Below are 72,089 nucleotides of genomic sequence, written 5' to 3' on the forward strand. Positions count from 1 at the left end.
GCATGGTAGCAAAGAAATTACACAAGTTAAGAAGTTCATTTGAAGCTATTTAGAGTTGGAGTTGATTTGCAACAAATTGATGGGTCTTTTTGAAATTTTTAAACGCAGGTAAGCTGAAAACTGTTTGAATTCCAGCCTTGAAATGTTTCGTGGTATTTCAGGTTCCAACTTCATTACCAGAGTTTATTATTAAGAGACTGAATCGATGGATGATACCCATAGCCTAAGATGTCGAAAAGGCGGTTGTCGTCGCTCAACGCTAAAGGACTCTGCAAGTTATTGCACAGAATTGAAGAAACCACCCATTCAGTGCTCCCAGAGAACAGTGAATTGATCAAGGAGCATAACATCATGAAAAAGGTGCTGCTTTACTGCAATGTGGATGAAAAAGGTTAAATTTAAACATGTTTTAAGTCAAAGTCAAATGTTCTTTTTCCAGTGGTTGAAGATGTCGTTCAGTGACTGGGAAATGTTCAGAGTGTTGCTGATTTCATTGCGGGAGCACGAAGTTTGCAACGTTTTCAAACCTGATGAGTCTACGAGCAAAAAACGAGTGTTTCTCCAGAGAAGGCTCAAAGGAACTCAACCAACGGAAACAAAGTATCATCGAGATGCAGTTGTCAAGAAAGAAAATACTACAAAGGCTCTGAAGGTCATCTGGTGTCTTGTCAGCTATTTTGTGAAGTCAAAGAAACATCAAGGAATGGAAGTTTATAGAGAATTTTTATTGGTTTTTTGAAAACGCGAGATCTGGAATTCTGGATGCATCGCTGCTTGTTTGAGGAAGGATGGAAGGTTTGTTTTCTTTTCTCTCCATTTATGGTTTTTGGCAAACTTGCGCTAGACGTTAACTGTTACCAATAAACATCCCTAGGGGCTGCTACCAACTTTAGACGAGTGCATTTGATGGTCACGTGCAGTAAAATTCGTAATTTTGGAATGCGGTTTGCGGCATCGTTTTTCTCGCGATTTTTTACATAAGAAATCGTTTTTAGATTTTCCAAAAGTCGAAATTTGCAAATTTTCGCAAAAATTCATGACTAAAACTATGGCCAAACTTCTCATATCGATATCTCGCTTATTTTTTAGAGAAAACTTGAGTTATTATACATCAGTGAACGCAGAATTTTACGCAGATTCCAAATCTGGGATTTAAATTCAGATCGACAACAAATAACTGAGTTATGGCCGATCAAAGTTTCGGATAGTTGATTTTCATTTTTTCTCATTTTTCCCAATTTTCAAAGTTAAATATCTCGGAAACTATTAGAGATATTGAGATGCGGTTTGCGCCATCGTTTTTTTCGGCTCATTTTACGTCAGAAAAAGTGCTTAAAAGTCGAAAATTCGATAGTCGATTTTTCGCGAAAAAAAATTGCGACTCAAACGATGAAAATTTTTCAATTTTTTTATTTTTGACCATAACTCGTAAACCGTTTGTTTGATCGATCTCAAATTGGGCCAGTGGATAGATTTTGAGCTCCTCTTTCGACTGATATATAATTCAATGCTATTAAACGTCATTTTCATTTTGAAAACATTGATTGAAAATCACCCCAAAATGACCACTTCCAAACAGTTTTTGGTCAATGCTTTCTTTATTTCTTAGGTAAACTCAATAAATTTTGACTCATTTTACGCAGAATCTCACGCTGAATCCAAATCTGGAATTTAAATTCAGATCCGACAACAAATAACTGAGTTATGGCCGTTTGAATTTTTGGGTTGTCGCCAGATGGCCAAATTTTTGAAGGTTCCAAACAATTCATGCTCGATATCTCGAAAACTATTTCAGATATTGGAATGCGGTTTGCGGCATCGTTTTTCTCGCGATTTTTTACATAAGAAATCGTTTTTAAATTTTCCAAAAGTCGAAATTTGCAAATTTTCGCAAAAATTCATGACTAAAACTATGGCCAAACTTCTCATATCGATATCTCGCTTATTTTTTAGAGTAAACTCGAGTTATTATACATCAGTGAACGCAGAATTTTACGCAGATTGCAAATTTGGGATTTAAATTTAGTGTCTTTATGATGTCATGGCTTTTGTAGTATCAGAGGAAGATTAACACCTAAAACTATTTGGTTTGTTTTAGTCGGAAAATGAAATGAGCACTGAAATGTCCGACAAGCTGGCTGCGGTTACATCAGCATATAAAAACAACAATGATCTACAAGAATTGAAGAAGTCGTTAAATGAGATATTTTTGAGGAAGCGCCACTTGCGAAGGACTAACCTTGGCTCTTGGCTCTTGGATCAGTTGGAATTAGAGCAATAATCAATTACCATTAATTAAGAATGGATAGTTTCGTCCATTTCAGATTGTTTCCCTCGTCTTTTTTAGGTAAGCCAACAAACATGAATGAAACTAATGAAACTTTTTCACACTTTTTGCAAGAAGGAGGGAGAGTGTCGAGTTTGTGTTTTTTTATTTTATTAATACTCCTTTAGTTTAATTTGAGGGTATTGTTTTTTATCATTCTTCCTTATTCCTGCAAATGGTTTTGATTCAAAAATTGTAAGTTTTAAAAACAAAAGTTTAGCCCTCTGGTGAGAGGAGGCGTGAACTATCAACTTCGGCGTTATTCCGCTAGGTGGCTTTTATGGAAAAACTTCTCTCACTTTTCGGTGTAAATAAATACAATAAACTACTTAACTTGTTAATTTTAACCTCAGAAAAACGAATCTGAACTTTGATTTAAGATTTACGACTTTGTTAATATTTTATTTAATATTATTTATGGACTAAAGACTGTTGACGCATGTCCTAGCTTCTATGCTTCGTTGACAGATTGCTTGACGCGGGAAATTGAATTTTAAAATTTTTAATTTGCATTTTCTCAAAAAATCTTGCAGATAGCGAGGAACGGAGACCAAAAATGGATGTGGAAATGTCAAATTATGCCATGTGCATAGTTTCGTGTCGATCTGCGAACTTTCGCGTTTTTCGCCAAAAAAAGTTCAAAGACTAAACATCATGGATTTTTGGCGATTTCGACAAAAAATAAAATCTCTTTGAAACCGACTTTTTCCATCAATTTGGACCTCAGGAACAAGAATCCGTCAAAGATTTTTCGATCAGACGCTCCGTTAATGTTTTATTAATTTTTCAAACTTTTATTTGGTTTGCAGTTTTTCGATGAAAATTAAAGCAAGAAAATACTCTTTTTATTAATTTTGTCCTCAGGAGTAAGAATCTAAAGTCTGATTTAACATTCACGACTTGGTTACGATTCTATTAATTATTAAAAATTATTGTGTCTCTATCTTAACGTATGTCTTAACTTGACTATTTTGACAGCACACATTGAGGTTATGTTCATGATTTAACAAGAAACTATAGTTCGTACAGTGAGAGTTTGAATGACAGAAAAGTCACTAAATCTACGCAATAAAAAGTGTACCATACGCGCGAAATTTAAATTAACAAAATAACCACAGTTACTGACAACACTGTCAACCCATTTAGCGTAGGAATTTAGTGTTTTTAGTGTATTTTGTAGCATAATTTGCTGCCAACCTATATGTCAACTGTCGAAATCTCCCAATCTCTCACCGGATAAACTATACCAGAATTCTTTACTGTTTACTTTCTCGTTCTTCTGGGCATGGTAGCAAAGAAATTACACAAGTTAAGAAGTTCATTTGAAGCTATTTAGAGTTGGAGTTGATTTGCAACAAATTGATGGGTCTTTATTGAAATTTTTAAACGCAGGTAAGCTGAAAACTGTTTGAATTCCAGCCTTGAAATGTTTCGTGGTATTTCCAGGTTCCAACTTCATTACCAGAGTTTATTATTAAAGAGACTGAATCGATGGATGATACCCATAGCCTAAGATGTCGAAAAGGCGGTTGTCGTCGCTCAACGCTGAAGGACTCTGCAAGTTATTGCACAGAATTGAAGAAACCACCCATTCAGTGCTCCCAGAGTACAGTGAATTGATCCATCACGAAAAAGGTGCTGCTTTACTGCAATATGGATGAAAAAGGTTAAATTCAAAGTCAAATGTTCTTTTTCCAGTGGTTGAAGATGTCGTTCAGTGACTGGGAGATGTTTCAAGTGTTGCCTTATTGCATTGCGGGAGCACGAAGTTTGCAATGTTGAGTCTACGAGCAGAAAACGAGTATTCTCCTCTAGAGAAGAGCCAAAGGAACTCAACCAACGGAAACAGAGCATCATCGAGATGCAGTTGTCAAGAAAGAAAATATGTACTACAAAGGCTCTGAAGGTCATCTGGTGTCTTGTGAGCTATTTTGTGAAGTCAAGGAAACATCATTTATTGGTTTCTTGAAAACGCGAGATCTGTTTGTTCAGGAAGGATGGAAGGTTTGTTTGTTTTCTTTTCTCTCCATTCATGGTCTCACCTTAATCTCTTAGTTGCAGCTTAACACAACTTTGTTGTCTTTCCTGTTGGTCAAGAAGCAGGCGCAATTAAAAGTTTTGCCGTGAAGAAACAGCAATTGACTGCACAGAGTAAGAAGAGTTTTTCAGGTGAGATAAACAAACATGTTCTTGATGAAACTTTTTTACACTTCTTGCAGGAAGGAAGATGGTGGAAGGCGTGATATTACATCAACACTCAACTCAGGCATAGGAATGATGCCGAAGAGAGGATGCGAAATCTCGAGGTTTTAGAGGCTAAACAACTCCGGACTGACCGGACTATCCAGATACTTTGGGTGACAGTGCGGCGCGCGCGCGCGCGCGCTGTCGACTGAAGAGTCTGTTGATTTCGCTCAAGGATGGAATCGAAAGCGATCATTTCTGTGTCGAAGCTCTTCGAAATCGGGGAAGACTCAAAACCAAACACAAGTTTAGGTTTGTGGTTTTTCTTAAACTGATTTTGTTGATTTAGGAGAAAACGTTGCCAGAATTCGCCGACGAAATAAGAAAGTTGAAGGCGATGATCGTCAAACACGAAAACAGAATTCGAGCGTTGTTGTCTTATCATTTCTAAACAAGTGCTCAAATCGTTTGCAATTTTCGCTTCTACTTAATTATTATGTCATTTTTTATCACCCCAAAGTGGCTCTTTAATATATATTATCTACGATTGTTAAATGTCTAGTTATAGAAGATTATAATATTTTTATGAAACAAATTTTCGCGAAAATTCATGATTAAAAAAACAATGCCAAACTTCTCATATCGATATCTCGCTTGTTTTTTGGTGTAAACTTGCGTTATTATACATCATTTTACCCATCGGCCACGGTGGATTATTCCCACGGACATTTACCCATTGTTAATCCCATCCTGATCTGAAGGCTTTGGATCACATCCCTTTGGTCCGTCCAGAGGTCGATTCTCCACCCACATCTAGCCCTTAAGATCTTGTACTTGAAGTTGGTATGGTTCCTAGCCTTTTTCTTTTTGGCGAAGTCAGAAACGCAGCTGCTGGTGGTGCTGATGCTAGTGACAAGTTGTCACGTTCCAAATGTTGCAGGTGAAGCGAGAGTTCCACGACTTCCGATGCACGTGACGTTGACTCCGCGGAAGCTTAGCCCTTCTTCGTTTTCACCGGCCTCATCTTCAGTCTCTCTGCCTCTTCGTGGTCCTCACCGCCCAAACACGGTACAAGAAATTCACGGCTTTCATCCAAGTCGTCTTCTCGGTTCTAATCCTCCTGAAATCAACCCAGAAAACTGAAAAACGATATTAAAATCCGCTCGGTTTCGAACAGTTTTCGCACCATCTTCGATCACGCAAGCAGTCCGCGAAGAGTGCAGCTCGTTTTACAGCGCGATCAAATCGACAAGAGGTACAACTTGTACACGTTCGAAATCACCACGAAAGTGCAAGCGGGGATTTTAAGGGGGGACACTTTTCAACAACGAGGTGGGGGGTTCAAGGTACAAGTCGGGTTAGACGAAATCGGCTGTCTCGCTTGTAGTAACAACAATTTAACGACGGTCAAAAGACCGAAAGAAGCGAGATTTAATGTAAGGAGTGTAGTCGAGGCGGTTTTCAACGTCTTTCTAAGTCCTGTTGTAGTTTTTAAGTAGAAACTTTGTACTCATTAATTTATTCATGTTAATGTTCGTGTTATTAATAAATTTCTTTAAATTTGCCGGTTCTTATTTGGGCTGTGTGTGATTGGTTGAAAACTAAACAGGTTTCTTCGCGACTGATATTTGAAATTTAATCGAAACCTTCTTAAAACATTTTTTTTTATTAATTTAGACTTCAGGAACAAGATTCTGTACTCTAAAGTCGGATTCAAAACGTAATTATAAGTTTACTTAAAATTTGCAATGTAGATAGGCAACCAATTATACACACATTATGCATTCATTTTTCGGTGTAAATAAATACAATAAACTACTTAACTTGTTAATTTTAACCTCAGAAAAACGAATCAAAACTTTGATTTAAGATTTACGACTTTGTTAATATTTTATTTAATATTATTTATGGACTAAAGACTGTTGACGCATGTCCTAGCTTCTATGCTTCGTTGACAGATTGCTTGACGCGGGAAATTGAATTTTAAAATTTTTAATTTGCATTTTCTCAAAAAATCTCACAGATAGCGAGGAACGGAGACCAGAAATGGATGTAGAAATGTCAAATTATGCCATGTGCAAAGTTTCGTGTCGATCTGAAAACTTTCGTGTTTTTCGCCAAAAAAAGTTCAAAGGGGTTAATCCATGGATTTTGGCGATTTTGACAAAAAATAAAATCTCTTTGAAACCGACTTTTTCCATCAATTTGGACCTCAGGAACAAGAATCCGTCAAAGATTTTTCGATCCGACGCTCCGTTAATTTTTTATTAATTTTTGAAACTTTTATTTGGTTTGCAGTTTTTCGATGAAAATTAAAGCAAGAAAATACTCTTTTTATTAATTTTGTCCTCAGGAGTAAGAATCTGAAGTCTGATTTAACATTCACGACTTGGTTACGATTCTATTAATTATTTAAAAATGGTATTGTGTCTCTATCTTAACGTATGTCTTAACTTGAATATTTTGACAGCACACATTGAGGTTATGTTCATGATTTACTAAACTTATTTTCAGAGTACAACAAATGATTAACAACGATCCTGCTTGCACAAGAGACTACCAGAATTCTTTACTGTTTACTTTCTCGTTCTTCTGGGCATGGTAGCAAAGAAATTACACAAGTTAAGAAGTTCATTTGAAGCTATTTAGAGTTGGAGTTGATTTGCAACAAATTGATGGGTCTTTTTGAAATTTTTAAACGCAGGTAAGCTGAAAACTGTTTGAATTCCAGCCTTGAAATGTTTCGTGGTATTTCAGGTTCCAACTTCATTACCAGAGTTTATTATTAAGAGACTGAATCGATGGATGATACCCATAGCCTAAGATGTCGAAAAGGCGGTTGTCGTCGCTCAACGCTAAAGGACTCTGCAAGTTATTGCACAGAATTGAAGAAACCACCCATTCAGTGCTCCCAGAGAACAGTGAATTGATCAAGGAGCATAACATCATGAAAAAGGTGCTGCTTTACTGCAATGTGGATGAAAAAGGTTAAATTTAAACATGTTTTAAGTCAAAGTCAAATGTTCTTTTTCCAGTGGTTGAAGATGTCGTTCAGTGACTGGGAAATGTTCAGAGTGTTGCTGATTTCATTGCGGGAGCACGAAGTTTGCAACGTTTTCAAACCTGATGAGTCTACGAGCAAAAAACGAGTGTTTCTCCAGAGAAGGCTCAAAGGAACTCAACCAACGGAAACAAAGTATCATCGAGATGCAGTTGTCAAGAAAGAAAATACTACAAAGGCTCTGAAGGTCATCTGGTGTCTTGTCAGCTATTTTGTGAAGTCAAAGAAACATCAAGGAATGGAAGTTTATAGAGAATTTTTATTGGTTTTTTGAAAACGCGAGATCTGGAATTCTGGATGCATCGCTGCTTGTTTGGGGAAGGATGGAAGGTTTGTTTTCTTTTCTCTCCATTTATGGTTTTTGGCAAACTTGCGCTAGACGTTAACTGTTACCAATAAACATCCCTAGGGGCTGCTACCAACTTTAGACGAGTGCATTTGATGGTCACGTGCAGTAAAATTCGTAATTTTGGAATGCGGTTTGCGGCATCGTTTTTCTCGCGATTTTTTACATAAGAAATCGTTTTTAGATTTTCCAAAAGTCGAAATTAAACGTCGTTTTTACATTAAAAATAGTGATTGAAAATCACCCCAAAATGACCACTTCCAAACAGTTTTTGGTCAATGCTTTCTTTATTTCGTAGGTAAACTCAATAAATTTTGACTCATTTTACGCAGAATCTCACGCTGAATCCAAATCTGGAATTTAAATTCAGATCCGACAACAAATAACTGAGTTATGGCCGTTTGAATTTTTGGGTTGTCGCCAGATGGCCAAATTTTTGAAGGTTCCAAACAATTCATGCTCGATATCTCGAAAACTATTTCAGATATTGGAATGCGGTTTGCGGCATCGTTTTTCTCGCGATTTTTTACATAAGAAATCGTTTTTAGATTTTCCAAAAGTCGAAATTTGCAAATTTTCGCAAAAATTCATGACTAAAACTATGGCCAAACTTCTCATATCGATATCTCGCTTATTTTTTAGAGTAAACTCGAGTTATTATACATCGTTGAACGCAGAATTTTACGCAGATTCCAAATCTGGGATTTAAATTCAGATCCGACAACAAATAACTGAGTTATGGCTGATCAAAATTTCGGATAGTTGATTTTCATTTTTTCTCATTTTTCCCAATTTTCAAAGTTAAATATCTCGGAAACTATTAGAGATATTGAGATGCGGTTTGCGCCATCGTTTTTCTCGGCTCATTTTACGTCAGAAAAAGTGCTTAAAAGTCGAAAATTTGATAGTCGATTTTTCGCGAAAAAAAATTGCGACTCAAACGATGAAAATTTTTCAATTTTTTTATTTTTGACCATAACTCGTAAACCGTTTGTTTGATCGATCTCAAATTGGGCCAGTGGATAGATTTTGAGCTCCTCTTTCGACTGATATATAATTCAATGCTATTAAACGTCATTTTCATTTTGAAAACATTGATTGAAAATCACCCCAAAATGACCACTTCCAAACAGTTTTTGGTCAATGCTTTCTTTATTTCGTAGGTAAACTCAATAAATTTTGACTCATTTTACGCAGAATCTCACGCTGAATCCAAATCTGGAATTTAAATTCAGATCCGACAACAAATAACTGAGTTATGGCCGTTTGAATTTTTGGGTTGTCGCCAGATGGCCAAATTTTTTAAGGTTCCAAACAATTCATGCTCGATATCTCGAAAACTATTTCAGATATTGGAATGCGGTTTGCGGCATCGTTTTTCTCGCGATTTTTTACATAAGAAATCGTTTTTAGATTTTCCAAAAGTCGAAATTTGCAAATTTTCGCAAAATTTCATGACTAAAACTATGGCCAAACTTCTCATATCGATATCTCGCTTATTTTTTAGAGTAAACTCGAGTTATTATACATCAGTGAACGCAGAATTTTACGCAGATTCCAAATCTGGGATTTAAATTCAGATCCGACAACAAATAACTGAGTTATGGCCGATCAAAGTTTCGGATAGTTGATTTTCATTTTTTCTCATTTTTCCCAATTTTCAAAGTTAAATATCTCGGAAACTATTAGAGATATTGAGATGCGGTTTGCGCCATCGTTTTTCTCGGCTCATTTTACGTTAGAAAAAGTGCTTAAAAGCCCAAAATTCGATGGTCGATTTTTCGCGAAAAAAAATTGCGACTCAAACGATGAAAATTTTTATTTTTTTTTATTTTTGGGCATAACTCCTAAACCGTTTGTTTGATCTATCTCAAATTGGGCCAGTAGATAGATTTTGAGCTCCTCTTTCGACTGATATATAATTCAATGCTATTAAACGTCATTTTCATTTTGAAAACATTGATTGAAAATCACCCCAAAATGACCACTTCCAAACAGTTTTTGGTCAATGCTTTCTTTATTTCGTAGGTAAACTCAATAAATTTCGACTCATTTTACGCAGAATCTCACGCTGAATCCAAATCTGGAATTTAAATTCAGATCCGACAACAAATAACTGGGTTATGGCCGTTTGAATTTTTGGGTTGTCGCCAGATGGCCAAATTTTTGAAGGTTCCAAACAATTCATGCTCGATATCTCGAAAACTATTTCAGATATTGGAATGCGGTTTGCGGCATCGTTTTTCTCGCGATTTTTTACATAAGAAATCGTTTTTAGATTTTCCAAAAGTCGAAATTTGCAAATTTTCGCAAAAATTCATGACTAAAACTATGGCCAAACTTCTCATATCGATATCTCGCTTATTTTTTAGAGTAAACTCGAGTTATTATACATCAGTGAACGCAGAATTTTACGCAGATTCCAAATCTGGGATTTAAATTCAGATCCGACAACAAATAACTGAGTTATGGCCGATCAAAGTTTCGGATAGTTGATTTTCATTTTTTCTCATTTTTCCCAATTTTCAAAGTTAAATATCTCGGAAACTATTAGAGATATTGAGATGCGGTTTGCGCCATCGTTTTTCTCGGCTCATTTTACGTTAGAAAAAGTGCTTAAAAGCCCAAAATTCGATAGTCGATTTTTCGCGAAAAAAAATTGCGACTCAAACGATGAAAATTTTTATTTTTTTTTATTTTTGACCATAACTCGTAAACCGTTTGTTTGATCGATCTCAAATTGGGCCAGTGGATAGATTTTGAGCTCCTCTTTCGACTGATATATAATTCAATGCTATTAAACGTCATTTTCATTTTGAAAACATTGATTGAAAATCACCCCAAAATGACCACTTCCAAACAGTTTTTGGTCAATGCTTTCTTTATTTCTTAGGTAAACTCAATAAATTTTGACTCATTTTACGCAGAATCTCACGCTGAATCCAAATCTGGAATTTAAATTCAGATCCGACAACAAATAACTGAGTTATGGCCGTTTGAATTTTTGGGTTGTCGTCAGATGGCCAAATTTTTGAAGGTTCCAAACAATTCATGCTCGATATCTCGAAAACTATTTCAGATTTTGGAATGCGGTTTGCGGCATCGTTTTTCTCGCGATTTTTTACATAAGAAATCGTTTTTAGATTTTCCAAAAGTCGAAATTTGCAAATTTTCGCAAAAATTCATGACTAAAACTATGGCCAAACTTCTCATATCGATATCTCGCTTATTTTTTAGAGTAAACTCGAGTTATTATACATCAGTGAACGCAGAATTTTACGCAGATTCCAAATCTGGGATTTAAATTCAGATCCGACAACAAATAACTGAGTTATGGCCGATCAAAGTTTCGGATAGTTGATTTTCATTTTTTCTCATTTTTCCCAATTTTCAAAGTTAAATATCTCGGAAACTATTAGAGATATTGAGATGCGGTTTGCGCCATCGTTTTTCTCGGCTCATTTTACGTTAGAAAAAGTGCTTAAAAGCCCAAAATTCGATAGTCGATTTTTCGCGAAAAAAAATTGCGACTCAAACGATGAAAATTTTTATTTTTTTTTATTTTTGGGCATAACTCCTAAACCGTTTGTTTGATCGATCTCAAATTGAGCCAGTAGATAGATTTTGAGCTCCTCTTTCGACTGATATATAATTCAAAGCTATTAAACGTCATTTTCATTTTGAAAACATTGATTGAAAATCACCCCAAAATGACCACTTCCAAACAGTTTTTGGTCAATGCTTTCTTTATTTCGTAGGTAAACTCAATAAATTTTGACTCATTTTACGCAGAATCTCACGCTGAATCCAAATCTGGAATTTAAATTCAGATCCGACAACAAATAACTGAGTTATGGCCGTTTGAATTTTTGGGTTGTCGCCAGATGGCCAAATTTTTGAAGGTTCCAAACAATTCATGCTCGATATCTCGAAAACTATTTCAGATATTGGAGTGCGGTTTGCGGCATCGTTTTTCTCGCGATTTTTTACATAAGAAATCGTTTTTAGATTTTCCAAAAGTCGAAATTTGCAAATTTTCGCAAAAATTCATGACTAAAACTATGGCCAAACTTCTCATATCGATATCTCGCTTATTTTTTAGAGTAAACTTGAGTTATTATACATCAGTGAACGCAGAATTTTACGCAGATTGCAAATTTGGGATTTAAATTCAGATCCGACAACAAATAACTGAGTTATGGCCGATCAAAGTTTCGGATAGTTGATTTTCATTTTTTCTCATTTTTCCCAATTTTCAAAGTTAAATATCTCGGAAACTATTAGAGATATTGAGATGCGGTTTGCGCCATCGTTTTTCTCGGCTCATTTTACGTTAGAAAAAGTGCTTAAAAGCCCAAAATTCGATAGTCGATTTTTCGCGAAAAAAAATTGCGACTCAAACGATGAAAATTTTTATTTTTTTTTATTTTTGGCCATAACTCCTAAACCGTTTGTTTGATCGATCTCAAATTGAGCCAGTAGATAGATTTTGAGCTCCTCTTTCGACTGATATATAATTCAATGCTATTAAACGTCATTTTCATTTTGAAAACATTGATTGAAAATCACCCCAAAATGACCACTTCCAAACAGTTTTTGGTCAATGCTTTCTTTATTTCGTAGGTAAACTCAATAAATTTTGACTCATTTTACGCAGAATCTCACGCTGAATCCAAATCTGGAATTTAAATTCAGATCCGACAACAAATAACTGAGTTATGGCCGTTTGAATTTTTGGGTTGTCGTCAGATGGCCAAATTTTTGAAGGTTCCAAACAATTCATGCTCGATATCTCGAAAACTATTTCAGATATTGGAATGCGGTTTGCGGCATCGTTTTTCTCGCGATTTTTTACATAAGAAATCGTTTTTAGATTTTCCAAAAGTCGAAATTTGCAAATTTTCGCAAAAATTCATGACTAAAACTATGGCCAAACTTCTCATATCGATATCTCGCTTATTTTTTAGAGTAAACTCGAGTTATTATACATCAGTGAACGCAGAATTTTACGCAGATTCCAAATCTGGGATTTAAATTCAGATCCGACAACAAATAACTGAGTTATGGCCGATCAAAGTTTCGGATAGTTGATTTTCATTTTTTCTCATTTTTCCCAATTTTCAAAGTTAAATATCTCGGAAACTATTAGAGATATTGAGATGCGGTTTGCGCCATCGTTTTTCTCGGCTCATTTTACGTTAGAAAAAGTGCTTAAAAGCTCAAAATTCGATGGTCGATTTTTCGCGAAAAAAAATTGCGACTCAAACGATGAAAATTTTTATTTTTTTTTATTTTTGGCCATAACTCCTAAACCGTTTGTTTGATCGATCTCAAATTGAGCCAGTAGATAGATTTCGAGCTCCTCTTTCGAATGATATATAATTCAATGCTATTAAACGTCATTTTCATTTTGAAAACATTGATTGAAAATCACCCCAAAATGACCACTTCCAAACAATTTTTGGTCAATGCTTTCTTTATTTCGTAGGTAAACTCAATAAATTTTGACTCATTTTACGCAGAATCTCACGCTGAATCCAAATCTGGAATTTAAATTCAGATCCGACAACAAATAACTGAGTTATGGCCGTTTGAATTTTTGGGTTGTCGTCAGATGGCCAAATTTTTGAAGGTTCCAAACAATTCATGCTCGATATCTCGAAAACTATTTCAGATATTGGAATGCGGTTTGCGGCATCGTTTTTCTCGCGATTTTTTACATAAGAAATCGTTTTTAGATTTTCCAAAAGTCGAAATTTGCAAATTTTCGCAAAAATTCATGACTAAAACTATGGCCAAACTTCTCATATCGATATCTCGCTTATTTTTTAGAGTAAACTTGAGTTATTATACATCAGTGAACGCAGAATTTTACGCAGATTCCAAATCTGGGATTTAAATTCAGATCCGACAACAAATAACTGAGTTATGGCCGATCAAAGTTTCGGATAGTTGATTTTCATTTTTTCTCATTTTTCCCAATTTTCAAAGTTAAATATCTCGGAAACTATTAGAGATATTGAGATGCGGTTTGCGCCATCGTTTTTCTCGGCTCATTTTACGTTAGAAAAAGTGCTTAAAAGCCCAAAATTCGATAGTCGATTTTTCGCGAAAAAAAATTGCGACTCAAACGATGAAAATTTTTATTTTTTTTTATTTTTGGCCATAACTCCTAAACCGTTTGTTTGATCGATCTCAAATTGAGCCAGTAGATAGATTTTGAGCTCCTCTTTCGACTGATATATAATTCAATGCTATTAAACGTCATTTTCATTTTGAAAACATTGATTGAAAATCACCCCAAAATGACCACTTCCAAACAGTTTTTGGTCAATGCTTTCTTTATTTCGTAGGTAAACTCAATAAATTTTGACTCATTTTACGCAGAATCTCACGCTGAATCCAAATCTGGAATTTAAATTCAGATCCGACAACAAATAACTGAGTTATGGCCGTTTGAATTTTTGGGTTGTCGTCAGATGGCCAAATTTTTGAAGGTTCCAAACAATTCATGCTCGATATCTCGAAAACTATTTCAGATATTGGAATGCGGTTTGCGGCATCGTTTTTCTCGCGATTTTTTACATAAGAAATCGTTTTTAGATTTTCCAAAAGTCGAAATTTGCAAATTTTCGCAAAAATTCATGACTAAAACTATGGCCAAACTTCTCATATCGATATCTCGCTTATTTTTTAGAGTAAACTCGAGTTATTATACATCAGTGAACGCAGAATTTTACGCAGATTCCAAATCTGGGATTTAAATTCAGATCCGACAACAAATAACTGAGTTATGGCCGATCAAAGTTTCGGATAGTTGATTTTCATTTTTTCTCATTTTTCCCAATTTTCAAAGTTAAATATCTCGGAAACTATTAGAGATATTGAGATGCGGTTTGCGCCATCGTTTTTCTCGGCTCATTTTACGTTAGAAAAAGTGCTTAAAAGCTCAAAATTCGATGGTCGATTTTTCGCGAAAAAAAATTGCGACTCAAACGATGAAAATTTTTATTTTTTTTTATTTTTGGCCATAACTCCTAAACCGTTTGTTTGATCGATCTCAAATTGAGCCAGTAGATAGATTTCGAGCTCCTCTTTCGAATGATATATAATTCAATGCTATTAAACGTCATTTTCATTTTGAAAACATTGATTGAAAATCACCCCAAAATGACCACTTCCAAACAATTTTTGGTCAATGCTTTCTTTATTTCGTAGGTAAACTCAATAAATTTTGACTCATTTTACGCAGAATCTCACGCTGAATCCAAATCTGGAATTTAAATTCAGATCCGACAACAAATAACTGAGTTATGGCCGTTTGAATTTTTGGGTTGTCGTCAGATGGCCAAATTTTTGAAGGTTCCAAACAATTCATGCTCGATATCTCGAAAACTATTTCAGATATTGGAATGCGGTTTGCGGCATCGTTTTTCTCGCGATTTTTTACATAAGAAATCGTTTTTAGATTTTCCAAAAGTCGAAATTTGCAAATTTTCGCAAAAATTCATGACTAAAACTATGGCCAAACTTCTCATATCGATATCTCGCTTATTTTTTAGAGTAAACTTGAGTTATTATACATCAGTGAACGCAGAATTTTACGCAGATTCCAAATCTGGGATTTAAATTCAGATCCGACAACAAATAACTGAGTTATGGCCGATCAAAGTTTCGGATAGTTGATTTTCATTTTTTCTCATTTTTCCCAATTTTCAAAGTTAAATATCTCGGAAACTATTAGAGATATTGAGATGCGGTTTGCGCCATCGTTTTTCTCGGCTCATTTTACGTTAGAAAAAGTGCTTAAAAGCCCAAAATTCGATGGTCGATTTTTCGCGAAAAAAAAATGCGACTCAAACGATGAAAATTTTTCAATTTTTTTATTTTTGACCATAACTCGTAAACCGTTTGTTTGATCGATCTCAAATTGGGCCAGTGGATAGATTTTGAGCTCCTCTTTCGACTGATATATAATTCAATGCTATTAAACGTCATTTTCATTTTGAAAACATTGATTGAAAATCACCCCAAAATGACCACTTCCAAACAGTTTTTGGTCAATGCTTTCTTTATTTCGTAGGTAAACTCAATAAATTTTGACTCATTTTACGCAGAATCTCACGCTGAATCCAAATCTGGAATTTAAATTCAGATCCGACAACAAATAACTGAGTTATGGCCGTTTGAATTTTTGGGTTGTCGCCAGATGGCCAAATTTTTGAAGGTTCCAAACAATTCATGCTCGATATCTCGAAAACTATTTCAGATATTGGAATGCGGTTTGCGGCATCGTTTTTCTCGCGATTTTTTACATAAGAAATCGTTTTTAGATTTTCCAAAAGTCGAAATTTGCAAATTTTCGCAAAAATTCATGACTAAAACTATGGCCAAACTTCTCATATCGATATCTCGCTTATTTTTTAGAGTAAACTTGAGTTATTATACATCAGTGAACGCAGAATTTTACGCAGATTGCAAATTTGGGATTTAAATTTAGTGTCTTTATGATGTCATGGCTTTTGTAGTATCAGAGGAAGATGAACACCTAAAACTATTTGGTTTGTTTTAGTCGGAAAAAGAAATGAGCACTGAAATGTCCGACAAGCTGGCTGCGGTTACATCAGCATATAAAAACAACAATGATCTACAAGAATTGAAGAAGTCGTTAAATGAGATATTTTTGAGGAAGCGCCACTTGCGAAGGACTAACCTTGGCTCTTGGCTCTTGGATCAGTTGGAATTAGAGCAATAATCAATTACCATTAATTAAGAATGGATAGTTTCGTCCATTTCAGATTGTTTCCCTCGTCTTTTTTAGGTAAGCCAACAAACATGTTCCTAATGAAACTTTTTCACACTTTTTGCAAGAAGGAGGGAGAGTGTCGAGTTTGTGTTTTTTTATTTTATTAATACTCCTTTAGTTTAATTTGAGGGTATTGTTTTTTATCATTCTTCCTTATTCCTGCAAATGGTTTTGATTCAAAAATTGTAAGTTTTAAAAACAAAAGTTTAGCCCTCTGGTGAGAGGAGGCGTGAACTATCAACTTCGGCGTTATTCCGCTAGGTGGCTTTTATGGAAAAACTTCTCTCACTTTTCGGTGTAAATAAATACAATAAACTACTTAACTTGTTAATTTTAACCTCAGAAAAACGAATCTGAACTTTGATTTAAGATTTACGACTTTGTTAATATTTTATTTAATATTATTTATGGACTAAAGACTGTTGACGCATGTCCTAGCTTCTATGCTTCGTTGACAGATTGCTTGACGCGGGAAATTGAATTTTAAAATTTTTAATTTGCATTTTCTCAAAAAATCTTGCAGATAGCGAGGAACGGAGACCAAAAATGGATGTGGAAATGTTAAATTATGCCATGTGCATAGTTTCGTGTCGATCTGCGAACTTTCGCGTTTTTCGCCAAAAATAGTTCAAAGACTAAACATCATGGATTTTTGGCGATTTCGACAAAAAATAAAATCTCTTTGAAACCGACTTTTTCCATCAATTTGGACCTCAGGAACAAGAATCCGTCAAAGATTTTTCGATCAGACGCTCCGTTAATGTTTTATTAATTTTTCAAACTTTTATTTGGTTTGCAGTTTTTCGATGAAAATTAAAGCAAGAAAATACTCTTTTTATTAATTTTGTCCTCAGGAGTAAGAATCTAAAGTCTGATTTAACATTCACGACTTGGTTACGATTCTATTAATTATTAAAAATTATTGTGTCTCTATCTTAACGTATGTCTTAACTTGACTATTTTGACAGCACACATTGAGGTTATGTTCATGATTTAACAAGAAACTACCAGAATTCTTTACTGTTTACTTTCTCGTTCTTCTGGGCATGGTAGCAAAGAAATTACACAAGTTAAGAAGTTCATTTGAAGCTATTTAGAGTTGGAGTTGATTTGCAACAAATTGATGGGTCTTTATTGAAATTTTTAAACGCAGGTAAGCTGAAAACTGTTTGAATTCCAGCCTTGAAATGTTTCGTGGTATTTCCAGGTTCCAACTTCATTACCAGAGTTTATTATTAAAGAGACTGAATCGATGGATGATACCCATAGCCTAAGATGTCGAAAAGGCGGTTGTCGTCGCTCAACGCTGAAGGACTCTGCAAGTTATTGCACAGAATTGAAGAAACCACCCATTCAGTGCTCCCAGAGTACAGTGAATTGATCCATCACGAAAAAGGTGCTGCTTTACTGCAATATGGATGAAAAAGGTTAAATTCAAAGTCAAATGTTCTTTTTCCAGTGGTTGAAGATGTCGTTCAGTGACTGGGAGATGTTTCAAGTGTTGCCTTATTGCATTGCGGGAGCACGAAGTTTGCAATGTTGAGTCTACGAGCAGAAAACGAGTATTCTCCTCTAGAGAAGAGCCAAAGGAACTCAACCAACGGAAACAGAGCATCATCGAGATGCAGTTGTCAAGAAAGAAAATATGTACTACAAAGGCTCTGAAGGTCATCTGGTGTCTTGTGAGCTATTTTGTGAAGTCAAGGAAACATCATTTATTGGTTTCTTGAAAACGCGAGATCTGTTTGTTCAGGAAGGATGGAAGGTTTGTTTGTTTTCTTTTCTCTCCATTCATGGTCTCACCTTAATCTCTTAGTTGCAGCTTAACACAACTTTGTTGTCTTTCCTGTTGGTCAAGAAGCAGGCGCAATTAAAAGTTTTGCCGTGAAGAAACAGCAATTGACTGCACAGAGTAAGAAGAGTTTTTCAGGTGAGATAAACAAACATGTTCTTGATGAAACTTTTTTACACTTCTTGCAGGAAGGAAGATGGTGGAAGGCGTGATATTACATCAACACTCAACTCAGGCATAGGAATGATGCCGAAGAGAGGATGCGAAATCTCGAGGTTTTAGAGGCTAAACAACTCCGGACTGACCGGACTATCCAGATACTTTGGGTGACAGTGCGGCGCGCGCGCGCGCGCTGTCGACTGAAGAGTCTGTTGATTTCGCTCAAGGATGGAATCGAAAGCGATCATTTCTGTGTCGAAGCTCTTCGAAATCGGGGAAGACTCAAAACCAAACACAAGTTTAGGTTTGTGGTTTTTCTTAAACTAATTTTGTTGATTTAGGAGAAAACGTTGCCAGAATTCGCCGACGAAATAAGAAAGTTGAAGGCGATGATCGTCAAACACGAAAACAGAATTCGAGCGTTGTTGTCTTATCATTTCTAAACAAGTGCTCAAATCGTTTGCAATTTTCGCTTCTACTTAATTATTATGTCATTTTTTATCACCCCAAAGTGGCTCTTTAATATATATTATCTACGATTGTTAAATGTCTAGTTATAGAAGATTATAATATTTTTATGAAACAAATTTTCGCGAAAATTCATGATTAAAAAAACAATGCCAAACTTCTCATATCGATATCTCGCTTGTTTTTTGGTGTAAACTTGCGTTATTATACATCATTTTACCCATCGGCCACGGTGGATTATTCCCACGGACATTTACCCATTGTTAATCCCATCCTGATCTGAAGGCTTTGGATCACATCCCTTTGGTCCGTCCAGAGGTCGATTCTCCACCCACATCTAGCCCTTAAGATCTTGTACTTGAAGTTGGTATGGTTCCTAGCCTTTTTCTTTTTGGCGAAGTCAGAAACGCAGCTGCTGGTGGTGCTGATGCTAGTGACAAGTTGTCACGTTCCAAATGTTGCAGGTGAAGCGAGAGTTCCACGACTTCCGATGCACGTGACGTTGACTCCGCGGAAGCTTAGCCCTTCTTCGTTTTCACCGGCCTCATCTTCAGTCTCTCTGCCTCTTCGTGGTCCTCACCGCCCAAACACGGTACAAGAAATTCACGGCTTTCATCCAAGTCGTCTTCTCGGTTCTAATCCTCCTGAAATCAACCCAGAAAACTGAAAAACGATATTAAAATCCGCTCGGTTTCGAACAGTTTTCGCACCATCTTCGATCACGCAAGCAGTCCGCGAAGAGTGCAGCTCGTTTTACAGCGCGATCAAATCGACAAGAGGTACAACTTGTACACGTTCGAAATCACCACGAAAGTGCAAGCGGGGATTTTAAGGGGGGACACTTTTCAACAACGAGGTGGGGGGTTCAAGGTACAAGTCGGGTTAGACGAAATCGGCTGTCTCGCTTGTAGTAACAACAATTTAACGACGGTCAAAAGACCGAAAGAAGCGAGATTTAATGTAAGGAGTGTAGTCGAGGCGGTTTTCAACGTCTTTCTAAGTCCTGTTGTAGTTTTTAAGTAGAAACTTTGTACTCATTAATTTATTCATGTTAATGTTTGTGTTATTAATAAATTTCTTTAAATTTGCCGGTTCTTATTTGGGCTGTGTGTGATTGGTTGAAAACTAAACAGGTTTCTTCGCGACTGATATTTGAAATTTAATCGAAACCTTCTTAAAACATTTTTTTTTTATTAATTTAGACTTCAGGAACAAGATTCTGTACTCTAAAGTCGGATTCAAAACGTAATTATAAGTTTACTTAAAATTTGCAATGTAGATAGGCAACCAATTATACACACATTATGCATTCATTTTTCGGTGTAAATAAATACAATAAACTACTTAACTTGTTAATTTTAACCTCAGAAAAACGAATCAAAACTTTGATTTAAGATTTACGACTTTGTTAATATTTTATTTAATATTATTTATGGACTAAAGACTGTTGACGCATGTCCTAGCTTCTATGCTTCGTTGACAGATTGCTTGACGCGGGAAATTGAATTTTAAAATTTTTAATTTGCATTTTCTCAAAAAATCTCACAGATAGCGAGGAACGGAGACCAGAAATGGATGTAGAAATGTCAAATTATGCCATGTGCAAAGTTTCGTGTCGATCTGAAAACTTTCGTGTTTTTCGCCAAAAAAAGTTCAAAGGGGTTAATCCATGGATTTTGGCGATTTTGACAAAAAATAAAATCTCTTTGAAACCGACTTTTTCCATCAATTTGGACCTCAGGAACAAGAATCCGTCAAAGATTTTTCGATCCGACGCTCCGTTAATTTTTTATTAATTTTTGAAACTTTTATTTGGTTTGCAGTTTTTCGATGAAAATTAAAGCAAGAAAATACTCTTTTTATTAATTTTGTCCTCAGGAGTAAGAATCTGAAGTCTGATTTAACATTCACGACTTGGTTACGATTCTATTAATTATTTAAAAATGGTATTGTGTCTCTATCTTAACGTATGTCTTAACTTGAATATTTTGACAGCACACATTGAGGTTATGTTCATGATTTACTAAACTTATTTTCAGAGTACAACAAATGATTAACAACGATCCTGCTTGCACAAGAGACTACCAGAATTCTTTACTGTTTACTTTCTCGTTCTTCTGGGCATGGTAGCAAAGAAATTACACAAGTTAAGAAGTTCATTTGAAGCTATTTAGAGTTGGAGTTGATTTGCAACAAATTGATGGGTCTTTTTGAAATTTTTAAACGCAGGTAAGCTGAAAACTGTTTGAATTCCAGCCTTGAAATGTTTCGTGGTATTTCAGGTTCCAACTTCATTACCAGAGTTTATTATTAAGAGACTGAATCGATGGATGATACCCATAGCCTAAGATGTCGAAAAGGCGGTTGTCGTCGCTCAACGCTAAAGGACTCTGCAAGTTATTGCACAGAATTGAAGAAACCACCCATTCAGTGCTCCCAGAGAACAGTGAATTGATCAAGGAGCATAACATCATGAAAAAGGTGCTGCTTTACTGCAATGTGGATGAAAAAGGTTAAATTTAAACATGTTTTAAGTCAAAGTCAAATGTTCTTTTTCCAGTGGTTGAAGATGTCGTTCAGTGACTGGGAAATGTTCAGAGTGTTGCTGATTTCATTGCGGGAGCACGAAGTTTGCAACGTTTTCAAACCTGATGAGTCTACGAGCAAAAAACGAGTGTTTCTCCAGAGAAGGCTCAAAGGAACTCAACCAACGGAAACAAAGTATCATCGAGATGCAGTTGTCAAGAAAGAAAATACTACAAAGGCTCTGAAGGTCATCTGGTGTCTTGTCAGCTATTTTGTGAAGTCAAAGAAACATCAAGGAATGGAAGTTTATAGAGAATTTTTATTGGTTTTTTGAAAACGCGAGATCTGGAATTCTGGATGCATCGCTGCTTGTTTGAGGAAGGATGGAAGGTTTGTTTTCTTTTCTCTCCATTTATGGTTTTTGGCAAACTTGCGCTAGACGTTAACTGTTACCAATAAACATCCCTAGGGGCTGCTACCAACTTTAGACGAGTGCATTTGATGGTCACGTGCAGTAAAATTCGTAATTTTGGAATGCGGTTTGCGGCATCGTTTTTCTCGCGATTTTTTACATAAGAAATCGTTTTTAGATTTTCCAAAAGTCGAAATTTGCAAATTTTCGCAAAAATTCATGACTAAAACTATGGCCAAACTTCTCATATCGATATCTCGCTTATTTTTTAGAGAAAACTTGAGTTATTATACATCAGTGAACGCAGAATTTTACGCAGATTCCAAATCTGGGATTTAAATTCAGATCGACAACAAATAACTGAGTTATGGCCGATCAAAGTTTCGGATAGTTGATTTTCATTTTTTCTCATTTTTCCCAATTTTCAAAGTTAAATATCTCGGAAACTATTAGAGATATTGAGATGCGGTTTGCGCCATCGTTTTTTTCGGCTCATTTTACGTCAGAAAAAGTGCTTAAAAGTCGAAAATTCGATAGTCGATTTTTCGCGAAAAAAAATTGCGACTCAAACGATGAAAATTTTTCAATTTTTTTATTTTTGACCATAACTCGTAAACCGTTTGTTTGATCGATCTCAAATTGGGCCAGTGGATAGATTTTGAGCTCCTCTTTCGACTGATATATAATTCAATGCTATTAAACGTCATTTTCATTTTGAAAACATTGATTGAAAATCACCCCAAAATGACCACTTCCAAACAGTTTTTGGTCAATGCTTTCTTTATTTCTTAGGTAAACTCAATAAATTTTGACTCATTTTACGCAGAATCTCACGCTGAATCCAAATCTGGAATTTAAATTCAGATCCGACAACAAATAACTGAGTTATGGCCGTTTGAATTTTTGGGTTGTCGCCAGATGGCCAAATTTTTGAAGGTTCCAAACAATTCATGCTCGATATCTCGAAAACTATTTCAGATATTGGAATGCGGTTTGCGGCATCGTTTTTCTCGCGATTTTTTACATAAGAAATCGTTTTTAAATTTTCCAAAAGTCGAAATTTGCAAATTTTCGCAAAAATTCATGACTAAAACTATGGCCAAACTTCTCATATCGATATCTCGCTTATTTTTTAGAGTAAACTCGAGTTATTATACATCAGTGAACGCAGAATTTTACGCAGATTGCAAATTTGGGATTTAAATTTAGTGTCTTTATGATGTCATGGCTTTTGTAGTATCAGAGGAAGATTAACACCTAAAACTATTTGGTTTGTTTTAGTCGGAAAATGAAATGAGCACTGAAATGTCCGACAAGCTGGCTGCGGTTACATCAGCATATAAAAACAACAATGATCTACAAGAATTGAAGAAGTCGTTAAATGAGATATTTTTGAGGAAGCGCCACTTGCGAAGGACTAACCTTGGCTCTTGGCTCTTGGATCAGTTGGAATTAGAGCAATAATCAATTACCATTAATTAAGAATGGATAGTTTCGTCCATTTCAGATTGTTTCCCTCGTCTTTTTTAGGTAAGCCAACAAACATGAATGAAACTAATGAAACTTTTTCACACTTTTTGCAAGAAGGAGGGAGAGTGTCGAGTTTGTGTTTTTTTATTTTATTAATACTCCTTTAGTTTAATTTGAGGGTATTGTTTTTTATCATTCTTCCTTATTCCTGCAAATGGTTTTGATTCAAAAATTGTAAGTTTTAAAAACAAAAGTTTAGCCCTCTGGTGAGAGGAGGCGTGAACTATCAACTTCGGCGTTATTCCGCTAGGTGGCTTTTATGGAAAAACTTCTCTCACTTTTCGGTGTAAATAAATACAATAAACTACTTAACTTGTTAATTTTAACCTCAGAAAAACGAATCTGAACTTTGATTTAAGATTTACGACTTTGTTAATATTTTATTTAATATTATTTATGGACTAAAGACTGTTGACGCATGTCCTAGCTTCTATGCTTCGTTGACAGATTGCTTGACGCGGGAAATTGAATTTTAAAATTTTTAATTTGCATTTTCTCAAAAAATCTTGCAGATAGCGAGGAACGGAGACCAAAAATGGATGTGGAAATGTCAAATTATGCCATGTGCATAGTTTCGTGTCGATCTGCGAACTTTCGCGTTTTTCGCCAAAAAAAGTTCAAAGACTAAACATCATGGATTTTTGGCGATTTCGACAAAAAATAAAATCTCTTTGAAACCGACTTTTTCCATCAATTTGGACCTCAGGAACAAGAATCCGTCAAAGATTTTTCGATCAGACGCTCCGTTAATGTTTTATTAATTTTTCAAACTTTTATTTGGTTTGCAGTTTTTCGATGAAAATTAAAGCAAGAAAATACTCTTTTTATTAATTTTGTCCTCAGGAGTAAGAATCTAAAGTCTGATTTAACATTCACGACTTGGTTACGATTCTATTAATTATTAAAAATTATTGTGTCTCTATCTTAACGTATGTCTTAACTTGACTATTTTGACAGCACACATTGAGGTTATGTTCATGATTTAACAAGAAACTATAGTTCGTACAGTGAGAGTTTGAGTAGTGAGAGAATGGGGAGGCAAACGAGGTCATCCCAAGGCCATTCTAAGGCCACCTCCCACCCTAGTTTTTCCCCAAGGTCAATTGCGGCAGTGTCCACCCGACCACCGACCAGGGACAGTCTCCCTTAACTCTCCATCTAGTCATGCGCTATTTCCGTTTTACGTGTACTGGTGTTTAGTGAAACTTGTTATTTCAATCAATTGGGCCATTTGGACTTGGATGGTAGTTCCCTGCAAAGATTTTTTACTTTGTCAGATTATTGCAAGTGTTGCAAGAAAAGAAGAAGCAAGTCGTGTGACGCCCCCATGTGAAACGTTTGATAGTACCGAATTTACCATCGACGTCATTTGTGATGAGAAGAAATTGAGGGAATGCATTCAAGAATATGGAAAACCGTGTAAGGATTGTAAGGAGATATTTTTCAAAGTGACTTCAGTGGAACCTTACAATACAACACCATTAGTGACAACATGGCAGTGATTACCAAATTATTATCGACATACATTGATTTGGGTCTCCTAACAGTTGAACGCCACAGAATAGTTTATTTGGCCTTGAACCCAGTGCTCACCAGTCTCGCTCTCCGTCATTAATTGATGAGTAATCACCATGACCGAAGATATTATCGAATACCCGTTGAAACAAATGAAGTGTTTTGAAGATCGGTTGTTGACATTTCACGATTGGCCGCTAAAAGATGTTGATCCATTAAAATTAGCCAACAACGGGTTTTACTACCTCAAGAAGTTCGATATTGTGCGCTGTTTTCATTGCAACATCGAGCTGGGATCATTTCGTTCAACGGATGTAATTTCCGAAGAACATCTCAAGTATTCAAAGGATTGTGGTTTTGCAAAACTCTGTGTTAGTAATAAAAAGTTTTATAGGATTGAATATATTGTGATCATCTTACTTATTACAAAAATTGTATGTATAATGTTGACTTATAATAAATACTGTTAAAGAAATGTTGTTGACCTTGCGGAGACGTTGACCGAATAATGCACACCTATGACTCGTCATTGCAGCCTGCAGCTCTACGGTTTCTTTTTAAGATCGATTCTCGATCTTCAGAAAAACCTTTCAAGTTTTTCAGCAGCAGTTGCTGCTTAAAAATGACGGAAAAGTTAAGCAAAGCTGAGTGAAAAAAAGTGGCTTTGAACACCACAGAATGGATTGTTTAATTTGATGTCTATGCAGGATCTCCTTAACCTTGAACGCCACTCATGTAAAGAATGGATGGATATTTTTTACTCATTTCTTCAGGATGGATATTCTTTAATTGTAGATCATATACAGGATGGATATTTGTTATCATACTTACGAGTTGGGTTAAATAAACAGTTGATTAAAAAAAAGTTTTTTATTATTAAAAAATAAACTATACATATTTAGGGTCTTAAGCCCACAACTCCTCATCCCAAAAGAAGATGGGGAGTTGTACAAACTTATACCGCTCCTCCTTAGGTTCAAATGGTGGCTGCCATGGGTCCTCTGGCAGTGGAGGCGGCGCGACCAAGGCAGCCCGACACTTGGCTAAATGTTTAGCCAAGTTTTTGGGCTTCACCCAATGGTTTTTTACCAAACCACATTGAACCACTGTTAAAAATAAAGTAATTAACAATTGTTAATAATTGGAAGAATACTTACAGAAGAGCTTCTTACCCATTGTTGCGACTAACTATCAACTGATATGATTGACGGTGTTTTATAAGAAGTCCCCTCCTTTATTACGAAGGACTTTAGCCAGACGGTTCAAGGTCTTTTAGTTTTCCTTATTGCTGTCGGATGCACCTTCATGCAGTTTAGTTGCATCCGCATACGTGAAAGTGAAAAAGGTTAACAAGTGAGTAATTTATGGGTACCAGAAGTAATTATTATTTTTTAGAATATGTATTGTTATAAAGTTTGGGAAGATGAAGAGGAAGATTTCATCTGTAAATGGTGCATTAAGCTTCAACAAAAAAATTGGTTGACGCTTTATCATATCCATTCAGTCGGACCAACTCATTATCAGTGCCATCACTGTAATTTAATTATATGTGATGAGGGACCAAGAAGTTGTAGGGGTGAAGAGGAGTGTCAAATTATGTATTATATAGACTATACTTCTGCAGTGCGAAGTGAAATATATTATGACACTGATGAAGAATTCGAAAGTAGTAGTGATAGTGGATTGGGGGATGAAACCTGTTTTGAATCTTGGTCCGATGATGAGATAAGTAGTGATTAGAGGTATATAAGGCATGTGAAAACATATATTGTATTAGTCTTGAATATGTGTAGAGATTAAAAGCATGAAAAGAAAATCGTGTGTTACTAAGAAGAAAACAGGCGGTTCAATTATTAAAAGAACATTAGATAAAATAAAGAATATAGAGTGGCATATTCCTTCCTATAAGTAAGTTAAAAAAAATATATACCATCCCAATACAATATTCTTTCCTCTAAAAGCTTCTGCGGTCCCAGAACTCAATTAGATAAAAGATTAGCAAGAGGTGATAAGGGTATTAATCCACTAGACGAGTATTGTAAAAAACACGATATTGTATACAGTAAATCCACCGATTTACCAACCCGACATCAGGCTGATCGTGAATTAATTCAACAAGCGAGTGAAAGACTTAAATCAAAAGACGCCTCAGTAGGTGAAAAAGCAGCAGCTTTTTTAGTTAAAAATATAATGAAGGGTAAAGTGAAGATCGGTTTAGGTGTGAAGAAGAGTAAACGAAAATCGCGTAAAACTCGGGTAGTAAAAGCACCCAACTTTACAGCAGCAAAACGTGGAGGGTTTCTACCCTTTCTTCTTCCATTATTAGGGGCTCTTGGAGCGTTAGGGGGTGGAGCTGCAGGTATTGCTACAGCAGTAAATAAAGCTAAATCAGATAAACAAATGTTGGAAGAAACACAACGCCATAATAAAGCTATGGAAAGCCTAAATACTCTTAGTACAGGGAAAGGGTTGGGAAAGAAAAGTGGAAAAGGTTTATATCTAGGACCTTATCAATGGTATTTAAAAAATTCTGGAAAACGCAACGGGCGTTAAATAATATTGAACTCGCTACAATAGTAAAAAAATTAAAAATTCCATATTTCCGTGGGATTTTTATGAGAACAAAACTACCCCACCGGATTAAATTATACGAAACTGGTATCATCAATATGGATCATTCTAAAGGTGAAGGAACACATTGGACAGCTTATATAAAACGACGAAACAATGTAATCTATTTCGACAGTATGGGACAATTACCACCCCCAAGAGAAGCTGTGAAATATTTTAAAAGTGATAATCGGATGAATAAAATCAGATATAATCATGATAGATATCAAAAATTTGAATCACATAATTGTGGACAATTGTGTGTAAACTTTTTATATACAAATGTTCGGAGAAGAAATCGATCATTAAAGGAGAAATAAGTGAAGCAAAATGTTGTTTGTATTTACTGGAAAATCATCTGTTTTAAGTGCTGATTTCAACCCACCCGTGGAAATTGAAGATGGGACATATGTGTTAGGATTAGTTTCATTTGAAGCGTTCAATAGTATTCCAAATGTAGATTCAGACATTAATGTGTTCAAGTTTGGTGGAAAGGTGTATACAATTCCTATTGGGTGTTATCAGTTACAAGATATTTCGAACTATTTAAATAAACAAATTGGAAAAGATTTTCCCGACGCTGTTTTGGAATTATATGGAAATCCAAATACTCTCCACACACATATTAAGTCAACACATGAAATAGATTTTAATGTACCTAACTCAATCGGACCACTTTTTGGTTTCACTTCAACGAAAAAAATTAAAAAAAATACCGGGCTTGAATCAGATAACATAGCGGAAATAATGAGAGTGTCTAGTATTTGTATAGAATCTAATGTGACAGTGGGTAGTTTTAAAAACGGAAAAGAATCGCATACCCTACATTTATTTAGTATCTCTGTCCCACCAGGGTTCAAAATAATAGAGGCCCCTGAACATGTAACATACCTCCCACTCAATACCGATAAGATTCGAAATATAACCCTTAAAATAGTAGATCAAGAGGGGAAACTCATCAATTTCCAAAACGAAACCGTGACAGTGGTAGTAAATTTACAGAAGCAAGGTTAAGGTATGGGTCTTTTGTTCAAACCTTATAAACCCTATTCATGTAAGAAACTAGTTAGTAAGAAGAAGTGTGTGGAAGTGTTAACTACAACTAACAAACAATTTTTAATAAGTCTTGGATTTAAGCTCGTGTAAAATGTTGAATGTTCAAGATCCAATATCTATCGATGATAGTATAACTAGAAAGGAATTTCAATCTTCGCTAAGTTATTTTTCTAATTTTAATCACAATGATGAAATCAGAATAAGTCTCAAGGAAGATTTGTGTGTTTTTCCAAAAGACAGTTATCTTTATATCTCGGGAAAAATAGTCAAGGCAAATGATACTTCACAAATTGCAACAGATACAGAGTTAGTGTCAAACGGTATATTATCCCTATTTAACGAAATTCGACTAGAGCTCAATGGTCATAAGATTGATTCTTGTACAAAACCAGGAATAACTTCAACCATAAAAGGATTGGTTTCGTTTAATCAAGCTGAAAGTATTAAATTAGGAAATGCAGGATGGTTCCCAGATAAACCTTGTACGATTGTAAAAAATGGGAAATTTAATGCTTGCATACCATTAAGTATGATTTTCGGTATGATGGAAGATTTTGATAAAGTTCTTGTAAATATGCCTCAAGAACTAATATTAATTAGAAGTAATACCGATAAAAACGCACTAATTAACAAAAAAGAAAATTCAACCGAGGAAGCTACCGTTGTCATTGATAAGATTGTATGGAGAAACAAACATATTACACCAAATTTAAAAGAAGAATTAGCTCTAACAAAAATAATTGAAAAAGGAAAAGATTTGATGGTCGGCTTTAGAACGTGGGATTTACATACATGTCCTCTCATACCAGGAACAAAAAAACATAATTGGCCAGTAAAAACAACAACCACTTTTGAAACGCCTAGACACATTTTAATAGCCTTCCAAACTGATAGAGAAGGGAATTTAAAAAAAGATTTCAGTGAATTTGATAATTGTAATATCACAAATATTCGAGTTTATCTAAACAATGAGGTATATCCATATGAAAACATTAATGTTTCATTTGAGCAGAATCAAGTGTCAACATTATATGAAATGTTCACTCAATTTAGATCAACTTTTTATAATATCAATAAAAGTGAAGTCAACATTACACTACAGCAGTTTATAACAAAATATCCACTGATTCACATCGATACCAGTAATCAACGAAGCAATTTAGCACAACAAGCTGTATCTGTTAGAATAGAGTTAGAAACAGAAAAACCTATCGAAGCAAATACAAATATCTTTGCCCTTTTAATATCAGATCGAATGTTTTCATATAATCCTCTAACGAAAGCTGTAAAAGGAGTGTGAAATGGAGACCGATAGTGTGATTGTGGACGTTCAAGGTTTTTATGTGGGAAAGAAAACATTTATTGTTAAAGAATTGGCAATTTTAAATAACCATCTACAAATGGAACATTATGTTTTCCAAGAACCCTTTAAATTTTCAAAATTATCCAACGATCGAAAAAGACAAGCTAAATGGCTTATGAAGTTCCACCATTGTATAAAGTGGCAGACCGGATGGATTGAACAGGAAAAGTTCAAGGTTATTCTACAAACAGTGGTGAAGAATGTTAAGAAGATTTATGTTAAAGGACTTGAAAAAGCTAATTATCTTCGAACATTTTTAAACAAGGATTTAATTCTACTTCCCGAAAATCCAAGTCTTCAATACGGTATCCCTTCCTGTATGAGTCATACATCACAAAATTGTATCTGTGCTCTAAGCAATGTTAAGATGTTAGCGAAGGCATTTTTTAATATCGATGTTAATAAAAAAAATTAAAATAGATTTATTTCCTTTGTTCAAAATAATGTTTAAAACAAGGTTAACCTTGTGATTTCCTGAAAAGAGGGGGGTTGTAGAATTGCATGGTTGCAGTTGCATATAAAAGATTAAGGAGTACAGTCCTACTTCAGTTTGCTTTCTCGTTAGCACTGTAAACATTATACCATAAACAATGAAAAAATTTATAGAATCTTTTCAACCGTGTAGTCAACCCTCTACGTCGAGAGGGTGTGAGTGTCATAAGTGTTCACAACAGAACGTAGAGAATCCACCCTCTACTCCACATGTTGAAACACAGCATTCTTCATCAGAACCCGTAAGTACCACGCTTTTACAAAGATGTCTGGAGGGTGAACCTGGTTGTAACCCTTACAAAAAAATAGTTATTCTTGAAAATATTTTGGTGCAACCACCCACCACTTTAGACATTAAACGAAGTGTGACGACTCCTACAATATTAGATATAAAACATGAGTCTGATATTCAAAATTATATTTCGAAAATGCTAAACCTTGAAACTCAAGAACTAATTGAATCGTTTTTTCCAAACCCTTCCACCCCTGACAAATCGTTACCCGTTTTATCAGATTCATTGTTTGAAACTGTTGATAGTCCTTCTCCACTTTCAAAAACATATATAATCTCACGTCGCTCAAATTCAGATCCATCAGTAAAGTCGAAAAGTGAGAGTGTTTTATCATTTTCATTTAATAAATCTGACTTTAACGAGTCGTGGGGAAAGGCAGCCCCCTCCTCCGATGAGTCGTTCGATTTTAATCCCTCTATAACATCTACCCCAAAATCTGAAATTATTTTTTCACCAAACTTATTCGATAGTAACACTTCTAATTTGGAAAAATTATTAACACCTCCAACAATGTTTATAAATACTCCTCCTCCTCCTCCTCCTTCTCCTAATCCCTTTCCTGATGAGGAAGATGACCTATATGCCAATATTCCTTCCCCAGTACATGAAGAATTAGATGACAAAATTATTAAAAGAATTGAAAGAAAACGTAAAGCTGCCATATCAAAAAGAAAGTGTTTGATTAAATTGCGTAAAAAAGATATTTTTTAATCGACACTTTTATGTCTTGTTTTTATGTTTAATGTTGGAGGAGTATAAATCAAAATTATCATGTTTTTTCATTGTTTATAAAGGATACTCTCTTTACAAAGGAGGTATGTGATAATTTTTATCAAATAATGGGTACTAATTGGTTTTAATTAAAGATCAAGTTCCCATGTGAAAAATGTGGTTTTCTATTCAAAACCAAAGAAACCCGTTTGAAGCATAGTGAAGCTGCTTGCAACAGACGTTTACAGAGTAGTCAAGGGAAAAGGAAGAGAGCGGTTGATTCAGTACCCAATTCAAAAAGATCAACCGGTAATTAACAAGTTGTTAATAATTATTAATTTATGTTTTACTTTTAGCATTTTGTGAAAGCTGTCAAATCACCATTCCTCAGACATCTCTTTGCAACCATTACAAAAGTGCTCAACATCTACAAAAAAGTTTGTTTAAAGTAGAAGATGGTGTGGCGTTAATTCAGAGTGCGTTTAAAAGTAGAATTGCGACCTACCGACTTTACCCCGATATGGATTATATAGATTTGAAACAGTTTTTTGCGAGCATTGATTCAAAATTCAAACAGTTACTAAAGTTACATTTACAGAAAATGAAAACGTTAAAAGTGAATCTAGAATTGTTTGGGTTTTACGTAAAGCAGTCGGATGCTGAGGATGAGTTTGAGGTCAAATCGTTTACGACTCCAAACAAGATTATCACTTTTGGTTTAGATTTAACAGACTACATAAATGATCAGAGGGAGCAACTGCATGAAAAAATGTTGGAGTTTGCAGAGAGACAATCTGGTAAGAAGCATTACATCATGTTTGTAGAATTAATTTTCTATTATTTTAGGATGGTCTTTAATTAAATTATTACACCTCGATATTAAAATCAACTATTACAACCCACTACGAGCTTCCTCTTACATCAGACTTCCACCGTACATTGCGAAAAAGCAGGCAGTTTTAAACGTAGTCAACAGAGATGTATTTTGCTTCGCCTGGGCCATAGTGGCTGCGTTAAGAAAACCAAATGGGAAAAAGACCTTAACAACATCTTACGAAGACTTTAATAGCGTATGTGATTTTAGTAATATTGAATTTCCGGTTAAATTAGATCAGATAAAAATTTTTGAATCTCAAAACAATATTTCTATAAATGTTTATGGATTAGAAGCGTGTTCAAACCAGGGTGAGAGAACTCATGATATAGTCGGACCTTTATACTATACAACAAATAAAAGAGCTACTCATATCAATCTCTTATTATTGGAAGATGGTTGTGGTAATCAACATTATGCCACAATAATAAATTTACCTAAACTTGTTAGAAGTCAAATGTCAAGACATAAGGGTAAAATATTTTTCTGCGATGGTTGTTTACAATCGTTCACTACTCAAAAATTACTTGATAGACATTTAGAAAATGATTGCAACCACATTGTTACGAAATTACCCTCAAAAGATCCAGTTATTAATAAATTTGGTAAAACAGTTCGGGAAGATATTTTAGAATTTACTGCTTTCCAACGTCAATTACCAATCCCATTTATTTTCTATTGCGATTGTGAAGCCATGTTGACACCTTTAAGTACAGTTTCACCTAATCCAACTGAATCATTTTCTATGAAAACGTTTAAACACATTCCATACTCTTGTGCATATTACTTGCACTGTTCGTTTAATGATTCTCTATCCAAATTTGTACTGTTTCGTGGTGAAAAGTGTATTGATGACTTTGTAGCAGCTTTGGATGCTGAAGTTCGTCATTTATACGAAAATTATTTTAGTGTTATAAAACCAATGATTCCTCTAACTCCAGAACAACAATATCAACATTTCATGGCAACGGAATGCTATTTATGTGAACAACCCTTTAAACAAAATGATGTAAAAGTTCGCGATCACAATCATTTTACAGGTAGTTTTAACGGTACAGCCCACCAATCATGTAACTTGCAGTATCAGATTCCAAATTTTATACCAGTAGTATTTCACAATTTATCAAATTATGATTGTCATTTATTTATCAAAAGATTAGCTTGTCATGAAGAAAAGTTGGATGTAATTGGTAAAACTACCGAAAAATATATAACTTTTGGAAAGTATGTTCATGTCGGTAACTATCCAGATGCAACAGGCAAAATTCAACCAAAATATTTAAAATTACGATTCGTGGATTCATTTCAATTTTTAGCTACATCATTGGAAAAATTGGCAAATACATTGGAATCACACCAATGTAATATTGTAAACAAATATTTTAGTATTGATGAGGAATTTTGTTTGATTAGACAAAAGGGTGTTTTCCCCTATTCCTTCATTGATGATTTTTCAAAATTAAATTATCCAAATTTACCAACAAAAGATGAATTTTTCGATAACCTTAGAGAACAACCAATATCTGATTCGGATTATGAGAGAGCTCAAAAAGTATGGAATGTTTTTAAATGTACAAATTTGGCTGATTACTCTGATATTTATTTAAAAACTGATGTGTTACTATTGGCTGATATTTTTGAAAATTTTAGAAGTATTTGTTTGGAACATTATAAATTAGATCCTGCTCATTATGTAACCGCTCCATCGCTTAGTTGGGATGCAATGCTAAAATCTACTAAAGTAAAATTGGAACTTTTAACCGATATAGATATGCTTCATTTTTTTAAAAAAGGTATTCGAGGTGGTGTTAGTTCTTGTATCAAACGATATGCCACCGCCAATAATAAATATTTAAAAAATTATGATGACTCACTTCCAACAAGTTATATAACTTATTTTGACGCTACTAATCTCTATGGCTATTCAATGATACAAAAACTACCCTTTGGTGCGTTCGAATTTTTAACTGATGAAGAAATTCAGCTTTTCGATATTTTTACACTTGAAGATGAGTCGGATATCGGATACGTTTTGGAAGTTGATTTGCAGTATCCCGAAGATTTACATGATTTGCATAATGATATGCCGTTTTGCCCCGAAAGCATATTACCACCCAATAGTAAATATCCAAAATTAATTCCAAATTTATATAACAAAACTAACTATATTATTCATTATAAAAATTTAAAGCAGTGTCTTAAACATGGCTTACAGTTGATAAAAATTCATAGAATATTAAAATTTAAACAATCCAATTGGCTTCAAAAGTATGTTGCTTTGAATACAAATTTACGCAATAAAGCACAAACAAAATTTGAAAAAGATTTATTTAAATTACTCGTTAATAGCGTGTATGGTAAATGTATAGAAAATGTTGATAAACGTGTTGATATAAAATTGGCTTCACACTGGGGTAAGAGAGGGAAACAATTTGGAGCTGAAACTTGGATATCTAAAGCAAGTTTTAAAAATTGTACAATTTTTTGTGAAGAACTGGTTGCAATTCAAATGAATAGAGTGAAAATCGTGTATGATAAACCTGTTTATGTTGGATTTTGTATTTTAGAATTGGCCAAGTATGTCATGTATGGTTTTTATTATGACTTTTTACAACCCCAATATAGAAATAATCTAAATTTATTATACACCGACACCGATTCATTCATTTTAGAGATTTTCTGTGATGATGTTTACCAAGATATTCAAGCAAACAGTGAACGCTTTGATTTATCAAATTTCCCACGCAATAACCCTTATGGTATTACCCCAAATAAATCAAAACTAGGAAATTTTAAAGTGGAATTTTGTGAACAGACGGTGAAAGCGTTTTATGGAACGGGTGCAAAAGCTTATTGTGTTGAATTAGAAAATAAACTAATTAAAAGAGCTAAAGGTATTAGTAAACACATCACCGAAACTAAATTACAACTTTTGGATTATGTAAAAGTTGTTGAAACAAATGCTACAATTATTTGTTGTATGTCTGTTTTTAAATCTTATTTACACGAAATGTTTTCTGAATTACGAAACAAGGTCGCTCTTTCTGGTTTGGACGATAAAAGGTTTTTAATAAAAAAATCACCAAAAACACTCGCTTGGGGTCATTTCGATATAGATCGTCAAATTAGGTTTGACACCTTTCTAGAATTAGCATTAAAATCTGTATAAATTAATATGTTTACTTTGTATATAGTTAGTCGTAAGAATGGAGCTTGTAAAACAAAAGGAAAAATTAAAAGTTGTTAACCATGATTATGTGTGTGATATTCCTTCTTTTATACGACATAGTGCTCTAATTGGTGCCAATTCCAAAAGAGGATTAATTATTGGAAAATCCGGTTCAGGAAAGACTAATGCTTTAATTAGTCTTTTAACAGAAAATAATGGTCTACGCTATCGTAATATTTATTTATATAGTAAGACTATTAATCAACCCAAGTATCAGTTTTTAAAAAAGGTCTTTGAAGCAATTCCTGAAATTGGATACATCGAGTACGAGAATCATGAAGACATCATACCACCACAAGAAGCTGAACCTTATAGTGTTGTTATATTTGATGATGTTCTTACAAGTAATCAAAATATTATTCGCGACTACTTTGCATATGGTAGACATTATAACTTGGATCCATTCTATTTAGCTCAAACATATTCGGCAATTCCAAAACAGATTATTCGAGATAATGCGAATTTTCTAGTGATTTTCCCCCAAGATGAAACAAATTTAAAACATATATATAATGATCACGGGAATCAAACAGGTTTATCATTTATTCAGTTTAAAAAAATGGCGCAAAAGTGTTGGATCGAACCGTTTAGTTTTCTTGTGATTGATAAAGAAAGTGATGTGATGAACGGTCGTTATAGACAAAAGTTTGATACATTTATTAATCCCTGAAAAGCATTTTTAACTCAGTGTAGTCGTTGCAATATGGATAAACATACCGCTCTCGCGTTAGACAAAGCAAGACGCAATGTTAAACAAAAGTTACGATCCCTTAATACTGATATAGTTATGTCTCAGTCTAAAATACAACGTCAATATCAACCAATTACTGACCCCATTCACAGTTTATTAACTGAACTCAAACGAGAAAAACCAATGGTTAAAACCGAATTCCCGACATCTTTCACTACATCCACACCCGCCGTACCGATTAAACAACAACAACAAACGACCTCTAAAACTCCGGAATTTTTAAAAAGTGTTCCAGTGACCGAATTTAAACCTGACTCACCTGAATCCCCCAGTATCGATGAATTAAAAAGCCAAGTACTAACATTGCAAAATTCCAAGGAATTTCAAGAGTTTTTAGATCAGTGGAGTGGTCTAGCTAGAGACTATATTGAACAAATGATTACAGACACTGAAGATGCGTTTGATCATAAATATGGAGTACGTTTTGATCATGAATTGGCTAAATGTTATATTGGTGACTCTGAGATTGATTTTGATGATACTATGATTTACGTCAAAGGACTCAAATTTCCACAAACAGTTGGATTAATGGAATTATTGTTTAAAAAGATTCCACATGGATACACAATATTAGATCATAATCATTACATCTCGATTGTTCAAGCCACAAATGCTAATAGAAAGAATTACGATCCCACATCACAGATTAGTGGCAATGTTGGATACAAGTATAAAAATATTATTCAATCACGTCCCCGTAGTGGTAGCGTGTCAACGATATATCATGAAACACCGGTACGCAGAGGTAAAGGAATGCGTCTGGATGATTTGAAAAAAAATGTCGAATTTGTACCGTGGAAAAACCCTAACAAATTGGTAAATCGCTTACGACTCTTGATGGCATCGAAAAAAGCTGGAAATACCAGTCACACGAATGAGATTAATGAAATTATCGATGAGTTACGCGAAGCAAAAATAATATATTAATGGATCAGTAATGGAAAATTGTTTAGTATACCAGCTACCATGACGATAGATAAATTCTACAATCACATTTCGGAACATCAGTTTGAACGATTGTTTGAGAAAAACTCTACAAAAGTTTTACAACCATCAGAAAAACTTTATTCAACAACCCACATACATTTATATGCAACCCGTGAAGACTCAGAAATTATTTATAAATTATTTCCGCATAAATCACAACATTACATTTTTCCTTACGATAAAGCCACAGTGATAAATTATACTTGCAAACCATCTGGAGTTGAAGTCGTGCACAACACAAAAGCAAATTTGAAGAAAGGATCAATTTTAAACAAAGGAGATTTGATTTGGTTCAGACAAGTTTCGGCCACGCAGGACACTACGTTATTTTTCGAACTACTCATACGACTGGAACTTTTAAATGAAGAAACCCACTCCAAAACAGCGCAAAAAGGAGGTCAACAAAACAAGTCTCAAGAGACAATTGGTTAATTTATTACACAAACCAGCCAGGGTCCATTATCCTCGTAGACATGTAATAATTAAAGGCTTAACAGATTTGGGTCAAGTTGATCTCATTGATATGCGTGATTATTCAAAAACCAATAAAGGATATAATTACATTTTAGTATACATAAATGTGTTTTCAAAATCTGTTGATTGTATCCCCCTAAAAACTAAAACTGGTCTTGAAGTAACCAAAGCGATGAGTACCATTTTGGATAGAATAAAATATCCCGTTTCAAAAATTCAATCTGATGATGGAAAAGAATTTTTAAATACACATTTTCAAGCTTTAATGGAAAAGCATGGAATACAACACTATCGTACATTCTCAAATTTAAAAGCCAGTATTGTAGAAAGAGTTAACCGCACATTAAAAAATAAATTATGGAAAGAATTCAGCTATAGAGGCAACTATAAATGGATAGATATTTTAGATTCAATAGTGGAAAAATACAATGCTACCAAACACAGAACGATTCAAATGGAGCCCCGAAAAGTTAATAAAAGAAATGCTAAAAACATCTTACATAATGTATACGATAAATTAAAAACTGTCGACCCTAAAACACCTCGCTTTCACCTGAATGATGTCGTTAGAATTAGTAAATATAGGTCGATTTTTCAAAAGGGTTACTTACCAAAATATTCAAATGAGGTCTTTACCGTTTATAAGGTAAACAACACCTACCCACGTACATATTTATTACGCGACATGTTTAATGAAAACATAGCCGGGAGTTTTTACGAGCAAGAATTACAATTAGTACCACCTTCATTACACGGTGTACACTTGGTTGAAAAAATACTTCGCAGGAAAGGTAAAAAGGCTTATGTGAAATGGTGGCAAATGGATGATAAGCACAACTCTTGGATTAATCTATCAAACATCCTTACTTAAATGTTTTTTTAATAAAATAAATATATATATAATCATTTGTTTATTGATACATCAAAAAGGCATTTTACATCTATAAAACTCATTTAGTTGTGATATAATAAACTCGGGATATCTGTATCGCAACTCCATCAATATGTTGTTGTTAGGGGTGTTGTCAAATGTCAACTCTTCTATATGTTTAAGAGGGTCACCACCCTGCTTAGAAATTACCCTTCGTTTGGTGTTTTCAAAGAATTCCTCAAATTGGTGTTGTCCTAGTTTCCCCAAATAATCATTAAGTACTGGTTTCAGTTGAAATAATTTTTGTAGCGACTCTTTTCCAAAATATAAATAATGATCGATACCATTGTTCTTTTGGATCAACAACATCTTGTATTGCTGTTCGATTACTCGGAGGGTGAATGTGGGTGTTGACTTCATGATATTCATTGGTTGTTTTCCATCCAAAGCGCTGAAGATCCACTCTTTGTGTTGCAAAAAAGTGAGAAATTCTTCCTTCGTCAGCTCCACACCCGTTGGTACACCAAGTATTTTACCCAAATGGATAATTGGGGTAAAACGAACGTTCACATCTAAACCGACACTCACATACTTTGATTTGCTCTTGTTTAAAAAGAACATACGCTCACCCACCAACATGGGGTTTGCATATGGAGGACACACATAGTCAACGGTATTTTCTTCGGAACACATCTTGAACTAACCCTCTATTCCATTACACCATTCAATTTATACACGATAGCATTTTTTTAGTTTCAAGGTTACATTTTCTTTCAAGGCCACTTTTTTCCAAGGCCACTTTTTTTCAAGGTCACTCAGCTTTGCTTAACTCTGTGGTGTTCAAAGCCACTTTTTTTCACTCAGCTTTGCTTAACTTTTCCGTCATTTTTAAGCAGCAACTGCTGCTGAAAAACTCCGACTTGAAAGGTTTTTCTGAAGATCGAGAATCGATCTTAAAAAGAAACCGTAGAGCTGCAGGCTGCAATGACGAGTCATAGGTGTGCATTATTCGGTCAACGTCTCCGCAAGGTCAACAACATTTCTTTAACAGTATTTATTATAAGTCAACATTATACATACAATTTTTGTAATAAGTAGGATGATCACAATATATTCAATCCTATAAAACTTTTTATTACTAACACAGAGTTTTGCAAAACCACAATCCTTTGAATACTTGAGATGTTCTTCGGAAATTACATCCGTTGAACGAAATGATCCCAGCTCGATGTTGCAATGAAAACAGCGCACAATATCGAACTTCTTGAGGTAGTAAAACCCGTTGTTGGCTAATTTTAATGGATCAACATCTTTTAGCGGCCAATCGTGAAATGTCAACAACCGATCTTCAAAACACTTCATTTGTTTCAACGGGTATTCGATAATATCTTCGGTCATGGTGATTACTCATCAATTAATGACGGAGAGCGAGACTGGTGAGCACTGGGTTCAAGGCCAAATAAACTATTCTGTGGCGTTCAACAGACCCAAATCAATGTATGTCGATAATAATTTGGTAATCACTGCCATGTTGTCACTAATGGTGTTGTATTGTAAGGTTCCACTGAAGTCACTTTGAAAAATATCTCCTTACAATCCTTACACGGTTTTCCATATTCTTGAATGCATTCCCTCAATTTCTTCTCATCACAAATGACGTCGATGGTAAATTCGGTACTATCAAACGTTTCACATGGGGGCGTCACACGACTTGCTTCTTCTTTTCTTGCAACACTTGCAATAATCTGACAAAGTAAAAAATCTTTGCAGGGAACTACCATCCAAGTCCAAATGGCCCAATTGATTGAAATAACAAGTTTCACTAAACACCAGTACACGTAAAACGGAAATAGCGCATGACTAGATGGAGAGTTAAGGGAGACTGTCCCTGGTCGGTGGTCGGGTGGACACTGCCGCAATTGACCTTGGGGAAAAACTAGGGTGGGAGGTGGCCTTAGAATGGCCTTGGGATGACCTCGTTTGCCTCCCCATTCTCTCACTACTAGTTTGAATGACAGAAAAGTCACTAAATCTACGCAATAAAAAGTGTACCATACGCGCGAAATTTAAATTAACAAAATAACCACAGTTACTGACAACACTGTCAACCCATTTAGCGTAGGAATTTAGTGTTTTTAGTGTATTTTGTAGCATAATTTGCTGCCAACCTATATGTCAACTGTCGAAATCTCCCAATCTCTCACCGGATAAACTATACCAGAATTCTTTACTGTTTACTTTCTCGTTCTTCTGGGCATGGTAGCAAAGAAATTACACAAGTTAAGAAGTTCATTTGAAGCTATTTAGAGTTGGAGTTGATTTGCAACAAATTGATGGGTCTTTATTGAAATTTTTAAACGCAGGTAAGCTGAAAACTGTTTGAATTCCAGCCTTGAAATGTTTCGTGGTATTTCCAGGTTCCAACTTCATTACCAGAGTTTATTATTAAAGAGACTGAATCGATGGATGATACCCATAGCCTAAGATGTCGAAAAGGCGGTTGTCGTCGCTCAACGCTGAAGGACTCTGCAAGTTATTGCACAGAATTGAAGAAACCACCCATTCAGTGCTCCCAGAGTACAGTGAATTGATCCATCACGAAAAAGGTGCTGCTTTACTGCAATATGGATGAAAAAGGTTAAATTCAAAGTCAAATGTTCTTTTTCCAGTGGTTGAAGATGTCGTTCAGTGACTGGGAGATGTTTCAAGTGTTGCCTTATTGCATTGCGGGAGCACGAAGTTTGCAATGTTGAGTCTACGAGCAGAAAACGAGTATTCTCCTCTAGAGAAGAGCCAAAGGAACTCAACCAACGGAAACAGAGCATCATCGAGATGCAGTTGTCAAGAAAGAAAATATGTACTACAAAGGCTCTGAAGGTCATCTGGTGTCTTGTGAGCTATTTTGTGAAGTCAAGGAAACATCATTTATTGGTTTCTTGAAAACGCGAGATCTGTTTGTTCAGGAAGGATGGAAGGTTTGTTTGTTTTCTTTTCTCTCCATTCATGGTCTCACCTTAATCTCTTAGTTGCAGCTTAACACAACTTTGTTGTCTTTCCTGTTGGTCAAGAAGCAGGCGCAATTAAAAGCTTTGCCGTGAAGAAACAGCAATTGACTGCACAGAGTAAGAAGAGTTTTTCAGGTGAGATAAACAAACATGTTCTTGATGAAACTTTTTTACACTTCTTGCAGGAAGGAAGATGGTGGAAGGCGTGATATTACATCAACACTCAACTCAGGCATAGGAATGATGCCGAAGAGAGGATGCGAAATCTCGAGGTTTTAGAGGCTAAACAACTCCGGACTGACCGGACTATCCAGATACTTTGGGTGACAGTGCGGCGCGCGCGCGCGCGCGCTGTCGACTGAAGAGTCTGTTGATTTCGCTCAAGGATGGAATCGAAAGCGATCATTTCTGTGTCGAAGCTCTTCGAAATCGGGGAAGACTCAAAACCAAACACAAGTTTAGGTTTGTGGTTTTTCTTAAACTAATTTTGTTGATTTAGGAGAAAACGTTGCCAGAATTCGCCGACGAAATAAGAAAGTTGAAGGCGATGATCGTCAAACACGAAAACAGAATTCGAGCGTTGTTGTCTTATCATTTCTAAACAAGTGCTCAAATCGTTTGCAATTTTCGCTTCTACTTAATTATTATGTCATTTTTTATCACCCCAAAGTGGCTCTTTAATATATATTATCTACGATTGTTAAATGTCTAGTTATAGAAGATTATAATATTTTTATGAAACAAATTTTCGCGAAAATTCATGATTAAAAAAACAATGCCAAACTTCTCATATCGATATCTCGCTTGTTTTTTGGTGTAAACTTGCGTTATTATACATCATTTTACCCATCGGCCACGGTGGATTATTCCCACGGACATTTACCCATTGTTAATCCCATCCTGATCTGAAGGCTTTGGATCACATCCCTTTGGTCCGTCCAGAGGTCGATTCTCCACCCACATCTAGCCCTTAAGATCTTGTACTTGAAGTTGGTATGGTTCCTAGCCTTTTTCTTTTTGGCGAAGTCAGAAACGCAGCTGCTGGTGGTGCTGATGCTAGTGACAAGTTGTCACGTTCCAAATGTTGCAGGTGAAGCGAGAGTTCCACGACTTCCGATGCACGTGACGTTGACTCCGCGGAAGCTTAGCCCTTCTTCGTTTTCACCGGCCTCATCTTCAGTCTCTCTGCCTCTTCGTGGTCCTCACCGCCCAAACACGGTACAAGAAATTCACGGCTTTCATCCAAGTCGTCTTCTCGGTTCTAATCCTCCTGAAATCAACCCAGAAAACTGAAAAACGATATTAAAATCCGCTCGGTTTCGAACAGTTTTCGCACCATCTTCGATCACGCAAGCAGTCCGCGAAGAGTGCAGCTCGTTTTACAGCGCGATCAAATCGACAAGAGGTACAACTTGTACACGTTCGAAATCACCACGAAAGTGCAAGCGGGGATTTTAAGGGGGGACACTTTTCAACAACGAGGTGGGGGGTTCAAGGTACAAGTCGGGTTAGACGAAATCGGCTGTCTCGCTTGTAGTAACAACAATTTAACGACGGTCAAAAGACCGAAAGAAGCGAGATTTAATGTAAGGAGTGTAGTCGAGGCGGTTTTCAACGTCTTTCTAAGTCCTGTTGTAGTTTTTAAGTAGAAACTTTGTACTCATTAATTTATTCATGTTAATGTTTGTGTTATTAATAAATTTCTTTAAATTTGCCGGTTCTTATTTGGGCTGTGTGTGATTGGTTGAAAACTAAACAGGTTTCTTCGCGACTGATATTTGAAATTTAATCGAAACCTTCTTAAAACATTTTTTTTTTATTAATTTAGACTTCAGGAACAAGATTCTGTACTCTAAAGTCGGATTCAAAACGTAATTATAAGTTTACTTAAAATTTGCAATGTAGATAGGCAACCAATTATACACACATTATGCATTCATTTTTCGGTGTAAATAAATACAATAAACTACTTAACTTGTTAATTTTAACCTCAGAAAAACGAATCAAAACTTTGATTTAAGATTTACGACTTTGTTAATATTTTATTTAATATTATTTATGGACTAAAGACTGTTGACGCATGTCCTAGCTTCTATGCTTCGTTGACAGATTGCTTGACGCGGGAAATTGAATTTTAAAATTTTTAATTTGCATTTTCTCAAAAAATCTCACAGATAGCGAGGAACGGAGACCAGAAATGGATGTAGAAATGTCAAATTATGCCATGTGCAAAGTTTCGTGTCGATCTGAAAACTTTCGTGTTTTTCGCCAAAAAAAGTTCAAAGGGGTTAATCCATGGATTTTGGCGATTTTGACAAAAAATAAAATCTCTTTGAAACCGACTTTTTCCATCAATTTGGACCTCAGGAACAAGAATCCGTCAAAGATTTTTCGATCCGACGCTCCGTTAATTTTTTATTAATTTTTGAAACTTTTATTTGGTTTGCAGTTTTTCGATGAAAATTAAAGCAAGAAAATACTCTTTTTATTAATTTTGTCCTCAGGAGTAAGAATCTGAAGTCTGATTTAACATTCACGACTTGGTTACGATTCTATTAATTATTTAAAAATGGTATTGTGTCTCTATCTTAACGTATGTCTTAACTTGAATATTTTGACAGCACACATTGAGGTTATGTTCATGATTTACTAAACTTATTTTCAGAGTACAACAAATGATTAACAACGATCCTGCTTGCACAAGAGACTACCAGAATTCTTTACTGTTTACTTTCTCGTTCTTCTGGGCATGGTAGCAAAGAAATTACACAAGTTAAGAAGTTCATTTGAAGCTATTTAGAGTTGGAGTTGATTTGCAACAAATTGATGGGTCTTTTTGAAATTTTTAAACGCAGGTAAGCTGAAAACTGTTTGAATTCCAGCCTTGAAATGTTTCGTGGTATTTCAGGTTCCAACTTCATTACCAGAGTTTATTATTAAGAGACTGAATCGATGGATGATACCCATAGCCTAAGATGTCGAAAAGGCGGTTGTCGTCGCTCAACGCTAAAGGACTCTGCAAGTTATTGCACAGAATTGAAGAAACCACCCATTCAGTGCTCCCAGAGAACAGTGAATTGATCAAGGAGCATAACATCATGAAAAAGGTGCTGCTTTACTGCAATGTGGATGAAAAAGGTTAAATTTAAACATGTTTTAAGTCAAAGTCAAATGTTCTTTTTCCAGTGGTTGAAGATGTCGTTCAGTGACTGGGAAATGTTCAGAGTGTTGCTGATTTCATTGCGGGAGCACGAAGTTTGCAACGTTTTCAAACCTGATGAGTCTACGAGCAAAAAACGAGTGTTTCTCCAGAGAAGGCTCAAAGGAACTCAACCAACGGAAACAAAGTATCATCGAGATGCAGTTGTCAAGAAAGAAAATACTACAAAGGCTCTGAAGGTCATCTGGTGTCTTGTCAGCTATTTTGTGAAGTCAAAGAAACATCAAGGAATGGAAGTTTATAGAGAATTTTTATTGGTTTTTTGAAAACGCGAGATCTGGAATTCTGGATGCATCGCTGCTTGTTTGAGGAAGGATGGAAGGTTTGTTTTCTTTTCTCTCCATTTATGGTTTTTGGCAAACTTGCGCTAGACGTTAACTGTTACCAATAAACATCCCTAGGGGCTGCTACCAACTTTAGACGAGTGCATTTGATGGTCACGTGCAGTAAAATTCGTAATTTTGGAATGCGGTTTGCGGCATCGTTTTTCTCGCGATTTTTTACATAAGAAATCGTTTTTAGATTTTCCAAAAGTCGAAATTTGCAAATTTTCGCAAAAATTCATGACTAAAACTATGGCCAAACTTCTCATATCGATATCTCGCTTATTTTTTAGAGAAAACTTGAGTTATTATACATCAGTGAACGCAGAATTTTACGCAGATTCCAAATCTGGGATTTAAATTCAGATCGACAACAAATAACTGAGTTATGGCCGATCAAAGTTTCGGATAGTTGATTTTCATTTTTTCTCATTTTTCCCAATTTTCAAAGTTAAATATCTCGGAAACTATTAGAGATATTGAGATGCGGTTTGCGCCATCGTTTTTTTCGGCTCATTTTACGTCAGAAAAAGTGCTTAAAAGTCGAAAATTCGATAGTCGATTTTTCGCGAAAAAAAATTGCGACTCAAACGATGAAAATTTTTCAATTTTTTTATTTTTGACCATAACTCGTAAACCGTTTGTTTGATCGATCTCAAATTGGGCCAGTGGATAGATTTTGAGCTCCTCTTTCGACTGATATATAATTCAATGCTATTAAACGTCATTTTCATTTTGAAAACATTGATTGAAAATCACCCCAAAATGACCACTTCCAAACAGTTTTTGGTCAATGCTTTCTTTATTTCTTAGGTAAACTCAATAAATTTTGACTCATTTTACGCAGAATCTCACGCTGAATCCAAATCTGGAATTTAAATTCAGATCCGACAACAAATAACTGAGTTATGGCCGTTTGAATTTTTGGGTTGTCGCCAGATGGCCAAATTTTTGAAGGTTCCAAACAATTCATGCTCGATATCTCGAAAACTATTTCAGATATTGGAATGCGGTTTGCGGCATCGTTTTTCTCGCGATTTTTTACATAAGAAATCGTTTTTAAATTTTCCAAAAGTCGAAATTTGCAAATTTTCGCAAAAATTCATGACTAAAACTATGGCCAAACTTCTCATATCGATATCTCGCTTATTTTTTAGAGTAAACTCGAGTTATTATACATCAGTGAACGCAGAATTTTACGCAGATTGCAAATTTGGGATTTAAATTTAGTGTCTTTATGATGTCATGGCTTTTGTAGTATCAGAGGAAGATTAACACCTAAAACTATTTGGTTTGTTTTAGTCGGAAAATGAAATGAGCACTGAAATGTCCGACAAGCTGGCTGCGGTTACATCAGCATATAAAAACAACAATGATCTACAAGAATTGAAGAAGTCGTTAAATGAGATATTTTTGAGGAAGCGCCACTTGCGAAGGACTAACCTTGGCTCTTGGCTCTTGGATCAGTTGGAATTAGAGCAATAATCAATTACCATTAATTAAGAATGGATAGTTTCGTCCATTTCAGATTGTTTCCCTCGTCTTTTTTAGGTAAGCCAACAAACATGAATGAAACTAATGAAACTTTTTCACACTTTTTGCAAGAAGGAGGGAGAGTGTCGAGTTTGTGTTTTTTTATTTTATTAATACTCCTTTAGTTTAATTTGAGGGTATTGTTTTTTATCATTCTTCCTTATTCCTGCAAATGGTTTTGATTCAAAAATTGTAAGTTTTAAAAACAAAAGTTTAGCCCTCTGGTGAGAGGAGGCGTGAACTATCAACTTCGGCGTTATTCCGCTAGGTGGCTTTTATGGAAAAACTTCTCTCACTTTTCGGTGTAAATAAATACAATAAACTACTTAACTTGTTAATTTTAACCTCAGAAAAACGAATCTGAACTTTGATTTAAGATTTACGACTTTGTTAATATTTTATTTAATATTATTTATGGACTAAAGACTGTTGACGCATGTCCTAGCTTCTATGCTTCGTTGACAGATTGCTTGACGCGGGAAATTGAATTTTAAAATTTTTAATTTGCATTTTCTCAAAAAATCTTGCAGATAGCGAGGAACGGAGACCAAAAATGGATGTGGAAATGTCAAATTATGCCATGTGCATAGTTTCGTGTCGATCTGCGAACTTTCGCGTTTTTCGCCAAAAAAAGTTCAAAGACTAAACATCATGGATTTTTGGCGATTTCGACAAAAAATAAAATCTCTTTGAAACCGACTTTTTCCATCAATTTGGACCTCAGGAACAAGAATCCGTCAAAGATTTTTCGATCAGACGCTCCGTTAATGTTTTATTAATTTTTCAAACTTTTATTTGGTTTGCAGTTTTTCGATGAAAATTAAAGCAAGAAAATACTCTTTTTATTAATTTTGTCCTCAGGAGTAAGAATCTAAAGTCTGATTTAACATTCACGACTTGGTTACGATTCTATTAATTATTAAAAATTATTGTGTCTCTATCTTAACGTATGTCTTAACTTGACTATTTTGACAGCACACATTGAGGTTATGTTCATGATTTAACAAGAAACTATAGTTCGTACAGTGAGAGTTTGAATGACAGAAAAGTCACTAAATCTACGCAATAAAAAGTGTACCATACGCGCGAAATTTAAATTAACAAAATAACCACAGTTACTGACAACACTGTCAACCCATTTAGCGTAGGAATTTAGTGTTTTTAGTGTATTTTGTAGCATAATTTGCTGCCAACCTATATGTCAACTGTCGAAATCTCCCAATCTCTCACCGGATAAACTATACCAGAATTCTTTACTGTTTACTTTCTCGTTCTTCTGGGCATGGTAGCAAAGAAATTACACAAGTTAAGAAGTTCATTTGAAGCTATTTAGAGTTGGAGTTGATTTGCAACAAATTGATGGGTCTTTATTGAAATTTTTAAACGCAGGTAAGCTGAAAACTGTTTGAATTCCAGCCTTGAAATGTTTCGTGGTATTTCCAGGTTCCAACTTCATTACCAGAGTTTATTATTAAAGAGACTGAATCGATGGATGATACCCATAGCCTAAGATGTCGAAAAGGCGGTTGTCGTCGCTCAACGCTGAAGGACTCTGCAAGTTATTGCACAGAATTGAAGAAACCACCCATTCAGTGCTCCCAGAGTACAGTGAATTGATCCATCACGAAAAAGGTGCTGCTTTACTGCAATATGGATGAAAAAGGTTAAATTCAAAGTCAAATGTTCTTTTTCCAGTGGTTGAAGATGTCGTTCAGTGACTGGGAGATGTTTCAAGTGTTGCCTTATTGCATTGCGGGAGCACGAAGTTTGCAATGTTGAGTCTACGAGCAGAAAACGAGTATTCTCCTCTAGAGAAGAGCCAAAGGAACTCAACCAACGGAAACAGAGCATCATCGAGATGCAGTTGTCAAGAAAGAAAATATGTACTACAAAGGCTCTGAAGGTCATCTGGTGTCTTGTGAGCTATTTTGTGAAGTCAAGGAAACATCATTTATTGGTTTCTTGAAAACGCGAGATCTGTTTGTTCAGGAAGGATGGAAGGTTTGTTTGTTTTCTTTTCTCTCCATTCATGGTCTCACCTTAATCTCTTAGTTGCAGCTTAACACAACTTTGTTGTCTTTCCTGTTGGTCAAGAAGCAGGCGCAATTAAAAGTTTTGCCGTGAAGAAACAGCAATTGACTGCACAGAGTAAGAAGAGTTTTTCAGGTGAGATAAACAAACATGTTCTTGATGAAACTTTTTTACACTTCTTGCAGGAAGGAAGATGGTGGAAGGCGTGATATTACATCAACACTCAACTCAGGCATAGGAATGATGCCGAAGAGAGGATGCGAAATCTCGAGGTTTTAGAGGCTAAACAACTCCGGACTGACCGGACTATCCAGATACTTTGGGTGACAGTGCGGCGCGCGCGCGCGCGCTGTCGACTGAAGAGTCTGTTGATTTCGCTCAAGGATGGAATCGAAAGCGATCATTTCTGTGTCGAAGCTCTTCGAAATCGGGGAAGACTCAAAACCAAACACAAGTTTAGGTTTGTGGTTTTTCTTAAACTAATTTTGTTGATTTAGGAGAAAACGTTGCCAGAATTCGCCGACGAAATAAGAAAGTTGAAGGCGATGATCGTCAAACACGAAAACAGAATTCGAGCGTTGTTGTCTTATCATTTCTAAACAAGTGCTCAAATCGTTTGCAATTTTCGCTTCTACTTAATTATTATGTCATTTTTTATCACCCCAAAGTGGCTCTTTAATATATATTATCTACGATTGTTAAATGTCTAGTTATAGAAGATTATAATATTTTTATGAAACAAATTTTCGCGAAAATTCATGATTAAAAAAACAATGCCAAACTTCTCATATCGATATCTCGCTTGTTTTTTGGTGTAAACTTGCGTTATTATACATCATTTTACCCATCGGCCACGGTGGATTATTCCCACGGACATTTACCCATTGTTAATCCCATCCTGATCTGAAGGCTTTGGATCACATCCCTTTGGTCCGTCCAGAGGTCGATTCTCCACCCACATCTAGCCCTTAAGATCTTGTACTTGAAGTTGGTATGGTTCCTAGCCTTTTTCTTTTTGGCGAAGTCAGAAACGCAGCTGCTGGTGGTGCTGATGCTAGTGACAAGTTGTCACGTTCCAAATGTTGCAGGTGAAGCGAGAGTTCCACGACTTCCGATGCACGTGACGTTGACTCCGCGGAAGCTTAGCCCTTCTTCGTTTTCACCGGCCTCATCTTCAGTCTCTCTGCCTCTTCGTGGTCCTCACCGCCCAAACACGGTACAAGAAATTCACGGCTTTCATCCAAGTCGTCTTCTCGGTTCTAATCCTCCTGAAATCAACCCAGAAAACTGAAAAACGATATTAAAATCCGCTCGGTTTCGAACAGTTTTCGCACCATCTTCGATCACGCAAGCAGTCCGCGAAGAGTGCAGCTCGTTTTACAGCGCGATCAAATCGACAAGAGGTACAACTTGTACACGTTCGAAATCACCACGAAAGTGCAAGCGGGGATTTTAAGGGGGGACACTTTTCAACAACGAGGTGGGGGGTTCAAGGTACAAGTCGGGTTAGACGAAATCGGCTGTCTCGCTTGTAGTAACAACAATTTAACGACGGTCAAAAGACCGAAAGAAGCGAGATTTAATGTAAGGAGTGTAGTCGAGGCGGTTTTCAACGTCTTTCTAAGTCCTGTTGTAGTTTTTAAGTAGAAACTTTGTACTCATTAATTTATTCATGTTAATGTTCGTGTTATTAATAAATTTCTTTAAATTTGCCGGTTCTTATTTGGGCTGTGTGTGATTGGTTGAAAACTAAACAGGTTTCTTCGCGACTGATATTTGAAATTTAATCGAAACCTTCTTAAAACATTTTTTTTTATTAATTTAGACTTCAGGAACAAGATTCTGTACTCTAAAGTCGGATTCAAAACGTAATTATAAGTTTACTTAAAATTTGCAATGTAGATAGGCAACCAATTATACACACATTATGCATTCATTTTTCGGTGTAAATAAATACAATAAACTACTTAACTTGTTAATTTTAACCTCAGAAAAACGAATCAAAACTTTGATTTAAGATTTACGACTTTGTTAATATTTTATTTAATATTATTTATGGACTAAAGACTGTTGACGCATGTCCTAGCTTCTATGCTTCGTTGACAGATTGCTTGACGCGGGAAATTGAATTTTAAAATTTTTAATTTGCATTTTCTCAAAAAATCTCACAGATAGCGAGGAACGGAGACCAGAAATGGATGTAGAAATGTCAAATTATGCCATGTGCAAAGTTTCGTGTCGATCTGAAAACTTTCGTGTTTTTCGCCAAAAAAAGTTCAAAGGGGTTAATCCATGGATTTTGGCGATTTTGACAAAAAATAAAATCTCTTTGAAACCGACTTTTTCCATCAATTTGGACCTCAGGAACAAGAATCCGTCAAAGATTTTTCGATCCGACGCTCCGTTAATTTTTTATTAATTTTTGAAACTTTTATTTGGTTTGCAGTTTTTCGATGAAAATTAAAGCAAGAAAATACTCTTTTTATTAATTTTGTCCTCAGGAGTAAGAATCTGAAGTCTGATTTAACATTCACGACTTGGTTACGATTCTATTAATTATTTAAAAATGGTATTGTGTCTCTATCTTAACGTATGTCTTAACTTGAATATTTTGACAGCACACATTGAGGTTATGTTCATGATTTACTAAACTTATTTTCAGAGTACAACAAATGATTAACAACGATCCTGCTTGCACAAGAGACTACCAGAATTCTTTACTGTTTACTTTCTCGTTCTTCTGGGCATGGTAGCAAAGAAATTACACAAGTTAAGAAGTTCATTTGAAGCTATTTAGAGTTGGAGTTGATTTGCAACAAATTGATGGGTCTTTTTGAAATTTTTAAACGCAGGTAAGCTGAAAACTGTTTGAATTCCAGCCTTGAAATGTTTCGTGGTATTTCAGGTTCCAACTTCATTACCAGAGTTTATTATTAAGAGACTGAATCGATGGATGATACCCATAGCCTAAGATGTCGAAAAGGCGGTTGTCGTCGCTCAACGCTAAAGGACTCTGCAAGTTATTGCACAGAATTGAAGAAACCACCCATTCAGTGCTCCCAGAGAACAGTGAATTGATCAAGGAGCATAACATCATGAAAAAGGTGCTGCTTTACTGCAATGTGGATGAAAAAGGTTAAATTTAAACATGTTTTAAGTCAAAGTCAAATGTTCTTTTTCCAGTGGTTGAAGATGTCGTTCAGTGACTGGGAAATGTTCAGAGTGTTGCTGATTTCATTGCGGGAGCACGAAGTTTGCAACGTTTTCAAACCTGATGAGTCTACGAGCAAAAAACGAGTGTTTCTCCAGAGAAGGCTCAAAGGAACTCAACCAACGGAAACAAAGTATCATCGAGATGCAGTTGTCAAGAAAGAAAATACTACAAAGGCTCTGAAGGTCATCTGGTGTCTTGTCAGCTATTTTGTGAAGTCAAAGAAACATCAAGGAATGGAAGTTTATAGAGAATTTTTATTGGTTTTTTGAAAACGCGAGATCTGGAATTCTGGATGCATCGCTGCTTGTTTGGGGAAGGATGGAAGGTTTGTTTTCTTTTCTCTCCATTTATGGTTTTTGGCAAACTTGCGCTAGACGTTAACTGTTACCAATAAACATCCCTAGGGGCTGCTACCAACTTTAGACGAGTGCATTTGATGGTCACGTGCAGTAAAATTCGTAATTTTGGAATGCGGTTTGCGGCATCGTTTTTCTCGCGATTTTTTACATAAGAAATCGTTTTTAGATTTTCCAAAAGTCGAAATTAAACGTCGTTTTTACATTAAAAATAGTGATTGAAAATCACCCCAAAATGACCACTTCCAAACAGTTTTTGGTCAATGCTTTCTTTATTTCGTAGGTAAACTCAATAAATTTTGACTCATTTTACGCAGAATCTCACGCTGAATCCAAATCTGGAATTTAAATTCAGATCCGACAACAAATAACTGAGTTATGGCCGTTTGAATTTTTGGGTTGTCGCCAGATGGCCAAATTTTTGAAGGTTCCAAACAATTCATGCTCGATATCTCGAAAACTATTTCAGATATTGGAATGCGGTTTGCGGCATCGTTTTTCTCGCGATTTTTTACATAAGAAATCGTTTTTAGATTTTCCAAAAGTCGAAATTTGCAAATTTTTGCAAAAATTCATGACTAAAACTATGGCCAAACTTCTCATATCGATATCTCGCTTATTTTTTAGAGTAAACTCGAGTTATTATACATCAGTGAACGCAGAATTTTACGCAGATTCCAAATCTGGGATTTAAATTCAGATCCGACAACAAATAACCGAGTTATGGCCGATCAAAGTTTCGGATAGTTGATTTTCATTTTTTCTCATTTTTCCCAATTTTCAAAGTTAAATATCTCGGAAACTATTAGAGATATTGAGATGCGGTTTGCGCCATCGTTTTTCTCGGCTCATTTTACGTTAGAAAAAGTGCTTAAAAGCCCAAAATTCGATGGTCGATTTTTCGCGAAAAAAAATTGCGACTCAAACGATGAAAATTTTTATTTTTTTTTATTTTTGGCCATAACTCCTAAACCGTTTGTTTGATCGATCTCAAATTGAGCCAGTAGATAGATTTCGAGCTCCTCTTTCGAATGATATATAATACAAAGGTATTAAACGTCGTTTTTACATTAAAAATAGTGATTGAAAATCACCCCAAAATGACCACTTCCAAACAGTTTTTGGTCAATGCTTTCTTTATTTCTTGGGTAAACTCAATAAATTTTGACTCATTTTACGCAGAATCTCACGCTGAATCCAAATCTGGAATTTAAATTCAGATCCGACAACAAATAACTGAGTTATGGCCGTTTGAATTTTTGGGTTGTCGCCAGATGGCCAAATTTTTGAAGGTTCCAAACAATTCATGCTCGATATCTCGAAAACTATTTCAGATATTGGAATGCGGTTTGCGGCATCGTTTTTCTCGCGATTTTTTACATAAGAAATCGTTTTTAGATTTTCCAAAAGTCGAAATTTGCAAATTTTCGCAAAAATTCATGACTAAAACTATGGCCAAACTTCTCATATCGATATCTCGCTTATTTTTTAGAGTAAACTCGAGTTATTATACATCGTTGAACGCAGAATTTTACGCAGATTCCAAATCTGGGATTTAAATTCAGATCCGACAACAAATAACTGAGTTATGGCTGATCAAAATTTCGGATAGTTGATTTTCATTTTTTCTCATTTTTCCCAATTTTCAAAGTTAAATATCTCGGAAACTATTAGAGATATTGAGATGCGGTTTGCGCCATCGTTTTTCTCGGCTCATTTTACGTCAGAAAAAGTGCTTAAAAGTCGAAAATTTGATAGTCGATTTTTCGCGAAAAAAAATTGCGACTCAAACGATGAAAATTTTTCAATTTTTTTATTTTTGACCATAACTCGTAAACCGTTTGTTTGATCGATCTCAAATTGGGCCAGTGGATAGATTTTGAGCTCCTCTTTCGACTGATATATAATTCAATGCTATTAAACGTCATTTTCATTTTGAAAACATTGATTGAAAATCACCCCAAAATGACCACTTCCAAACAGTTTTTGGTCAATGCTTTCTTTATTTCGTAGGTAAACTCAATAAATTTTGACTCATTTTACGCAGAATCTCACGCTGAATCCAAATCTGGAATTTAAATTCAGATCCGACAACAAATAACTGAGTTATGGCCGTTTGAATTTTTGGGTTGTCGCCAGATGGCCAAATTTTTTAAGGTTCCAAACAATTCATGCTCGATATCTCGAAAACTATTTCAGATATTGGAATGCGGTTTGCGGCATCGTTTTTCTCGCGATTTTTTACATAAGAAATCGTTTTTAGATTTTCCAAAAGTCGAAATTTGCAAATTTTCGCAAAATTTCATGACTAAAACTATGGCCAAACTTCTCATATCGATATCTCGCTTATTTTTTAGAGTAAACTCGAGTTATTATACATCAGTGAACGCAGAATTTTACGCAGATTCCAAATCTGGGATTTAAATTCAGATCCGACAACAAATAACTGAGTTATGGCCGATCAAAGTTTCGGATAGTTGATTTTCATTTTTTCTCATTTTTCCCAATTTTCAAAGTTAAATATCTCGGAAACTATTAGAGATATTGAGATGCGGTTTGCGCCATCGTTTTTCTCGGCTCATTTTACGTTAGAAAAAGTGCTTAAAAGCCCAAAATTCGATGGTCGATTTTTCGCGAAAAAAAATTGCGACTCAAACGATGAAAATTTTTATTTTTTTTTATTTTTGGGCATAACTCCTAAACCGTTTGTTTGATCTATCTCAAATTGGGCCAGTAGATAGATTTTGAGCTCCTCTTTCGACTGATATATAATTCAATGCTATTAAACGTCATTTTCATTTTGAAAACATTGATTGAAAATCACCCCAAAATGACCACTTCCAAACAGTTTTTGGTCAATGCTTTCTTTATTTCGTAGGTAAACTCAATAAATTTCGACTCATTTTACGCAGAATCTCACGCTGAATCCAAATCTGGAATTTAAATTCAGATCCGACAACAAATAACTGGGTTATGGCCGTTTGAATTTTTGGGTTGTCGCCAGATGGCCAAATTTTTGAAGGTTCCAAACAATTCATGCTCGATATCTCGAAAACTATTTCAGATATTGGAATGCGGTTTGCGGCATCGTTTTTCTCGCGATTTTTTACATAAGAAATCGTTTTTAGATTTTCCAAAAGTCGAAATTTGCAAATTTTCGCAAAAATTCATGACTAAAACTATGGCCAAACTTCTCATATCGATATCTCGCTTATTTTTTAGAGTAAACTCGAGTTATTATACATCAGTGAACGCAGAATTTTACGCAGATTCCAAATCTGGGATTTAAATTCAGATCCGACAACAAATAACTGAGTTATGGCCGATCAAAGTTTCGGATAGTTGATTTTCATTTTTTCTCATTTTTCCCAATTTTCAAAGTTAAATATCTCGGAAACTATTAGAGATATTGAGATGCGGTTTGCGCCATCGTTTTTCTCGGCTCATTTTACGTTAGAAAAAGTGCTTAAAAGCCCAAAATTCGATAGTCGATTTTTCGCGAAAAAAAATTGCGACTCAAACGATGAAAATTTTTATTTTTTTTTATTTTTGACCATAACTCGTAAACCGTTTGTTTGATCGATCTCAAATTGGGCCAGTGGATAGATTTTGAGCTCCTCTTTCGACTGATATATAATTCAATGCTATTAAACGTCATTTTCATTTTGAAAACATTGATTGAAAATCACCCCAAAATGACCACTTCCAAACAGTTTTTGGTCAATGCTTTCTTTATTTCTTAGGTAAACTCAATAAATTTTGACTCATTTTACGCAGAATCTCACGCTGAATCCAAATCTGGAATTTAAATTCAGATCCGACAACAAATAACTGAGTTATGGCCGTTTGAATTTTTGGGTTGTCGCCAGATGGCCAAATTTTTTAAGGTTCCAAACAATTCATGCTCGATATCTCGAAAACTATTTCAGATATTGGAATGCGGTTTGCGGCATCGTTTTTCTCGCGATTTTTTACATAAGAAATCGTTTTTAGATTTTCCAAAAGTCGAAATTTGCAAATTTTCGCAAAATTTCATGACTAAAACTATGGCCAAACTTCTCATATCGATATCTCGCTTATTTTTTAGAGTAAACTCGAGTTATTATACATCAGTGAACGCAGAATTTTACGCAGATTCCAAATCTGGGATTTAAATTCAGATCCGACAACAAATAACTGAGTTATGGCCGATCAAAGTTTCGGATAGTTGATTTTCATTTTTTCTCATTTTTCCCAATTTTCAAAGTTAAATATCTCGGAAACTATTAGAGATATTGAGATGCGGTTTGCGCCATCGTTTTTCTCGGCTCATTTTACGTTAGAAAAAGTGCTTAAAAGCCCAAAATTCGATGGTCGATTTTTCGCGAAAAAAAATTGCGACTCAAACGATGAAAATTTTTATTTTTTTTTATTTTTGGGCATAACTCCTAAACCGTTTGTTTGATCTATCTCAAATTGGGCCAGTAGATAGATTTTGAGCTCCTCTTTCGACTGATATATAATTCAATGCTATTAAACGTCATTTTCATTTTGAAAACATTGATTGAAAATCACCCCAAAATGACCACTTCCAAACAGTTTTTGGTCAATGCTTTCTTTATTTCGTAGGTAAACTCAATAAATTTCGACTCATTTTACGCAGAATCTCACGCTGAATCCAAATCTGGAATTTAAATTCAGATCCGACAACAAATAACTGGGTTATGGCCGTTTGAATTTTTGGGTTGTCGCCAGATGGCCAAATTTTTGAAGGTTCCAAACAATTCATGCTCGATATCTCGAAAACTATTTCAGATATTGGAATGCGGTTTGCGGCATCGTTTTTCTCGCGATTTTTTACATAAGAAATCGTTTTTAGATTTTCCAAAAGTCGAAATTTGCAAATTTTCGCAAAAATTCATGACTAAAACTATGGCCAAACTTCTCATATCGATATCTCGCTTATTTTTTAGAGTAAACTCGAGTTATTATACATCAGTGAACGCAGAATTTTACGCAGATTCCAAATCTGGGATTTAAATTCAGATCCGACAACAAATAACTGAGTTATGGCCGATCAAAGTTTCGGATAGTTGATTTTCATTTTTTCTCATTTTTCCCAATTTTCAAAGTTAAATATCTCGGAAACTATTAGAGATATTGAGATGCGGTTTGCGCCATCGTTTTTCTCGGCTCATTTTACGTTAGAAAAAGTGCTTAAAAGCCCAAAATTCGATAGTCGATTTTTCGCGAAAAAAAATTGCGACTCAAACGATGAAAATTTTTATTTTTTTTTATTTTTGACCATAACTCGTAAACCGTTTGTTTGATCGATCTCAAATTGGGCCAGTGGATAGATTTTGAGCTCCTCTTTCGACTGATATATAATTCAATGCTATTAAACGTCATTTTCATTTTGAAAACATTGATTGAAAATCACCCCAAAATGACCACTTCCAAACAGTTTTTGGTCAATGCTTTCTTTATTTCTTAGGTAAACTCAATAAATTTTGACTCATTTTACGCAGAATCTCACGCTGAATCCAAATCTGGAATTTAAATTCAGATCCGACAACAAATAACTGAGTTATGGCCGTTTGAATTTTTGGGTTGTCGTCAGATGGCCAAATTTTTGAAGGTTCCAAACAATTCATGCTCGATATCTCGAAAACTATTTCAGATTTTGGAATGCGGTTTGCGGCATCGTTTTTCTCGCGATTTTTTACATAAGAAATCGTTTTTAGATTTTCCAAAAGTCGAAATTTGCAAATTTTCGCAAAAATTCATGACTAAAACTATGGCCAAACTTCTCATATCGATATCTCGCTTATTTTTTAGAGTAAACTCGAGTTATTATACATCAGTGAACGCAGAATTTTACGCAGATTCCAAATCTGGGATTTAAATTCAGATCCGACAACAAATAACTGAGTTATGGCCGATCAAAGTTTCGGATAGTTGATTTTCATTTTTTCTCATTTTTCCCAATTTTCAAAGTTAAATATCTCGGAAACTATTAGAGATATTGAGATGCGGTTTGCGCCATCGTTTTTCTCGGCTCATTTTACGTTAGAAAAAGTGCTTAAAAGCCCAAAATTCGATAGTCGATTTTTCGCGAAAAAAAATTGCGACTCAAACGATGAAAATTTTTATTTTTTTTTATTTTTGGGCATAACTCCTAAACCGTTTGTTTGATCGATCTCAAATTGAGCCAGTAGATAGATTTTGAGCTCCTCTTTCGACTGATATATAATTCAAAGCTATTAAACGTCATTTTCATTTTGAAAACATTGATTGAAAATCACCCCAAAATGACCACTTCCAAACAGTTTTTGGTCAATGCTTTCTTTATTTCGTAGGTAAACTCAATAAATTTTGACTCATTTTACGCAGAATCTCACGCTGAATCCAAATCTGGAATTTAAATTCAGATCCGACAACAAATAACTGAGTTATGGCCGTTTGAATTTTTGGGTTGTCGCCAGATGGCCAAATTTTTGAAGGTTCCAAACAATTCATGCTCGATATCTCGAAAACTATTTCAGATATTGGAGTGCGGTTTGCGGCATCGTTTTTCTCGCGATTTTTTACATAAGAAATCGTTTTTAGATTTTCCAAAAGTCGAAATTTGCAAATTTTCGCAAAAATTCATGACTAAAACTATGGCCAAACTTCTCATATCGATATCTCGCTTATTTTTTAGAGTAAACTTGAGTTATTATACATCAGTGAACGCAGAATTTTACGCAGATTGCAAATTTGGGATTTAAATTCAGATCCGACAACAAATAACTGAGTTATGGCCGATCAAAGTTTCGGATAGTTGATTTTCATTTTTTCTCATTTTTCCCAATTTTCAAAGTTAAATATCTCGGAAACTATTAGAGATATTGAGATGCGGTTTGCGCCATCGTTTTTCTCGGCTCATTTTACGTTAGAAAAAGTGCTTAAAAGCCCAAAATTCGATAGTCGATTTTTCGCGAAAAAAAATTGCGACTCAAACGATGAAAATTTTTATTTTTTTTTATTTTTGGCCATAACTCCTAAACCGTTTGTTTGATCGATCTCAAATTGAGCCAGTAGATAGATTTTGAGCTCCTCTTTCGACTGATATATAATTCAATGCTATTAAACGTCATTTTCATTTTGAAAACATTGATTGAAAATCACCCCAAAATGACCACTTCCAAACAGTTTTTGGTCAATGCTTTCTTTATTTCGTAGGTAAACTCAATAAATTTTGACTCATTTTACGCAGAATCTCACGCTGAATCCAAATCTGGAATTTAAATTCAGATCCGACAACAAATAACTGAGTTATGGCCGTTTGAATTTTTGGGTTGTCGTCAGATGGCCAAATTTTTGAAGGTTCCAAACAATTCATGCTCGATATCTCGAAAACTATTTCAGATATTGGAATGCGGTTTGCGGCATCGTTTTTCTCGCGATTTTTTACATAAGAAATCGTTTTTAGATTTTCCAAAAGTCGAAATTTGCAAATTTTCGCAAAAATTCATGACTAAAACTATGGCCAAACTTCTCATATCGATATCTCGCTTATTTTTTAGAGTAAACTCGAGTTATTATACATCAGTGAACGCAGAATTTTACGCAGATTCCAAATCTGGGATTTAAATTCAGATCCGACAACAAATAACTGAGTTATGGCCGATCAAAGTTTCGGATAGTTGATTTTCATTTTTTCTCATTTTTCCCAATTTTCAAAGTTAAATATCTCGGAAACTATTAGAGATATTGAGATGCGGTTTGCGCCATCGTTTTTCTCGGCTCATTTTACGTTAGAAAAAGTGCTTAAAAGCTCAAAATTCGATGGTCGATTTTTCGCGAAAAAAAATTGCGACTCAAACGATGAAAATTTTTATTTTTTTTTATTTTTGGCCATAACTCCTAAACCGTTTGTTTGATCGATCTCAAATTGAGCCAGTAGATAGATTTCGAGCTCCTCTTTCGAATGATATATAATTCAATGCTATTAAACGTCATTTTCATTTTGAAAACATTGATTGAAAATCACCCCAAAATGACCACTTCCAAACAATTTTTGGTCAATGCTTTCTTTATTTCGTAGGTAAACTCAATAAATTTTGACTCATTTTACGCAGAATCTCACGCTGAATCCAAATCTGGAATTTAAATTCAGATCCGACAACAAATAACTGAGTTATGGCCGTTTGAATTTTTGGGTTGTCGTCAGATGGCCAAATTTTTGAAGGTTCCAAACAATTCATGCTCGATATCTCGAAAACTATTTCAGATATTGGAATGCGGTTTGCGGCATCGTTTTTCTCGCGATTTTTTACATAAGAAATCGTTTTTAGATTTTCCAAAAGTCGAAATTTGCAAATTTTCGCAAAAATTCATGACTAAAACTATGGCCAAACTTCTCATATCGATATCTCGCTTATTTTTTAGAGTAAACTTGAGTTATTATACATCAGTGAACGCAGAATTTTACGCAGATTCCAAATCTGGGATTTAAATTCAGATCCGACAACAAATAACTGAGTTATGGCCGATCAAAGTTTCGGATAGTTGATTTTCATTTTTTCTCATTTTTCCCAATTTTCAAAGTTAAATATCTCGGAAACTATTAGAGATATTGAGATGCGGTTTGCGCCATCGTTTTTCTCGGCTCATTTTACGTTAGAAAAAGTGCTTAAAAGCCCAAAATTCGATAGTCGATTTTTCGCGAAAAAAAATTGCGACTCAAACGATGAAAATTTTTATTTTTTTTTATTTTTGGCCATAACTCCTAAACCGTTTGTTTGATCGATCTCAAATTGAGCCAGTAGATAGATTTTGAGCTCCTCTTTCGACTGATATATAATTCAATGCTATTAAACGTCATTTTCATTTTGAAAACATTGATTGAAAATCACCCCAAAATGACCACTTCCAAACAGTTTTTGGTCAATGCTTTCTTTATTTCGTAGGTAAACTCAATAAATTTTGACTCATTTTACGCAGAATCTCACGCTGAATCCAAATCTGGAATTTAAATTCAGATCCGACAACAAATAACTGAGTTATGGCCGTTTGAATTTTTGGGTTGTCGTCAGATGGCCAAATTTTTGAAGGTTCCAAACAATTCATGCTCGATATCTCGAAAACTATTTCAGATATTGGAATGCGGTTTGCGGCATCGTTTTTCTCGCGATTTTTTACATAAGAAATCGTTTTTAGATTTTCCAAAAGTCGAAATTTGCAAATTTTCGCAAAAATTCATGACTAAAACTATGGCCAAACTTCTCATATCGATATCTCGCTTATTTTTTAGAGTAAACTCGAGTTATTATACATCAGTGAACGCAGAATTTTACGCAGATTCCAAATCTGGGATTTAAATTCAGATCCGACAACAAATAACTGAGTTATGGCCGATCAAAGTTTCGGATAGTTGATTTTCATTTTTTCTCATTTTTCCCAATTTTCAAAGTTAAATATCTCGGAAACTATTAGAGATATTGAGATGCGGTTTGCGCCATCGTTTTTCTCGGCTCATTTTACGTTAGAAAAAGTGCTTAAAAGCTCAAAATTCGATGGTCGATTTTTCGCGAAAAAAAATTGCGACTCAAACGATGAAAATTTTTATTTTTTTTTATTTTTGGCCATAACTCCTAAACCGTTTGTTTGATCGATCTCAAATTGAGCCAGTAGATAGATTTCGAGCTCCTCTTTCGAATGATATATAATTCAATGCTATTAAACGTCATTTTCATTTTGAAAACATTGATTGAAAATCACCCCAAAATGACCACTTCCAAACAATTTTTGGTCAATGCTTTCTTTATTTCGTAGGTAAACTCAATAAATTTTGACTCATTTTACGCAGAATCTCACGCTGAATCCAAATCTGGAATTTAAATTCAGATCCGACAACAAATAACTGAGTTATGGCCGTTTGAATTTTTGGGTTGTCGTCAGATGGCCAAATTTTTGAAGGTTCCAAACAATTCATGCTCGATATCTCGAAAACTATTTCAGATATTGGAATGCGGTTTGCGGCATCGTTTTTCTCGCGATTTTTTACATAAGAAATCGTTTTTAGATTTTCCAAAAGTCGAAATTTGCAAATTTTCGCAAAAATTCATGACTAAAACTATGGCCAAACTTCTCATATCGATATCTCGCTTATTTTTTAGAGTAAACTTGAGTTATTATACATCAGTGAACGCAGAATTTTACGCAGATTCCAAATCTGGGATTTAAATTCAGATCCGACAACAAATAACTGAGTTATGGCCGATCAAAGTTTCGGATAGTTGATTTTCATTTTTTCTCATTTTTCCCAATTTTCAAAGTTAAATATCTCGGAAACTATTAGAGATATTGAGATGCGGTTTGCGCCATCGTTTTTCTCGGCTCATTTTACGTTAGAAAAAGTGCTTAAAAGCCCAAAATTCGATGGTCGATTTTTCGCGAAAAAAAAATGCGACTCAAACGATGAAAATTTTTCAATTTTTTTATTTTTGACCATAACTCGTAAACCGTTTGTTTGATCGATCTCAAATTGGGCCAGTGGATAGATTTTGAGCTCCTCTTTCGACTGATATATAATTCAATGCTATTAAACGTCATTTTCATTTTGAAAACATTGATTGAAAATCACCCCAAAATGACCACTTCCAAACAGTTTTTGGTCAATGCTTTCTTTATTTCGTAGGTAAACTCAATAAATTTTGACTCATTTTACGCAGAATCTCACGCTGAATCCAAATCTGGAATTTAAATTCAGATCCGACAACAAATAACTGAGTTATGGCCGTTTGAATTTTTGGGTTGTCGCCAGATGGCCAAATTTTTGAAGGTTCCAAACAATTCATGCTCGATATCTCGAAAACTATTTCAGATATTGGAATGCGGTTTGCGGCATCGTTTTTCTCGCGATTTTTTACATAAGAAATCGTTTTTAGATTTTCCAAAAGTCGAAATTTGCAAATTTTCGCAAAAATTCATGACTAAAACTATGGCCAAACTTCTCATATCGATATCTCGCTTATTTTTTAGAGTAAACTTGAGTTATTATACATCAGTGAACGCAGAATTTTACGCAGATTGCAAATTTGGGATTTAAATTTAGTGTCTTTATGATGTCATGGCTTTTGTAGTATCAGAGGAAGATGAACACCTAAAACTATTTGGTTTGTTTTAGTCGGAAAAAGAAATGAGCACTGAAATGTCCGACAAGCTGGCTGCGGTTACATCAGCATATAAAAACAACAATGATCTACAAGAATTGAAGAAGTCGTTAAATGAGATATTTTTGAGGAAGCGCCACTTGCGAAGGACTAACCTTGGCTCTTGGCTCTTGGATCAGTTGGAATTAGAGCAATAATCAATTACCATTAATTAAGAATGGATAGTTTCGTCCATTTCAGATTGTTTCCCTCGTCTTTTTTAGGTAAGCCAACAAACATGTTCCTAATGAAACTTTTTCACACTTTTTGCAAGAAGGAGGGAGAGTGTCGAGTTTGTGTTTTTTTATTTTATTAATACTCCTTTAGTTTAATTTGAGGGTATTGTTTTTTATCATTCTTCCTTATTCCTGCAAATGGTTTTGATTCAAAAATTGTAAGTTTTAAAAACAAAAGTTTAGCCCTCTGGTGAGAGGAGGCGTGAACTATCAACTTCGGCGTTATTCCGCTAGGTGGCTTTTATGGAAAAACTTCTCTCACTTTTCGGTGTAAATAAATACAATAAACTACTTAACTTGTTAATTTTAACCTCAGAAAAACGAATCTGAACTTTGATTTAAGATTTACGACTTTGTTAATATTTTATTTAATATTATTTATGGACTAAAGACTGTTGACGCATGTCCTAGCTTCTATGCTTCGTTGACAGATTGCTTGACGCGGGAAATTGAATTTTAAAATTTTTAATTTGCATTTTCTCAAAAAATCTTGCAGATAGCGAGGAACGGAGACCAAAAATGGATGTGGAAATGTTAAATTATGCCATGTGCATAGTTTCGTGTCGATCTGCGAACTTTCGCGTTTTTCGCCAAAAATAGTTCAAAGACTAAACATCATGGATTTTTGGCGATTTCGACAAAAAATAAAATCTCTTTGAAACCGACTTTTTCCATCAATTTGGACCTCAGGAACAAGAATCCGTCAAAGATTTTTCGATCAGACGCTCCGTTAATGTTTTATTAATTTTTCAAACTTTTATTTGGTTTGCAGTTTTTCGATGAAAATTAAAGCAAGAAAATACTCTTTTTATTAATTTTGTCCTCAGGAGTAAGAATCTAAAGTCTGATTTAACATTCACGACTTGGTTACGATTCTATTAATTATTAAAAATTATTGTGTCTCTATCTTAACGTATGTCTTAACTTGACTATTTTGACAGCACACATTGAGGTTATGTTCATGATTTAACAAGAAACTACCAGAATTCTTTACTGTTTACTTTCTCGTTCTTCTGGGCATGGTAGCAAAGAAATTACACAAGTTAAGAAGTTCATTTGAAGCTATTTAGAGTTGGAGTTGATTTGCAACAAATTGATGGGTCTTTATTGAAATTTTTAAACGCAGGTAAGCTGAAAACTGTTTGAATTCCAGCCTTGAAATGTTTCGTGGTATTTCCAGGTTCCAACTTCATTACCAGAGTTTATTATTAAAGAGACTGAATCGATGGATGATACCCATAGCCTAAGATGTCGAAAAGGCGGTTGTCGTCGCTCAACGCTGAAGGACTCTGCAAGTTATTGCACAGAATTGAAGAAACCACCCATTCAGTGCTCCCAGAGTACAGTGAATTGATCCATCACGAAAAAGGTGCTGCTTTACTGCAATATGGATGAAAAAGGTTAAATTCAAAGTCAAATGTTCTTTTTCCAGTGGTTGAAGATGTCGTTCAGTGACTGGGAGATGTTTCAAGTGTTGCCTTATTGCATTGCGGGAGCACGAAGTTTGCAATGTTGAGTCTACGAGCAGAAAACGAGTATTCTCCTCTAGAGAAGAGCCAAAGGAACTCAACCAACGGAAACAGAGCATCATCGAGATGCAGTTGTCAAGAAAGAAAATATGTACTACAAAGGCTCTGAAGGTCATCTGGTGTCTTGTGAGCTATTTTGTGAAGTCAAGGAAACATCATTTATTGGTTTCTTGAAAACGCGAGATCTGTTTGTTCAGGAAGGATGGAAGGTTTGTTTGTTTTCTTTTCTCTCCATTCATGGTCTCACCTTAATCTCTTAGTTGCAGCTTAACACAACTTTGTTGTCTTTCCTGTTGGTCAAGAAGCAGGCGCAATTAAAAGCTTTGTCGTGAAGAAACAGCAATTGACTGCACAGAGTAAGAAGAGTTTTTCAGGTGAGATAAACAAACATGTTCTTGATGAAACTTTTTTACACTTCTTGCAGGAAGGAAGATGGTGGAAGGCGTGATATTACATCAACACTCAACTCAGGCATAGGAATGATGCCGAAGAGAGGATGCGAAATCTCGAGGTTTTAGAGGCTAAACAACTCCGGACTGACCGGACTATCCAGATACTTTGGGTGACAGTGCGGCGCGCGCGCGCGCGCTGTCGACTGAAGAGTCTGTTGATTTCGCTCAAGGATGGAATCGAAAGCGATCATTTCTGTGTCGAAGCTCTTCGAAATCGGGGAAGACTCAAAACCAAACACAAGTTTAGGTTTGTGGTTTTTCTTAAACTGATTTTGTTGATTTAGGAGAAAACGTTGCCAGAATTCGCCGACGAAATAAGAAAGTTGAAGGCGATGATCGTCAAACACGAAAACAGAATTCGAGCGTTGTTGTCTTATCATTTCTAAACAAGTGCTCAAATCGTTTGCAATTTTCGCTTCTACTTAATTATTATGTCATTTTTTATCACCCCAAAGTGGCTCTTTAATATATATTATCTACGATTGTTAAATGTCTAGTTATAGAAGATTATAATATTTTTATGAAACAAATTTTCGCGAAAATTCATGATTAAAAAAACAATGCCAAACTTCTCATATCGATATCTCGCTTGTTTTTTGGTGTAAACTTGCGTTATTATACATCATTTTACCCATCGGCCACGGTGGATTATTCCCACGGACATTTACCCATTGTTAATCCCATCCTGATCTGAAGGCTTTGGATCACATCCCTTTGGTCCGTCCAGAGGTCGATTCTCCACCCACATCTAGCCCTTAAGATCTTGTACTTGAAGTTGGTATGGTTCCTAGCCTTTTTCTTTTTGGCGAAGTCAGAAACGCAGCTGCTGGTGGTGCTGATGCTAGTGACAAGTTGTCACGTTCCAAATGTTGCAGGTGAAGCGAGAGTTCCACGACTTCCGATGCACGTGACGTTGACTCCGCGGAAGCTTAGCCCTTCTTCGTTTTCACCGGCCTCATCTTCAGTCTCTCTGCCTCTTCGTGGTCCTCACCGCCCAAACACGGTACAAGAAATTCACGGCTTTCATCCAAGTCGTCTTCTCGGTTCTAATCCTCCTGAAATCAACCCAGAAAACTGAAAAACGATATTAAAATCCGCTCGGTTTCGAACAGTTTTCGCACCATCTTCGATCACGCAAGCAGTCCGCGAAGAGTGCAGCTCGTTTTACAGCGCGATCAAATCGACAAGAGGTACAACTTGTACACGTTCGAAATCACCACGAAAGTGCAAGCGGGGATTTTAAGGGGGGACACTTTTCAACAACGAGGTGGGGGGTTCAAGGTACAAGTCGGGTTAGACGAAATCGGCTGTCTCGCTTGTAGTAACAACAATTTAACGACGGTCAAAAGACCGAAAGAAGCGAGATTTAATGTAAGGAGTGTAGTCGAGGCGGTTTTCAACGTCTTTCTAAGTCCTGTTGTAGTTTTTAAGTAGAAACTTTGTACTCATTAATTTATTCATGTTAATGTTTGTGTTATTAATAAATTTCTTTAAATTTGCCGGTTCTTATTTGGGCTGTGTGTGATTGGTTGAAAACTAAACAGGTTTCTTCGCGACTGATATTTGAAATTTAATCGAAACCTTCTTAAAACATTTTTTTTTATTAATTTAGACTTCAGGAACAAGATTCTGTACTCTAAAGTCGGATTCAAATTAGTATATTAAAACACCGAGTTTCATAAGGCAATTTTTTAGGCACGAATCCAAGTTTATAAAACGAGCGGCAAAGCCGCGAGTTTTATAATGGATGAGTGCCTAAATGGCCTTATGAACGAGGTTTTTATATTATTTTTCCTAATTTGTTCTTGTAACACAGCTATTTTCGCTATTTTCCGATTCGTTTTCAGTGCTAGAATATCCATTTCGATACGGAATGTTAGAATAGCATTGTTTCCATAGCAACTTGGGAATGTTTAAGATACAAATTAGGAAATAGTATATTAAAACACCGAGTTTCATAAGGCAATTTTTTAGGCACGAATCCAAGTTTATAAAACGAGCGGCAAAGCCGCGAGTTTTATAATGGATGAGTGCCTAAATGGCCTTATGAACGAGGTTTTTATATTATTTTTCCTAATTTGTTCTTGTAACACAGCTATTTTCGCTATTTTCCGATTCGTTTTCAGTGCTAGAATATCCATTTCGATACGGAATGTTAGAATAGCATTGTTTCCATAGCAACTTGGGAATGTTTAAGATACAAATTAGGAAATAGTATATTAAAACACCGAGTTTCATAAGGCAATTTTTTAGGCACGAATCCAAGTTTATAAAACGAGCGGCAAAGCCGCGAGTTTTATAATGGATGAGTGCCTAAATGACCTTATGAACGAGGTTTTTATATTATTTTTCCTAATTTGTTCTTGTAACAGAGCTATTTTCGCTATTTTCCAATTCGTTTTCAGTGCTAGAATATCCATTTCGATACGGAATGTTAGAATAGCTTTGTTTCCATAGCAACTTGGGAATATTTAAGATACAAATTAGGAAAACGTAATTATAAGTTTACTTAAAATTAAAATTTGCAATGTGGGTAGGCAACCAATTATACACACATTATGCATTCATTTTTCGGTGTAAATAAATACAATAAACTACTTAACTTGTTAATTTTAATCTCAGAAAAACGAATCTAAACTTTGATTTAAGATTTACGACTTTGTTAATATTTTATTTAATATTATTTATGGACAGATCTGTTGACGCATGTCCTAGCTTCTATGCTTCGTTGACAGATTGCTTGACGCGGGAAATTGAATTTTGAAATTTTTAATTTGCATTTTCTCAAAAAATCTTACAGATAGCGAGGAACGGAGACCAAAAATGGATGTGGAAATGTCAAATTATGCCATGTGCAAAGTTTCGTGCCGATCTGCGAACTTTCGCGTTTTTCGCCAAAAAAAGTTCAAAGACTAAACATCATGGATTTTTGGCGATTTCGACAAAAAATAAAATCTCCTTGAAACCGATTTTTCCATCAATTTGGACCTCAGGAACAAGAATCCGTCAAAGATTTTTCGATCCGACGCTCCGTTAATGTTTTATTAATTTTTCAAACTTTTATTTGGTTTGCAGTTTTTCGATGAAAATTAAAGCAAGAAAATACTCTTTTTATTAATTTTGTCCTCAGGAGTAAGAATCTGAAGTCTGATTTAACATTCACGACTTGGTTACGATTCTATTAATTATTTAAAAATGGTATTGTGTCTCTATCTTAACGTATGTCTTAACTTGAATATTTTGACAGCACACATTGAGGTTATGTTCAAGATTTACTAAACTTATTTTCAGAGTACAACAAATGATTAACAACGATCCTGCTTGCACAAGAGACTACCAGAATTCTTTACTGTTTACTTTTTCGTTCTTCTGGGCATGGTAGCAAAGAAATTACACAAGTTAAGAAGTTCATTTGAAGCTATTTTTAGTTGGAGTTGATTTGCAACAAATTGATGGGTCTTATTGAAATTTTTAAACGCAGGTAAGCTGAAAACTGTTTGAATTCTAGCCTTGAAATGTTTCGTGGTATTTCAGGTTCCAACTTCATTACCAGAGTTTATTATTAAGAGACTGAATCGATGGATGATACCCATGGCCTAAGATGTCGAAAAGGCGGTTGTCGTCGCTCAACGCTAAAGGACTCTGCAAGTTATTGCACAGAATTGAAGAAACCACCCATTCAGTGCTCCCAGAGAACAGTGAATTGATCAAGGAGCATAACATCATGAAAAAGGTGCTGCTTTACTGCAATGTGGATGAAAAAGGTTAAATTTAAACATGTTTTAAGTCAAAGTCAAATGTTCTTTTTCCAGTGGTTGAAGATGTCGTTCAGTGACTGGGAAATGTTCAGAGTGTTGCTGATTTCATTGCGGGAGCACGAAGTTTGCAACGTTTTCAAACCTGATGAGTCTACGAGCAAAAAACGAGTGTTTCTCCAGAGAAGGCTCAAAGGAACTCAACCAACGGAAACAAAGTATCATCGAGATGCAGTTGTCAAGAAAGAAAATACTACAAAGGCTCTGAAGGTCATCTGGTGTCTTGTCAGCTATTTTGTGAAGTCAAAGAAACATCAAGGAATGGAAGTTTATAGAGAATTTTTATTGGTTTTTTGAAAACGCGAGATCTGGAATTCTGGATGCATCGCTGCTTGTTTGAGGAAGGATGGAAGGTTTGTTTTCTTTTCTCTCCATTTATGGTTTTTGGCAAACTTGCGCTAGACGTTAACTGTTACCAATAAACATCCCTAGGGGCTGCTACCAACTTTAGACGAGTGCATTTGATGGTCACGTGCAGTAAAATTCGTAATTTTGGAATGCGGTTTGCGGCATCGTTTTTCTCGCGATTTTTTACATAAGAAATCGTTTTTAGATTTTCCAAAAGTCGAAATTTGCAAATTTTCGCAAAAATTCATGACTAAAACTATGGCCAAACTTCTCATATCGATATCTCGCTTATTTTTTAGAGAAAACTTGAGTTATTATACATCAGTGAACGCAGAATTTTACGCAGATTCCAAATCTGGGATTTAAATTCAGATCGACAACAAATAACTGAGTTATGGCCGATCAAAGTTTCGGATAGTTGATTTTCATTTTTTCTCATTTTTCCCAATTTTCAAAGTTAAATATCTCGGAAACTATTAGAGATATTGAGATGCGGTTTGCGCCATCGTTTTTTTCGGCTCATTTTACGTCAGAAAAAGTGCTTAAAAGTCGAAAATTCGATAGTCGATTTTTCGCGAAAAAAAATTGCGACTCAAACGATGAAAATTTTTCAATTTTTTTATTTTTGACCATAACTCGTAAACCGTTTGTTTGATCGATCTCAAATTGGGCCAGTGGATAGATTTTGAGCTCCTCTTTCGACTGATATATAATTCAATGCTATTAAACGTCATTTTCATTTTGAAAACATTGATTGAAAATCACCCCAAAATGACCACTTCCAAACAGTTTTTGGTCAATGCTTTCTTTATTTCGTAGGTAAACTCAATAAATTTTGACTCATTTTACGCAGAATCTCACGCTGAATCCAAATCTGGAATTTAAATTCAGATCCGACAACAAATAACTGAGTTATGGCCGTTTGAATTTTTGGGTTGTCGCCAGATGGCCAAATTTTTGAAGGTTCCAAACAATTCATGCTCGATATCTCGAAAACTATTTCAGATATTGGAATGCGGTTTGCGGCATCGTTTTTCTCGCGATTTTTTACATAAGAAATCGTTTTTAGATTTTCCAAAAGTCGAAATTTGCAAATTTTCGCAAAAATTCATGACTAAAACTATGGCCAAACTTCTCATATCGATATCTCGCTTATTTTTTAGAGTAAACTTGAGTTATTATACATCAGTGAACGCAGAATTTTACGCAGATTCCAAATCTGGGATTTAAATTCAGATCCGACAACAAATAACTGAGTTATGGCCGATCAAAATTTCGGATAGTTGATTTTCATTTTTTCTCATTTTTCCCAATTTTCAAAGTTAAATATCTCGGAAACTATTAGAGATATTGAGATGCGGTTTGCGCCATCGTTTTTCTCGGCTCATTTTACGTCAGAAAAAGTGCTTAAAAGTCGAAAATTTGATAGTCGATTTTTCGCGAAAAAAAATTGCGACTCAAACGATGAAAATTTTTCAATTTTTTTATTTTTGACCATAACTCGTAAACCGTTTGTTTGATCGATCTCAAATTGGGCCAGTGGATAGATTTTGAGCTCCTCTTTCGACTGATATATAATTCAATGCTATTAAACGTCATTTTCATTTTGAAAACATTGATTGAAAATCACCCCAAAATGACCACTTCCAAACAGTTTTTGGTCAATGCTTTCTTTATTTCGTAGGTAAACTCAATAAATTTTGACTCATTTTACGCAGAATCTCACGCTGAATCCAAATCTGGAATTTAAATTCAGATCCGACAACAAATAACTGAGTTATGGCCGTTTGAATTTTTGGGTTGTCGCCAGATGGCCAAATTTTTGAAGGTTCCAAACAATTCATGCTCGATATCTCGAAAACTATTTCAGATATTGGAATGCGGTTTGCGGCATCGTTTTTCTCGCGATTTTTTACATAAGAATTCGTTTTTAGATTTTCCAAAAGTCGAAATTTGCAAATTTTCGCAAAAATTCATGACTAAAACTATGGCCAAACTTCTCATATCGATATCT

The 72,089-nt window shown here is 35.2% G+C and overlaps 6 protein-coding genes across 6 annotated transcripts in view; all 6 read left to right on the top strand.

The window, feature by feature from the left end:
• The first annotated feature begins 304 nt into the window (after positions 1-304).
• LOC148173676 (uncharacterized) lies at positions 305-2,178 on the top strand. The gene is made up of 3 exons (XM_088038640.1): positions 305-391; positions 440-795; positions 2,099-2,178. The coding sequence occupies exons 1-2, from the start codon at positions 377-379 to the stop codon at positions 737-739; spliced, it is 315 nt and encodes a 104-aa protein (XP_087894766.1). The 5' UTR covers positions 305-376; the 3' UTR covers positions 740-795; positions 2,099-2,178.
• A 5,232-nt stretch (positions 2,179-7,410) lies between these two features.
• LOC148173677 (uncharacterized) lies at positions 7,411-16,565 on the top strand. Its single transcript, XM_088039390.1, has 3 exons — positions 7,411-7,497; positions 7,546-7,901; positions 16,490-16,565. The coding sequence occupies exons 1-2, from the start codon at positions 7,483-7,485 to the stop codon at positions 7,843-7,845; spliced, it is 315 nt and encodes a 104-aa protein (XP_087895516.1). The 5' UTR covers positions 7,411-7,482; the 3' UTR covers positions 7,846-7,901; positions 16,490-16,565.
• A 5,002-nt stretch (positions 16,566-21,567) lies between these two features.
• Positions 21,568-23,441, top strand: LOC148173678 (uncharacterized). Its single transcript, XM_088039129.1, has 3 exons — positions 21,568-21,654; positions 21,703-22,058; positions 23,362-23,441. The coding sequence occupies exons 1-2, from the start codon at positions 21,640-21,642 to the stop codon at positions 22,000-22,002; spliced, it is 315 nt and encodes a 104-aa protein (XP_087895255.1). The 5' UTR covers positions 21,568-21,639; the 3' UTR covers positions 22,003-22,058; positions 23,362-23,441.
• Positions 23,442-44,892: 21,451 nt separating this feature from the next.
• Positions 44,893-46,766, top strand: LOC148173679 (uncharacterized). Its single transcript, XM_088039122.1, has 3 exons — positions 44,893-44,979; positions 45,028-45,383; positions 46,687-46,766. Exons 1-2 carry the CDS (start codon positions 44,965-44,967, stop codon positions 45,325-45,327), a joined length of 315 nt encoding a protein of 104 aa, XP_087895248.1. The 5' UTR covers positions 44,893-44,964; the 3' UTR covers positions 45,328-45,383; positions 46,687-46,766.
• Positions 46,767-51,996: 5,230 nt separating this feature from the next.
• On the top strand, positions 51,997-63,746 carry LOC148173680 (uncharacterized). Its single transcript, XM_088039410.1, has 3 exons — positions 51,997-52,083; positions 52,132-52,487; positions 63,671-63,746. The coding sequence occupies exons 1-2, from the start codon at positions 52,069-52,071 to the stop codon at positions 52,429-52,431; spliced, it is 315 nt and encodes a 104-aa protein (XP_087895536.1). The 5' UTR covers positions 51,997-52,068; the 3' UTR covers positions 52,432-52,487; positions 63,671-63,746.
• Positions 63,747-69,583: 5,837 nt separating this feature from the next.
• The window catches only part of LOC148173681 (uncharacterized), a 7,927-nt gene continuing 5,421 nt past the window's right edge, over positions 69,584-72,089 (top strand). Inside the window, exons 1-2 of the mRNA XM_088039116.1 lie at positions 69,584-69,676; positions 69,725-70,080. Coding sequence (XP_087895242.1) covers positions 69,662-69,676; positions 69,725-70,024 — 315 coding nt within the window. The 5' untranslated portion in view covers positions 69,584-69,661 and the 3' untranslated portion in view covers positions 70,025-70,080. The remainder of the gene's footprint in view (positions 69,677-69,724; positions 70,081-72,089) is intronic.

This window comes from Gnatocerus cornutus, chromosome 6 (assembly GCF_029298725.1).
Source record: "Gnatocerus cornutus isolate USDA-ARS CGAHR chromosome 6, icGnaCorn1.1, whole genome shotgun sequence".
In the NCBI taxonomy this organism is placed as follows: domain Eukaryota; kingdom Metazoa; phylum Arthropoda; class Insecta; order Coleoptera; family Tenebrionidae; genus Gnatocerus; species Gnatocerus cornutus.